This window comes from Solanum lycopersicum, chromosome 2 (assembly GCF_036512215.1).
Source record: "Solanum lycopersicum chromosome 2, SLM_r2.1".
Lineage (NCBI taxonomy): Eukaryota > Viridiplantae > Streptophyta > Magnoliopsida > Solanales > Solanaceae > Solanum > Solanum lycopersicum.
In genome coordinates this window covers 37585151-37657239 of record NC_090801.1, presented here as the reverse complement: position 1 = coordinate 37657239, position 72089 = coordinate 37585151, and the positions used below count along the sequence as shown (strand labels likewise).

The window sequence follows — 72089 nt, the reverse complement described above, 5'->3', positions numbered from 1 at the left end:
TTAGACATAAGACCAACATGCTTCACTAACATTAGACATAAATTCAACATACATCATTAACATCATATAGTAACCCATTCATACATTAACATTGCAAGGACACACCAAGACTCCCTCTAAATGCCTACTTTAGCAATGCATAGATGGTGTCCCATTCCACCACCTACCCTAATCAGTGCACCATTGGTAAGACCTAGTTCATTACATTCATTTGTGGGGGCTATCTTTAACTGACATAGAACATGCGCTCTTAACATGGGATCCTAGTATTAATCCCTTCTAGATGAGGGATCCCCACTTGCCTAAGGTAGGGCCATTTTTTAGCCTTTACGTGGAATACAACTAGCTAGTATCATCTCAAGAGGTTGATTTTGAATACTAGATCTCTACTCACGAAGAGTATCCACCCCTTCTTAAATCATCTAGGTGCTAAGCATTAATCCCCACAGACTTTTAGACTTTCATTACATTCATTAGCTATAGGTTAAAGGAATGCTACTAAGTACTAAATATCAACTCACAAAAAGTACTCATCCAAACCTATCATTCATTCATTGGAAAACTCTTCGGAATATTGAGGATGTTACTGGACACTACATATCTACTCACCAAGATTGTCCACCCCAAAATCCCGCATTCATTCATTAGAGTTGTATTGAGAAAACCATTCAATAGACTCTCATTCATTACATTTTCATTAACTTCATTTGTTCATGGTGTGCGTATGTGAGAAAGTCTTTCACATAACCACCATCATTCATGACATTGTGTTATAAACATGATCATACTATATTCATCATAATGCACACACAACCATACTTCACATTAACATTATACTCAAAAAAATCACAACATCTTCAAGACTCACATGCATATCTTTAGATACATCTCTATACATAAGCATCATGACATTACTATACTTCACATTCAATGCCTTCTATGCCATAATCATAGTTGTCACACACACATATACTTTACTTCACATTCAATGCCTTTAAGGCCATATCACATATCGCGCGTGCGCGCACTCACACACACACACACAAACACAAACACACACACACACACACACACACACACACACATATATATATATATACAAATTAACTAAACATGGTCATCATAAGTGGACCATACGACACATGATTTATTCAATAAGAACTATACCAATTTAGGTCAACTTACCCTTCATCAAAGCCATGATTACCCTATCGATAGTTTCCAAAAATTCACCATAATTTGGCATAGATAACAATATATAACCATAATACAACATCGTATAAACACAATTCTTACAATATCCATTCACGTTCATCAAACCCACTTCATAAGTCAAAATTAAAGAATTAGGATGATCATGGGTCCATGGAGTATTTTATCATTAAACCTTCAATTAACATTGAAACATAATAATCATCCATTTAAACCTATTAATGCAAGAACGCGTGCTTAGAATTTGAAATAGGATTTTTGAGATCTCTTCAAAAGCCTTTGGAATTCTCCTTCAATGATATACGAATTAAGGATGAAATTTTTATACCTTAATGAAGTCCTATCCACGAAATTTCGATTGAAAACATGAAGAATTTGACCTTCTTCTTGGGAGGTTCAAAGCTGATGAATGGATGTTTTAGAGAGAGAAAATGAGCTTTTGATTTTCAACTTAGATTTTTGTTTTGATTGATAACTGGGGTAAAAGTGACTTAATAACTGTTCATAATAAATCCCCAACATACCCAAAACACCCCAAAACTAATTTGACCTTTTAATTAAGTCTAATTTGACTTGGTTGCGCGTTGTGGGGGCACCTCAAAATCATGGTTCTAGAATTTTATCTGAGGTAGAATAGTTCTTAAAAATTCCCCATTGCAAGGCAAAATTTTTGCATTTTATGTTTGGGGGGTGCAAGACGCCATGGGCCTCAAAAAAGGCTTTCGGCATGCTACCTTGGCATCCCACTTTGCAAAAACATGGGTCCTCCTCAAAGACACGTTGGTTTGTCCTTGGAGAGTTGTGCCCAGACATTTTGACCCTAAATTCAATTATTAAGGCTCTAGGGTCACCTCCGCTGATTTTATACTGTAAAAAACACATGAAACCCATACAAAATACAAGGACACAGTAGCACACACAAGGGTAGTTTTTGCATGTCTTGGTCGTCCTTTGAATTTTGTCTTGCAACTCTTTCAAACTGACTTCAAAGTCTTAATTTCATTATTTTAACAATTTATTAACTCAAAAAACTCATGTATCTAATTTATCCTACTTCATTTTGACGGTTGTTATAGTAGGCAGTTAAACAAAGTCACAATCAACAATAAGTATCTCATCGCCTGGATTTCTAACTTGTTTGACCAACTTCAGCGTGCTCGCCATTTCTTAAATATAGACCTCAGATCCGATTATTATCAGCTCAGAGTTAGATATATTGAAACTTAAAAAAACAGCCTTTGGAACTTTGTATGGTCATTAGCAATTTGTAGTTATATCATTTGGACTTATCAATGCTCCTGTACCTTTCATGGATTTGATGAACAGTGTTCAAGCAGTAGTTGGACTTCTTCACTATCTTCCTTATTGATGATATCCTAATTTACTCTAGGAATAAGGAAGAACATGCGAGTCATTTGAGATTTGTTCTGCACACTCTCAAAAAACTCCACTTATTTGGAAAATTTAACAAGTGTGAGTTTTGATTACAAAGAGTTGCTTTCCTAGGTCATGTTGTGTCTAGTGAAGGAATTTTAGTAAATTCCTAGAAGATAAATGTAGTGAAACAATGGCCCAAACCTACCTCTACTAAAGAAAAAACACGTATCTTGGGTCTGGCGGATTATTACGGAAGGTTCATGGAAGGATTTTTATCCATAGCCTCACCATTTACTAGGTTGACTAAGAAGATGGTCAAGTTTCGATGGTCAAATGATTGTGAGAATAGTTTTACAGAATTGAAAACTAGATTCACTACACCACTTGTCTTGACTTTACGAGAAGGTTTAGATGGTTATGTGATCTATTTTGACGCATCAAGAGTTGGCCTAGGTTGTGTGTTGATGAATCAAGATAATATTATATCTTATTATTCTAGGTGTCTTAAGTTGCATGAGAAGAACTATCAAACTCACGACATCGATCTTGCAGTGTGGTATTTGCACTCAAAATATGGATACCTACTTGATGATGTTAACGTAGATGTGTTCACTAACTATAAGTGTGTCACTACTAAGGAGCACCTCTTAGAAGTAACATGGCGTACTTGACCTCTCGGATATCTTATATAAGCCCATTGTCATCACTAATTGCATAGTCATAGGAAATTGAGCGGAAAATATAAGAATGACTTCATATAAAGATAAAATAGGTCATAATACATAGTGACTCTAAGTATATTTTTTCATCTTAGACTCAACATCAATAAAGTTTAATAGGGACACAGCTCCTATCAACATATAATAATAATCTAACTATTACATAAACTTGAATAATAACTTGACATAGGAAATCCTTGAATCATAAGGATCCATTTCTTGAGCTTGGGAAACATGTATCAAGGAATCCATAAGAGACATCCTCTAGGAATCCATCACCTACACTTTGTGAAAATATGAAGAAGAATGGTATTAGTAAAATAATGCACTATGTATGGAATCCATGCAAAAATATGCATTTAAAGAGGACATTTAGTTCGAAATTATGAAACATGCTTTTTTAAAAAAACTTCATTAACATTGGTACAATTACACAATATATTTCATATACATTATATAGGCATTTAAAAAACATATAAGATTATCTTTTTTTACGTTTAGTTCATTAACCCGTATGTAACACTATCTATACTCAAGCATCACCTTAGGGTCACCGTAGTGAACATTCACGTAACCATCAATAACTCAAACGTAGAAATTAATGGAAACATAACACATACTTCACATATGACCCAACATACTTCATGAACAACATAGAAGACACATTCCAAGACAACATGCAATTCAACACTACCAACATCATTATAGTAAGTCAATAGTAAAAATATACATGTTCATTTCATTAAAACATCATAAGACCTTACTAATAATACTAATATAAGCCTACTAGTGCGATGTACATGTGAAGTCCCATAAACTCACACCTACTAAGTAAAATCACTAAGAAACCACAAGCATACCATTTACTTCATACAACAATATGACAAGTATAGTCAACTACGTGCATAAGTAGGACCTTCATCATATAGAAAGTAAGACCAACATCATGCTTACAAAGTAAGACCGTCATCATATACACACCGTAGGACTAATACTATGAATATAATCATAACAAGTAGGTCAATGTCATACTTTCATGCATAAGAGATACATACATACACATATACATATAGAACACCTTCCTGGAATCCCCTTCAAAAGATACTTGTGCAATACATATGTAAGTTTATTACTCTCACCTACAATAAGAACCTTCCTTAAGGTGATCCTATTTACGGTCCATTACTTTACTTCCATTGCCTATTTTACATTAGGGAAAGTTGTTCTTAACCGAAACTATAATATGTGAGCTAAATATGGAATCCGGTGTTCTCCTCCCACAATGAAAAGAGAGGGTTAACTCTTGCCTAAGGTGTAACCAAATATGATAGCTTATCTATGTTGATACACTAGCTATATCCTTCTGGGTCACGTATTTATGGAACTAGAATATTACTACTAGAATCATTGACTTCCTAACATGGATGTGTCCATCTCATGAGGCCATTGGTGAACCTATCATACATATTGGTAAGGGACACCACTCATGGTCAAGTTCACTCGGTGCTAAGATAACTTCCATTTATGGAAAAAGTCTTTATTAAGTTTACTTCATAAAAATAAGACATAGGAGATTAACTTCCCATTTTCATAGCTCATAGGTTATAGAAGAGAATATCCTTTCTTTAACCTAACTCAAGTGAGAAAACCTTTCACAATGACATAAAATATTAAAGCATAGTCTAGTATAGAGTACAATTGAGAAAACCTTTCAAAAGACCCTAATTTACTATATTATCATACATGCTTCATCATATGCATTCATGTGTGTGTATGTACTTATATGAGGAAACCTTTCTCATAAACACATTTAGACACCACACAGATTCATACTTTATACTAACATATACTATACATCATAGCATATACTTCATGTTATTAGCTTAATCATGCATTCATATTAATGTATATCGAGAATCATCCTTGAACTATTCTATCAAGATACACATGTGCAATGTATAGGCAAAGTTCCATTTCCTTGGCTACAGTGGTACACTTATCAAGTCATCCTACTTAAGATACATTTTCATACTTTCATGGACATACACTTTACATGCATAGTAGTAGACATTAGTGCGTTTGAGAATTATCCTTTCAGTAGACACCATGAACCTATACTACCCATAGACATGCATGAAGTGTGTGTGTGTATATTCGTCAACATTATCACATAATGGCAATGAACATATCATTGAGGAAGATACCCTCCAAGGATGACAATACACTCCACTTCCCTTAAACCATAGATCACACACCACATAATAGCATTGGAGACAAGGCACCTTCATAATTGAATCTACGACTCCTTAGATTGGTTAAGATAAAACATTCATATATGTGTGTACATAGCTAGGGGTCATTCATCAATTTAGCTTCATCAAATACAACATATAAACCACTCATTACCTGGACAACCTCTTTCAATTGTCATAACATCATCAATGCACCCTAGATCATGAACTGGAAGGAAACCTAGACATATACCTTTACATGTGTGATCAGCATTACTACACTTCATAATACTTAAATTTGCCTTCAAGTCCATGATAATATCATATAGAGATTGAAAATAAAGTAAACACTCCCACCATAAGTCGACCATACAACACAATGTACACTACATTAACATCAAATACATAAAAAGTAGAGGAATACAATCTTACCAATTCTTGAAACCTTGATCACCATTGATAAATTACCAACAATTCATCATCAATTCATATATAAAACAGTAGCTATATATATACTAACACAATCAAAATAACAATCTATCAACATCTCAACAAGATCACATTACCCACATTATAGGCTAAAATGAAAATTCAGAATTCATGGGTTCATACTGAAATTTGATTAAAAATCATCAATAATATAGTATCTAATCATAAATTCATCATATAAATGCTTTTGAAATAAATTTGAGAATGATCCCATTGTTCGATTAAAAGAAGGACAATATCTTATGAAATCTCATTGAAAACATTGAAGGAACTCCATAGATGAATGGTTAACTAAGGATGAAGGATTACCATAGATAATTATATGAAAAGGCCACGAAAACCTGATGAAGAATTCATGGAAATCCCACCCTATGTTTTCCTTGAGCTTCAACTCCAATGGAGGTTGCTAGAGAGGGTTTGTTTTGAAAGGGAAGGGTGAAATTTTAAGAGTGAATTGGAAATGGGATTTGCATGTTTTTAACTAACTTAATATACCTAAAATACCCCATAATAACCGTCCATACTATTTTTGAAATGTGGGGTGAATTTCCCATTCATCCCTTAAGTGACCAACATTTTGGACAGCATTGCAGGCATCCATCGACGAAGAGCAGTTGAGGACCATTGGTGGAAGGACGGCTCGTTCTACACCTCGTAGTGTAACATTACGTAATTCCATGACCGACTTTAGATCCTCACATGATGAACTAATACATATAACACTATTTATAGGCCTAAAATAATGTATTTAAACTAGTTAGGAAGTGTAAGAATCAAAACGTCAAGAAACGTCCATGACGTCTATAGACTAGTGGAATAGAGGTTAAAGTGTCTTTTCATGTTTAATGGGATTTTAAGATTCGTAATTTGATAAATTTGTATATAAAGGTGTTAAACAAGTATAAGAGTGTGTTAAGGTTCAAAACTTCCTGGTCCGACTCCCCAAGGACCAACTTTAAGGTCATTAGAGAGGACCCTTGCATTTGACCAAAAATTATGAATCTTTGCAGTGCACATCTATGAGCCAAACGACAAGCCTTCGATTGATTCATAGGTTTACATTTATAAATTCTCAAAACTGGTCCAAAAGACCAATCTCTAATCTAAACAACGCCTTGCCAGTACGGGGCCATCGATGGACCTAAGAACTGTAGGTTGGGGTCTCTTATGTTAGGGTCTATTTTGACTGTCCAAATTTTTAATAAGTGACTTAATTAGTTATTTACTTAGGTTTTTAATTAATGGTTATGGTAATTTAGTAGGTTAAGGGACTATATAACACCTAACCTACAGTAAACTAACCAAACACTCCTCAATTCCCAAACTCAAAATTCTCTCTATTTTCTCACTCTATTCACAAAGGCTCCATTAAATACCAAGCTTCAAGATCACTAGGGAACCAAGAATTCAAATTTATATCCATAAATATTGAAGTATTTTTAAGGTATGGGAGCTCTTCACTCTTGGGATCTCATTCCCCAAGAGGCTCCTTAAATTGATTTCAAAAGATGTAAAAACCATGGGTTTCTTTCCAATTTCGTGATTTGTCTTTTAATTGAATTTAATGTAGAATTCATTTGATTATTAATGATAGATATTGATTGTTTATGGTTTAATCAGTGTAGTTATTAGTATTTGACCTAATTCCATGCGAAAATCCATGAATTGAATCCCTTACCCTAACCCTAGTTATGAATTGGACTTGTAGATGACTAGGGTTGTTAGAATTGGTTATATTATTGCTTAATTAACTATATCATGATTATGATGAGTGGTTTAATGGATAATTGTAATTAATTTAGGATGAGATTCTTGGTGAAATCCATGGAGGCGAATCGATAAGACTTTGTCATCTTGAAATTTTTACTTCAATAATGATGGATTGTATTTGGTGATAATGTTGCGCAATTGACGTATTACATGTGATTAGATTTAGAAAGATATAATATGATTAATATGATGGCATTATATGGATATTGAATTTGAGATCATGGCAAGGTTGTGAGAATAAAAGGTTGAAGATGATCCTCTTGTGTGCCTTATGTGATAATGACTATGATATGTGATCTCACTCATAATGGTTGTGTGATGAAAGAAAGTTCACATCCTATGCCTAATGCAATAAATGAAATGCTAGATGAGGGATAGTCACTTATGACCTAAACTAAGCTATGATTGTTAAAGAATGACTTGATGGTATTTCAAAAAGAGACACTAGCTTAGAAACGAGTGAACTTGATAATGAGAGGTGTTGACACCCCATAGAAGGGATATTAACTAAGGGTTCTCATGAGATAGTGACTATAATGAAATTTTGTATAAATAGAGTCCAATACATGTATCCTAGTTCTTGAACTATGTTTCCTGCATAGTAATAATAGCTAGTGATCCACCTCGAATGTTATGTTATGCTTCCACCACAGTTGACAATTTGCCTAGAGTATCCTTTGATCTCTCCCTTCAAGCCCCTCAGCTAACTTTTATCTGGGGGATCTTACTTCACTTCTTTTCGTTAAGTCACTTTGGTCCTACCTTGGAAAGTAGACCACCTTGTTTCAGTGTAGAGTTTCATGACATTAGATTCCATGTTTAGATCACATGGTCTATTTTCTATTAAGGCAATTGTTCCCAAAAGTAAAATGAAAGTAATAAACTGAACTCTAACTAGGGTGACTCAAGGGGGTTCTTCTTAGTGTAGGTAGGGGTATGAGACTCTACGTATATATTGCACTATTTGGACTTGAGGGAAGTCCTAAAAGGTTGTTCTTATTCTCTTCTAAATTAAATGATATGCATATTACTTTACATGTTGATGATCCTATATGATGTTAGTTTTACTTATGAACATGTTATTTGTCTATATTTCTATATATGATGATAACTACTCATTATTCTATGTTATGTGAAGTTAGGAGTTACTTATGATCTCTTTCCTTGCTTACTTGATTATGTAGGGTTATGGGACTTCACATGAGCATTGCACTTGTATGCTTGGAATGTAATTTCGGTTAGGGTTTTACAAGTTATGATGATATGAACTCTTGTACATCTTTGTCGTTATGAAATTATGTTGGAGTTATTTTGCTTATATAGTTTTGATATGGTACTATTCATATTAATATGACTTTATGTTGATAATATCAATGTTGACTTGAAATTATTGGTGATGTTGGTCTTGTGTTGCATATGAACTTGTCTTAATGAATATGTGATCATTGGCTTGTATCAATTCTTAAGTGTGCATTAAGGCTTTCAAAAGTGACTTAGCATGACTTTGAACAAAATATCCCTTTTAGCATGATTTCAAAGATTATATGGGCATATGTTTCCATTCTTAGTACAAGTGGATGTACTAACCCATATTCTTTCCCTTTCCCAAATAATGTAGGTTCAGGCCGTTATGGTATCAAGGTCACTTACAAGAAGAACTGGACTTCTCCCTATGTTTTGGTAGCTCCTCTATTTTGAGGATAGTGCCACCTACTCTACCTTAGTTGTATTTATATAGTCTAAAGACATTCATTAGAGATATTGTTGTAATCCTTATGTGGAAATTATGGATTTGTACTAAGGGCTATGCCCGAATGTTCTACTTCATTTTAGATAGTTTAATGTGAGATGGTATTATTACATTAAATTCTTATATGTATATTATATTGTCTAAATGAGAAGCCTATGTAGGCTTCCTATGCCAGTAATCTAAGTAAACTCCTTAAGTAGTAAGTGAGAGGTGTATGTAAACCTCAATATGTAAGAAGTTTTAATTTTTCCGCATTTTAACCTATGATATGTTATGACTAATGATAAGAGGCACGTCTTTGTCCTCTCCGAGGACGACGTCGTGGGTTATGTTTACGGGGTGCTCCCCAGTAGTGACAAACTTAGTATTAGAGCATGATGTTGAAAGTAATCTTAGGATTGATGTCTCACTAAACCCTGTCATTCCTCAACCTATGATGGATGAAGAAATAATGTCAACATTTGTTACTTTAGATCAAGCCATGACTACGCAAGCTTAAGCGGTAGTCATTCAAACCGAAGCCATGACGGCTCAAGCAAATAGAGAGGTTGGACCCCGTGTTTAATAAAATGCTAGTACCATGGCTTCTTGCTTCAGAGACTTCACGAGGATGAACCTTCCGATTTTTTATGGGTCATAATTGAATGAAGACCCCCAAGACTTCTTGATGATGTCTATAAGATCCTCTATGCTATAGGGCCAGTTCAAATAAAAATGTCAAGCTAGCCTTCTATCAACTCAAGGATGTAGCTCAAACATGGTATACCCAATGGCGAGACAATAGGGCCTTGAGAGTGGGTCTTATAAATTGTGAGGTGTTTAGAAGGGATTTCCTTGATTAGTTCTTTCTTACGGAGAAAAGGGAGGCAAAAGTTCAAGAGTTCATCAACCTTCGTCAAGGGGGTATGAGTTTGCAAGAGTACTCCCTGAAGTTCACTAAATTGTCCAAATATGCTCTTTTCCTGGTATCAAATCCTAAAGATGAGATGAGTCACTTTGTGAAGGGAGTGTTTGATGACTTAGTTGAAGAGTATCATTCGGCAATGCGACATGACTATATGGATATCTCTCGGTTGATGGTTTATGCTCTGCAAGTTGAGGAAACTAGACTTAACAGAAAGAATATGGAGTTTAAGAGTGTTAAGTCTTATGAAGGAGGTACTTCCAAGGGTAGGCTTGAGATTCAAGACAAGCCTGGGTTCAAGAAGAAGGTTTCTAACAAATTTCCTTGCAATTCACCTAAGTAAATCAAGGATAGGGTGTTGAAATCTAGGTCTCAAAATGGAAAGAGTGGAAATTCACGAAGTGACAAACCTACTTGTGCAAAGTCCTATAATAAGCATATGGGTGAATGTTTGGTGGGAACAGGAAATTGGTATGGTTGTGGAAAAGGGATTCATAAGGTTAGAGATTGTCCTAATGTAAGGAGTCAAGATAAATTGTGTGGTCAAGCTCAAGCAAGCGGTCCTAGTTCAGATTCCCTAAAGAGGAGCCGCTTTTATGCTCTCTGCTCTACGCGTGAGCAAGAAGAATCTCCTAATGTGGTCATCGGTATGTTACTAGTATTCTCTATTGATGTTTATGCTTTACTTGACTCTGGTGCTACTATATCATTTGTAACTTCTCTAGTAGATAAAATGATTGACGTTCTAGCCTATATTTTGATTGAACCATTTTCGGCTACAACCCTAGAGGGTGACTCCTTGTGGATAGAATAGTCTTTAGGAGTTGTCATATATACTTTCCCAATAGAGTTACATGGGTGGATTTAATAAATCTTTATATAGTTGATTTTGGTGTCATTTTGGGAATTAATTGGTTGCGTGATTGTTTTGCTTCCATAAATTTTTGAACAAGAGTGGTTAAGTTCAATTTTCTTAATAAATCCATCTTAGAGTGTAAAGGGGTACCTAAAATTACTAGAGTTCGTATTATTTCTTATTTAAAAGCTTGTAAAATGATATCTAAAGGGTCGCTTTAACATATTTTAAGAGTTAAAGATCTTGAGTCCTACATTCTTCCTATAGAGTCAGTCCCCGTAGTGAATTACTTTTCGGAAGTCTTTTCTAATGACTTGCCCGGAATTCCTCCCAAGCAGGAAAGAGATTTTGGTATTTACTTATTACTGGATCCGAATCCCATTTCAATCCCTCTTTACCGGATGGCTCTGGCGATGTTGAAAGAGCTAACGCTTCAACTCAAAGACTTATTATATAAGAGTTTTATTCATCCTAGTATTTCATCATGGGGAGCTACGGCGATTGACTATTGTCAACTCAATAAGGTAACCATTAAGAACAAGTATCCTTTCCCTCGGATTGATTACTTGTTTTATCAACTCAAAGGGTCAAGCTAATGTTCTAAGATTGATTTGAGGTCGGGGTATCACGAACTTAGGGTGAGAGGTGAAGATGTGCCTAAAACACATTTTCAAATTAGGTATGGTCAGTATGATTTCGTAGTATTGTCCTTTTGTCCTGAATGCCCCGACGACTTTTATTGACCTTATGAATAGGGTATTCCAAAATTACCTAGATTCCATTGTTGATTGTCTTTATTGACATCCCCAGTAGTGACAAACTTAGTATTAGAGCATGATGTTGAAAGTAATCTTAGGATTGATGTCTCACTAAACCCTGTCATTCCTCAACCTATGATGGATGAAGAAATAATGTCAACATTTGTTACTTTAGATCAAGCCATGACTACGCAAGCTTAAGCGGTAGTCATTCAAACCGAAGCCATGACTGCTCAAGCAAATAGAGAGGTTGGACCCCGTGTTTAATAAAATGCTAGTACCATGGCTTCTTGCTTCAGAGACTTCACGAGGATGAACCTTCCGATTTTTTATGGGTCATAATTGAATGAAGACCCCCAAGACTTCTTAATGATGTCTATAAGATCCTCTATGCTATAGGGCCAGTTCAAATAAAAATGTCAAGCTAGCCTTCTATCAACTCAAGGATGTAGCTCAAACATGGTATACCCAATGGCGAGACAATAGGGCCTTGAGAGTGGGTCTTATAAATTGTGAGGTGTTTAGAAGGGATTTCCTTGATTAGTTCTTTCTTACGGAGAAAAGGGAGGCAAAAGTTCAAGAGTTCATCAACCTTCGTCAAGGGGGTATGAGTTTGCAAGAGTACTCCCTGAAGTTCACTAAATTGTCCAAATATGCTCTTTTCCTGGTATCTAATCCTAAAGATGAGATGAGTCACTTTGTGAAGGGAGTGTTTGATGACTTAGTTGAAGAGTATCATTCGGCAATGCGACATGACTATATGGATATCTCTCGGTTGATGGTTTATGCTCTGCAAGTTGAGGAAACTAGACTTAACAGAAAGAATATGGAGTTTAAGAGTGTTAAGTCTTATGAAGGAGGTACTTCCAAGGGTAGGCTTGAGATTCAAGACAAGCCTGGGTTCAAGAAGAAGGTTTCTAACAAATTTCCTTGCAATTCACCTAAGTAAATCAAGGATAGGGTGTTGAAATCTAGGTCTCAAAATGGAAAGAGTGGAAATTCACGAAGTGACAAACCTACTTGTGCAAAGTCCTATAATAAGCATATGGGTGAACGTTTGGTGGGAACAGGAAATTGGTATGGTTGTGGAAAAGGGGTTCATAAGGTTAGAGATTGTCCTAATGTAAGGAGTCAAGATAAATGGTGTGGTCAAGCTCAAGCAAGCGGTCCTAATTCAGATTCCCTAAAGAGGAACCGCTTTTATGCTCTCTGCTCTACGCGTGAGCAAGAAGAATCTCCTAATGTGGTCATCGGTATGTTACTAGTCTTCTCTATTGATGTTTATGCTTTACTTGACTCTGGTGCTACTATATCATTTGTAACTTCTCTAGTAGATAAAATGATTGACGTTCTAGCCTATATTTTGATTGAACCATTTTCGGCTACAACCCTAGTGGGTGACTCCTTGTGGATAGAATAGTCTTTAGGAGTTGTCATATATACTTTCCCAATAGAGTTACATGGGTGGATTTAATAAATCTTTATATAGTTGATTTTGGTGTCATTTTGGGAATTAATTGGTTGCGTGATTGTTTTGCTTCCATAAATTTTTGAACAAGAGTGGTTAAGTTCAATTTTCTTAATAAATCCATCTTAGAGTGTAAAGGGGTACCTAAAATTACTAGAGTTCGTATTATTTCTTATTTAAAAGCTTGTAAAATGATATCTAAAGGGTCGCTTTAACATATTTTAAGAGTTAAAGATCTTGAGTCCTACATTCTTCCTATAGAGTCAGTCCCCGTAGTGAATTACTTTTCGGAAGTCTTTTCTAATGACTTGCCCGGAATTCCTCCCAAGCAGGAAAGAGATTTTGGTATTTACTTATTACTGGATCCGAATCCCATTTCAATCCCTCTTTACCGGATGGCTCTGGCGATGTTGAAAGAGCTAACGCTTCAACTCAAAGACTTATTATATAAGAGTTTTATTCATCCTAGTATTTCATCATGGGGAGCTACGGCGATTGACTATTGTCAACTCAATAAGGTAACCATTAAGAACAAGTATCCTTTCCCTCGGATTGATTACTTGTTTTATCAACTCAAAGGGTCAAGCTAATGTTCTAAGATTGATTTGAGGTCGGGGTATCACGAACTTAGGGTGAGAGGTGAAGATGTGCCTAAAACACATTTTCAAATTAGGTATGGTCAGTATGATTTCATAGTATTGTCCTTTTGTCCTGAATGCCCCGACGACTTTTATTGACCTTATGAATAGGGTATTCCAAAATTACCTAGATTCCATTGTTTATTGTCTTTATTGACAATATCTTGGCATATTTATAGAATGAGGGTGAACATATGGACGATTTAAGGGTGGTATTGCAAGTAGTTAAGGAACACCACTTTTTTGAGAAGTATAGTAAGAGTCATTTTTGGTTGAGATCAGTGGTATTTCCTAGTCATATTAAATCAAGTAAGGGTATAGAGTTCGATCTAAAGAAAATTGATGTGCTTAAGAATTTTATTCGACCTTTGACTCCGACTGACATTAGAAGTTTCTTGGGTTTAGTTGGATATTATAGGAGTTTTTTGGATGGGTTTTATTAAGCTTAAACTTACTTCTCAAATAAGAGGTAAAGCGGTCGTGTCAAGTAAATAACTCAACTAATGAGGTTGGGATCGTTCCCACGAGGAAAATAGTTTAGACTTAACTTCAATCAGACTTAACTTCAATCAATTATTACTATTGTTCAGTCAATTATTTCCTTGGAAAACAAAAATGATAAAATGGGTGTTTTCTATTTCAAAATAAATGAAAATAACTAGTGAAATTAAAGGAGACAACTAACAGCTTCAAATGTTGGAGTTTAATCAATTAATAAAAGTAACTAGGGTTTACGTGTTCCCCACAGGTTCATAAATTGATAATTCTAACTATAACAATTCTTTCCTAGTATCTTGCATTCAAAATGATAAGTTATGTATTTCTAAATCCTTGGTCCGACATCAAGAAAATTTCACTCCGCAACTTGGTCCAGCTATGTGTGTTGGTAAACTAACCCTTACCTTTACCTCATATTAAGCATCGTATTTGATATTTGACTAAGTAATTACCTCGTACCAATCAATACTAGCCTATTAGATGCAATACACTAAATCTATGTTGATAATTCTTTTCCTATTATCTACCTTCTTGGTCCGGCAAGTAGCATTAAGGCGAGTTCTAACGTTGGCCGTCCGTTAAAAAGACTTCTAAGAGAAAGAATTATCAATAGATGCAAGACACTATGCTAGAATTGTTATTTTAGTTAGGTTTTACCTCATTATTCGCCAATGGTTCCCACAACCCTAGTCATGGATTTAGTTACCCATAGTCATAATCACAATATTCAAATATATGATATAAGAATTCATGCACTTACTTCAATGAGAAAGAGTAAAATCTGAAAGTTCGCTTGATTAATCAACAAAAATCACCACAATTAAATACTGAATTTAATTGAAGAAAGATTATCCAAAAGTGTAACAATAATCCTCAAGTCTAATCCACAAAACAAGCTCAAAAATAAAGAGTCTAACAAAGAGCCTAAAAATAATCAAGGGTCTAACCTCAAAAACGAGGTTTTTCAAAATATTTATAAAAAAATAAAAACTTAATTAAATAAGAACTCTATTTGATGGAAATCTGTCAAAACGTGGCAGGGTCGATGGACCTCGTGACGGATCATCGGTCATGACGGACGATCATGGATCATGTCGTCCCATACTTTTGCAATTTCTTCCGCTGCTCTCTTCATTACCCTCGATGGCAGGTATGGCGGATTGCTAGAGGCACAAGGGTCCGTCGAGGGTCTCCGTTCCAAAACACTTGAACTCTTGGAATTTGGGTACTGGGAATACTTCTCTAATCTTCATGACGAACCAGTAGGACGGACCGTCATGGCTATGACGGTCCGTCACGCACTTCATAACCCCACACTTGGTCAAGATTCCCTATCTTCCTTCAGCAGCTGCACTACAATGCCACCTACGTACCGTCACGAACACTACGAACCATCACACGCTCCGTAGGTGGTACTTTTCTGTATTTCTTGCTCAAAAACCTCCGCATTTATCTTTTAGACAGATTTTCTGCAAATAAAGAGAAACTTAAATAAAAATTAGAATGAAAATATTTTTGGACACACTAAACTTAAGGAAAAAGTATTAAAAATACCATGAAACAACGGTATATCAACAACCTCAACTTAAATTCGTTGTTTGTCCTCAAGCGACGCACTACGACTCAATACAAAATCTTTGTGCAATAGTATCCATGTTTTATCTTTCGCAATCATTTGTCTATCAATCCCGATCAGTCTCATCATGTTTATGCATGTTATCACTATTAGGCTTGAATTATGTGGAATCAGACCTTGACACAGACTCACCATGCACTAACACCTATCCTCTTCAATTTCTCACCGAGGTGCTAATATTTCTGGTATTGCAACTAGTTTCCTCACTTCAAAACAAAATCCTCATTTTTCACACAATGATTTCAGTTTGAGTATAAGGCTTACGTTTCAACACTCACTCTCAGAATAAATTCACACTCATTCATTTATATTTCCATAAGCTTGCCCTTATTTTCACATCTTTAAGTTCGCTATACAACTCTTAGGATCATGAAAGGACTTTCTTAGCTTGTAACATAGGCTCACGGTCAGGTAGGGTATATTCATGTATACTTTAGTGACCTTTTGCCCTCCTTGACATATCGACTAAACATACCATTTTCTATCACTTTATTTTCCCAGTTTCTCATATTCTTTCACCTTGTTATTTTCCCTTCTTTCTTCATTTGTGTAAGTGACTCTCTTCTTTTCTTGCTTGTATTTCTTGTATTTTTTTATTTATTTTTTTACATTTCTTTCAACTAATTCTTGAGTCACTTTACTTTTGTTCTTTCTCTCTCTTTGTTCGTTCAACCCCACTTTCCAGAGCATTTCTCATAATAGCCACCCTCGACTAATGGCTTTGGCATAAGTCAAAGTACACAATACCCAAAGTTGGGTCAGGGCCATAAAAGGGGTTGTTTACTGCATTAGCCACCCTCAACTTATGCTTTTGGGATAAGTTGAGGTGCACACGTCCAAGGAGGGACCAGGGCCAACACATTATTCTTAAGAAAAATTAGTTGGGGTGAAAAAGAAAGGTCTAGTTTAAGCTCAAATCATTTGGATCAAAGAAGGATAAATTTCATTTGCTTTTCTTTTATTCGGGCTAAAAATGGGCTATATTGAATAAGGGCTTATGATCCTTCCCTAATTGTCTATTACAACTTACTTTTAGCAGTACTAACCAGTCAAGTTCTAGCTCAGTACAAATAGTGGACTATTCAAATCTTTCTCACACTCACTTGAAATCTCATTACTCTACCAGATTATCAAACACGTAGTTCAAATTTTAGACTTAGGGTCATGCAGTGGTGTACCTCTATGTCATGCTTAGAGCCACAGATTTATCAATTACTATGCCTTAGTCATGCATCATTTTTCATTTTATCAGTATATCGTTTTAACCATCATGCTTCAGAATTAAACTATGTACACAAGATATAGACATGCTGGTTCAACTGGGGAAAAAATCAGTCTCTTGGGAAAAAAGAAAACAGGCAAGAAAACCCCAAAAGAGGATAGTGAATTGGGCTACTCCGACTTCACCCTAGCACTCACTGCCCATTTACCCCACCCCCAACCAAAAAGACATGCAATTGTCCCCAATGCATAAAAAATTAAAATACAAGAGTTGTAGTAAACCAAAACTGGGGCGTAAAGCGCCGACGATCAGCAAGCTGGTGGGTCTGGTTCCTCAGAACCCACTACCTCTGTAATCTGGACACCCTCAGTAGTGTCCATAGCATCGACAACACTATCAACAGTGCCTCTCGTTATCTCCACATTTCTAGAGCTAGACGGCCCAGCAGCTAACTATACTGCTCTCATCTAATGCGCCTCCTCATCAGCAAGCAAGGATATCCTCAAAGCCTCCATCTCACGATGCTCCTTCTTCTGTGCTCGAGCCTCATCCTCCTCTCGACCCCTATGCCTCTTGGCATGCTCTCCATGGGGAGGTGGTGGAATCTCAGAAGTGGCGAATAAGGCCGCCATCACTGTGTCTTCAGTAGGCTCTTTAGAAGGGCCTCAGACTCACACACCCTATCCTCTAAGATCATGTTGATGTCTGTGCGAAGACTGTCGACCGCAGCCTGAATGATCGACACATACACCTGAGGGGCTGGTCGGGCTAACACCCGCAACTCAAAAGAGTCCAAGTGCTGATGAACCTCAGCGATCTTCCACTCAGTGTGCTGGATCATTCTCCGCTCCAAGCGCTCTTCTGCGTCAACAATAGACCTCTGCTTCCAAGGCTGGATGTGATGCAGAAGTGTAGCCATTTGTGCCTCTAATTTCAGACCCTAGCAAGCGGGACCTGAGCGGGGAAAGGTGCTGAGCGAGAGGATCTTAGGGCAGTGCTACTACCCAGGATAGACTCGACCGGGGTAGTGCCAGTGGAAGCCACCTGCGTAGCCATGCTGGCATGTGCTACCGTATCAGCCGGATTTTCACCAAGTGGAGGCAACTCTTGACGGGGCCCTCTACGTAGAGCCAACTGGGTGTGAATTACGAACCGTCAGCCTAATCAGAAGAGGCAGACTGTGCAGCGGTGGCGGGAACCACAGCAGATCCTGAGGCTTTCTCTGACCACAAAACTCCTAAGGAGCCAGAAGCTTCTTCTTCATTGGTAGCAGACCAAGAAGGTGTGTCGGTCAGTGTGCACTCCTCATCAGACAGGGAGGCAAAAAGGTGTGGCTCTGGCAGCATGTGAACCTCGGGATGGGGTGTAAGTGCCTGGGGACACGTACTCGGGTTCACGCTCATCATCAGAGCCAATGACTAGGCCGGCAGACGGGGCGACATACGTCGATCGCCCGCGTGCGTAGACTCGATCTTGTTTTGGTGCCATAATAGATAGTACATGTAAAGGATAAATATTTGTACTAGAAGGAGAAAACAAGACAAGCAAAACCACCCAAAATAAATAAAAGAGTTAACATATAATGACATTTCTATAGTAACAGTGAAACACGACGGACAAGGTGACGACTCCTTGTGAGCACGACGGACCGTTATGGGGTCCGTCATGTCTTACTTAAACTATGTTTATGTGGAGAACCCTGAAGGAAAGTCTCTTACAAGTATGACGGTATATGCATGAGGGAACGTTACGACTATAATGGTCCGTCGATGATGTCCATCGTGGGACACTTGGAAAAAAAATGGAGACCCTTAGGAGAGGGATCATTGACCGTCATAACGGTTATGCAAGACTGACGGTGGGTATGACGGTCCGTTGCATGTGTCCATTGGTGGACACTTAGAGAGAATTGGATAGTGGGGTGGTAGAGATGTCGGGACGGACCAAAAGACGGTCCATCGTGGGTATGACGGTCCATCATCCGGGTCTCTTTCTGTCATTCAGTGAATGAACTGGGGATTCCCCACTCATCCCCTATGACCCAAATGGAATTGATATTTTTTTAAACTTACATTTCGTCTAACCCAAATACCTAGTAAACTAGAAATTCTAAATCACCTATTTCTAGAGTTTTAACACGGTAATTTTGAGTATTCTCAACCTAGGTCAGACATAATTTGACTTAAAGAATGAATCCATCAATAAGAAATAGTCTAGTACTAATTGATCAACAAAAATGCAAAGGAAATGGGTAGAAATCAGGACACATAGCTGAGAATATGAGAAAAGCAAGCGAGGAAGGTACTTGTTGATCAAGTAGAGACCCATAGTGGCAGACTACGACTAGTAGATAGTGAATTATAGGGATTGGGGAATTTAAGGAAAATGATCGGTTGTAAGAGAGGGGGGTTATGATCTTTGGAAGTTAAAAAGGGAGGGAAATGGGAGGAAGAGGGAAGGAATGGGGTGAAATAAAGGTGTGGGGGTTTTAAATGTTAAATTTTTGAAAAAACCCAGCCGGGTCCGGTCGGGTATGCTTCATTAATCACGCGATGAGTCCCCGACGATGGTCTGTCGCATCTGTGATGGTCCGTCTTTGGTTCCATCGCGTGTGCCCTAGTTTGAAAATAACAGAAAGACGTACCTGACACGACGGATTCATGTGATGGACCGTCACAGGCACAACGGTCTGTCGATGTATCCGTCAGTGACTGCTGAAGAGTGTGGCTCTGCAGAATTTCCTTGTAATGTGCCTGCAAATGTAAAACCCATTAGTAAAAAATGCTACCATTACTAAAAAGAAAAAAAACTATAAGTATTGGGTTGCCTCTTAACAAACGCCTGATTTAACGTCGCGGCATGACTGAGGGCACTTGATTACTCAGTCTTCATCAAGATGGTATGCCTGTATCACTTCATTAACCGATGAAGTATGCCCAAAATAGAGTTTTATTTGTTCTCCATTCACCTTAAACCGCACTCCCTCCTTGGTTTTTAACTCAACTGCTCCATTAGGGAATACTTGGGTAATCAAGTAAGGGCCAGTCCATTTGGACTTGAGCTTTCCTGGAAGAAAACGTAACTTAGAACTGTCTAAAAGCACTAAATCCCCAACCATAAACTCTCATTTTTCACTTTTTAGTTCATTATCCTTCTTCATCTTTTCTTTGTGGGGTACGTCAGATACCTATTGGAGCTCACCACTCTGCCTCATGGACCTACAAATGTTGAAGGTCACTTCTTCATTCATCTGCCCCTTTTCCATATCAACTAAGGCTCTACCCGTAGCAAGGAATTGCCTCCCAAGAATAATAGGCACTTCAAAATGGACTTCATAATCAAGAATAACAAAATATGTCGGAAATATGAATGACTTCACTTTTACTAGCACATCGTGGAGTATCCCTATAGGCCTTTCAACTGTTCGATCAGCCAACAATAGTCGCATCGCAGTGGGCTTTGAGTCACTCAAACCCAACTTCTTGTAAATCGAGAGGGGCATCAGATTTATGCTTGCCCCCAGATTAGATAATACTTTCGCAAAATGTAATGACCCGACTGTAAAAGGAATTCTGAACGCACTCGAATCTTCTTTCTTTTGTACGAGAGATCTTGTAGTAATAGCACTACAATGCTGCATTCTATCATCATCCTTGAAAGTGACCGATATTTTCTTTGTAACCAGATCTTTCATAAACATCGCATAACCGGGCATTTGTTCTAGAGCTTCTACCAAAGGTACATTGATAGAAAGCTGCTTCATCATTGTTATAAAACACCGATATTTACCATCCTCGGTCTTTTTCAATAATCTCTGAGGAAAGGGGGGTGGTGGTCTAGGCATGGGAATTACCTTTATAGGGACTTCTGCATCTTTTCCAGTGCTATCTTCTGCTTCACCACTACCCTCTACCACCTTATAATTATCCTTTCTCACCTTTTCCTCATTAGATAGCATATATGGGCAACGGTTTGCTTATCACCCCGAGTAGTGATTGTCATGCAGTGTGCATCATTTTTTGGATTTTGGACAGTGTTGCTAGGAAGAGTGACCGGTTGCCGTGTGTTCACAGTCGTAGATAATTGGCCAATTTGTAAATCGATCTGCTCACTTTTTCCCCGTTAAGTTTACGCATTCGGTAGAGGTTATAAATGGATATACATTGATGAGTTTGTGAGTCTTCATAGGAATCATTTATCGATCATATCAGATAAAGGTGCACAATTCACTTCTTGTTTTTGGAGGTCTTTCCAAAAATGGTTGGGTACTCAAGTGAAGCTTAGCACCACTTTTCATCCCCAAAAGGATGGTCAAGCGGAACGTACTATTCAAACCCTAGAAGACATGTTAAGAGCCTGTGTGATGGATTTTAAAGGTAATTGGGACAATCACCTACCATTGATTGAGTTATCCTATTATAATAGCTATTATTCGAGCATTTCCCTGGCATCTTTTGAAGCAGTCTACGGTAGAATATCTAGGTATCCGATTGGGGTGTTTGAGGTAGGATATTATTTAATCCTTGGTCATGATATAATCTATGACACTTTGAAGAAGGTTCGAGTGAAAGGGATAGTTTGAAAACAGCCTATAGTAGGCAAAAATCCTATAGAAATAATAGAACAAGAGATCTTGAATTCGAAGTGGGTGATATGGTGTATTTGAAGATTTCACCTATGAAAGAGGTGTTGAGATTGGGAGAGGAAGCTTAGTCCCCAAATTAATGTCCCTATGAGATGTTGCAAAGGGTCAAAAAAGTTTCATATGAGTTTAAATACCTAGTTAAGTATCTTCGGTTCATCCGATATGTCATGTCTCCAAAATAAAGAAGTGTATTTGTGATCCCATGACCATTATCCCTATTGAAGGGTTAGGTGCGGATGAGATTCTTTCCTATGAAGAGGTTCTAGTGTAAATTCTAGATCGTCAAGTCCAGAAGTTGAGGAACAAAGAGGTGGCCTCTATAAAAGTCCTATGGAGAAACCACCTAGCTAGGTAGCAACATAGGAGGCCGAGGCCGACATGAAGTACCTCTATACTCATCTTTTTCCTTAAAGTTCTACACAAAGTTGAGGTTAGTAATAATCCTCTTTGAAATAATGAATAAATTTGAGGTTTGTTTTACCAAAATATGCATAATTATGGTAAAAAGGGTTCATGCTAAAATGATTTTTCATGTGAAAAAGTTCTTTTGCGTAACTAATTTATTAATGCATAAATATCAGTTGAGTTATCCAGTATCTTACGAAAATCCAGTCATAAGATACGCACATGACTAATTTATTAATGCATAATTATGGTAATGACACATGACTAATTTATTAATGCATAAATATCAGTTTAGTTGTTCCATCCTTAAGTTGCATATTCAGTTTGAGTTATCCAGTATCTTACGAAAATCCAGTCATAATGTGTTAGTTACATAATCCATTGGGAGTAGCATAATACCGAGTTGAACTAGGGTTCAGTGCACCCAAATAGTCCCAAAACTACTAGCCAAGAAAGTTGTAAATCTCCTTTATGGGCATCATTTTAGTTTTCATGCCAGCATGCCTCTATACCTCTTGTAGCGTATGTTGGGTCCTCTCGATGGGGCTTATATATGGGACTCCAAAGTTCGCTCATGTGGTTTTATTATCGGTTATTAGTAGCTCCCACATTTCAGTTAGACTCCATTGCATTGACCATGTTCTAGTTTGCATTATTAGCATGTATAACTTGGTAAATGCATTCACATTAGTCATGTTCATTATTTCAGCACCTTTATCATGTTCATATTATTTCATTGCTTTATTGTTTTGTTTAGTTATGCATTATTTCAGTTGTACTATATCCTACATGCTTAATACCTTTTAAGTACTAGGGATACGTGCGCTACATCTTCTCATAATGTAAGTTCAGGTTCTCAACATCCAGATTACGCTTAGAACGGTTCCCGATCTCCAGTTCAACGATATCAGTGATTAGTCGTCATTCTCAGAGGACAACAGTCATGAGTTCCTTTTCTGTATTTTTAGTCCTTTAGTTTCAGTTTTACTAGACTTAGATTTCTAGTCAGTTAGAGGCTATTTTCAAACATAGTTAGATTTAACTTAGAAATGAGTTAATATCTTCCTTATATTAAACTTGAAAGTTTTCATATGTCTATGTTATAGTATATGAATATTCTTCATCTTTTCATTTTATTCATGATTATAGCCTCCACATCGGTTTATTATTTTGTTATTTTTGGTATACTCTTGATCATGTCAGCATAGTTAGCTTTCGATCACTTGTGGTCCTAGGTTCCATGTTTGAGTCTCGGGGGTATCTCGGGGTGTGACAACATGGCAGGCGAACGGGCCCACATTCACCTTTTTATACGTTCCAAATAATTTCAAGGATACAATCCCAACCTTAACTAGTACAATAATCATTTTATCATAATAACAAGCAACACAAGAGAATTTTTTAAGAATCTTTTATCTTTTCAACCATATAGTCACATGAATTCTCAATTTCTTTTGCATCACATTTGAATCACAATGGTCAACCGATTATGCCAACTGATATTTATTCTAGTAAGCTTCTAATTTACTTTTAATTGTGATTTCATCATCATTCTCATATTTGTATACAAAAAAGAACGAGAAAAATGAGTAATGTTCATGTAAATATTTATAACCCACTTTAGTTGTACTAACTTGAAGATATTAAATCTCCCATATTTATAGCCTAAATGTAATATTTTCCTCAATTATTCCAAAACATAAAAGTTTGTTCTAAGACATACTACAGCCCCAATATTATAAACAATTTCATTCCTCCGAATAATAATAAATTAGCCCTTTCAACATTATTAATTATTTTTGTGTACTACAACAAATTTCAAGCCATTCCTATGGTGAATTTCTCCTTCAACGATAAAATCAATATTATTGTCATAGTTAAAATTATCACATGCAAGATATTTCTCGACAATCAATGACAAGTTTGTTTGGTCATAGACACAACCTTCATAAGAAAGAGTTATTTCTTTCTTTTTTTTCTTCAATAGTTCATAATTTAACATACCACAATGTTTGTGTAGTACTTACAGTATATGAATAAATGATCATTTATGTAAAAATATTTCTTTTCAATCTCTCATACCTCCCATAGAGGTGAGATGTGATATTTATCCAACAATACATAACATGTTCTTATCCATAAGAATACATCCAATTGAATACGCTCCACAAATTTTTATTAGAAACTCATTGTCATGCTTTCACATTCATCAAATGTATGTGACTCATATAAACATCACTTTAAGAGGTCAAATGTACCAAATGTACTACCACTTTGTATTCTTTTATTTGACGGAGGATTTACAAAACTTTTCAAATTTGGGTTCACCAACAACAATGTGCTCAATAACTTCTGATACCACTTTGATGGATAAAAATTGCATTCACATTTGAAGGAGTATCTTAAGAAACAATATGTCCAATAACCTTGCATAACACTTTAATGGACAAAATTACCTTCACATTTGAGGGAACATCTTACGAATTCATAGTGTTATTCCTTACAATTAACTTTATTTTCTCGTACTGCTTTATTTTCTCAAATGAACTTAAGGACACAAAGCCAAGGACTGAGATCAACAAGAAATAAGCATTGGAAAATAGTGGATATCAACCATACCGAAGATAAGCTAAAGCACAAAGAGATTACAAGACCTATTATATTGTGCTGATTATATTTTATTTTAGATTGCTCTAACTTTTTGCATTCATTTATATTTTATTTGTATAGATTTTATTTAATATATAGTAAATCAACTCAAGTTATATATAGAAGAAGTGATGTAACATGTCTTTACATGTCGAATAATTTTATGGTGGATGAGATATACCATGTCATAGTTGTATACAGATTTTTTTTTAATAGAACAAAGTACACATTGTAGGTCACGTGCATGGGAGGAGTTACCATTGTTCGACACCCCTTCATTGGAAAATTACATAGGTAGGTTAAATTTTGATTTTATTCCTATATATATTGTAGTTGACACTTTGTAACACAAGATGAAAATTTAGTTAAGTGGTTGAGCTGTTGCAAAATTTTTCCTCAATCTTTGGCCAGAATGTCAAGGGTTCAAACCTGGCTGGGGGTTTTTATTATTTTTTGTCTTTTTTAAAATTAAAATTAATAATTCAAGAGGCGTCTATTATCTTTAAATATTACAAAACTGAAGGATTTTTTTTCACCATTTTTGAAGTTACTAACTTAAATATAGTTAACAATAATATGTTATTTTAAAAAAAAAAAATTCTACTTTGAGTATTAAAAAAATCCTTAATTTCAACATTAAAGGGGTTGAAGAGGAAGAACTAAAAAATTCATTTTAGTTTGTTGCTTATTCACTGCTTTTGCTATGACTCTTCGAATCGCCAAATGATTCTGATATTGTAATTTTTTCACTTAAATTACTAAAATTTATTTTGTTGATTTTATGTGTACTTACTATTTTGTATTTTGACACCCTTCAATGTAAATTCTGGTTCCGCCACTGATCCCGTGTCTTTTGAACCTCTTCTTTTCTTTTCTTACTCCTCAACTCCTCCATCCCACCTCCTATTTACCGCTCCATTTAATATAGAGTACTTTATATTAGTTACTATTTTCTAATTTAAATATATCTCATTACATAAATTTAAAATAACACAATAGCAAGATCAAAGTAAAATAAAAATACTACCTTGGTTCACTTTTATTCATCATGTTGCGCATTTCAAAAGTCAATTTCACTAATTTCAAAGTTAATTAGATTCTATTAATTCAATTTTTGTAGCAACAAATTTAAATATTCAAAAACTAAATGAAAAATACTATCAGTTGTAATTTCTTGCATATCAATATGATGAAAAATATGTTGAAAGATGTTAGTCAATGTTTTTATAATTTGACTCTAAAAATAAAAGAAACCATGACAAATAAAAGTGGGCGGATGAAGTTGTAATATATTAAAATTAGAATGTCATTATTTCTTAAAATTAGTATTGATTTTCTTTAGCTTTTTTATAATTCATAGTATTCATTTGTCAAAAATAAATTAGATATAATTATATTAATAATAATATAAATTCAAAAAGTCAAATAATTACATACTTGAAAAGGGTTAAATTAAGATGTGTGCACTTAACCTCATATAAAGTCATTTTTTTTAGTTTTAGGATAAATATAAATAGTTATTTAAGATTACATGTCAATCAATTAGTGAAAATATAATTAATGAAATCATTTTTTTCAGTTTACTCTCTTCATCAATTTATTGAATCATTTTATATTTTCAATAGTCAAGCAATAATATATATATATATATATATATATATATATATATATATATATATATATATATATATATATATATATTAAAATATACTAACATAAAAAGAATTGTAACTTTAGTACTTTTGATTTATAAAATACATAAAAAAAAAACTCCCCTAAACATGGCACGATAACTTACTTTAATATTTAAACTACACGGGCGTTTAGATACCTCCTTAAATATAACACCTCTAAAATAAACTAGGTTAAACTAGATTCTATCATGTGTATCATGAGTCTATAAAGTCTTAACATGGTCTATAATAGTATTGTGAGGGAGTCTAAAGTTTTGTAGTGGTTGGAGGTCAAACGTCGAAGAGTTTGGAATTTTCGCCTTGAGACGTGCTTGTGTATTTTAGTGTGCCTCTGCATGTTTTACGTGTTTGTTTTGGTTGAAATTGATGTGAGGGGTTCCTAACATCTAGACGAGTTCAAATTCATGTAAGGGGTTCCTAACATCTAGACTAGCGTATTTAGGTTGGGAACAATTCATGCACGACTCCACAATGACCACCTTAATGGTCCTTGAGGAGGACACAATTTGTGGGTCAAAGTTGCCAAAGGCAGCAAAATTTGTACATTTAAGGAACATGTCGCATCGCGGACTTGTTCTTCCCAAGACCAAATTCTGCCTCCGCTCGCGGAAACAACGCGGACTTTACTTCTCAAAATTCATTTTAAAAAATAATATGGGAAAAACTTCGCGCCGTGGACTTGTTCCCTGACAAAAGTTCCAAAAATTTAAGTTAAGTTTGACTTGGTGAAAAGGTCTTATAAGTGAAGGGGTCTTCTGAGTAGTTCGGGTGCTAGTTATTGACAGATATTGATCTGTTTTAACCCCAATTTACTATTCAAATCAAAACCCTCAAGTCCAAAACAAAACCTCTCCATTCCTTCTCTCCAAAACCTCCATTGATGAAGCTTTCAAGGTCCAAGGAAGAAGACAATTTTTCCACGTTTTTCTCCATCAATTTTGTGGGATTTTCTTCACAACCAAGGTATGGTATTTCATCCTTGAATTATCTTCCATTCAAGGATTCAATTACAATGGTTTTCAAATATGATCAAAAACATGAAATATTCTCTTTTGAATTCTAGCCATGGATTTGTAACATTCCGGAAAATGTACATGTTCAGTAAAGAGCCTATTAGCTTTTAAGAATATGTATTGGGGTACATAGACATTCCAATTCCCAATATTGAGTAATATTTGGAATGTTTGAGAATATTGACTTAAGGGTGTTAGTCAATTTTTATATATTTACAAGTAACCTACAATAAACTTTGATGTTTAGCCAATTTCTAAGTATGAACAAGTAAATTAAGATAGACTTTGATGTTCAAATCCTCCAATCCAATCTTGTTTAGGAATTGTACGTGCAATGAAAATCCTAAGCTAATCACATTAGTTTCTTGGTGTACACATTAGGTACGAGGCATCCAAGTGTCAAGCCTGGGTACCATAGCACAAGATCATTTAAAATGATCATGTATATTAAGCATTGCCCAACGACATAGTGAGGATCCTTGGTACAACAAGAAGTGCTCAACAACACATGTGCTGCCAGCCAAGAGACCAAGCGACCAGCCCAACCGAATTTGGTAAGGGAAGTTAGGGGGCAGGCGCCCCTAGCTTCCTAACCAATTCTAGACTTTAACTAACTTACCTAATTATCTAAATAACCTAGGACTAACCGAAATAAACTAACTAGTGTAACCGAAATCCTAAAACCTAACCGGGTGACTCTAGCCTAGTAACTAACTAAAGAAACATCCTAGTACCTAACCTAGGATTGTCCAAAGGGGTTGGTTATGGTCCTAGTGACATGGGGGTACTTTATTAATTACCCTAGGTCACTTAATTAATTAACTAAAAATCAAAGTCAAGGCCGGCACCCTTAGAAAAATTTCAGATTTGGCTAAGTCAAATGCTCCCTATTTTTAATTAATTTAGGCGGGGCATTTTAGTAATTTAAGTGGCGGGTCTTTTGAGTTATTCATAGGAGGACTATATATGTATAGTTTTATACCACTTTTACACGTCCCAAATCAGATCAAATGAAAATTCACTCAAGAATGCTCTCTTTTCCAAACTCCATTGAAGAACAAGAAAAGCTTAAGGAAGAAGACGAAGGTTTCAAAGTTTCCAATTAGATTTTCGTGGATTTTTCAACTATAAGGTATGGGTTTTTAACTCTTGGGATTCCTTTCCCCAAGAGTTCCTTTCAAGATAAGTTTTCAAGAACTTAAAATCGTAGGGTTTTTACTCTACAAAATGGATTTTCTTCCTAACCCTAGATTTATCACTTCCAATGAAAAGTAAACGTTTTCTATGTTCAATTTCACATGAATTGTTGAGTGATTGATTGATAATGTTTGAATGTTGTGTGATTGTAACGACCTGTTTAGTCGTTTGGAGCAACAGACTCCAATTCTGGAAAAACTGGCAGAAGCGACGGACCCCACGACGGACCGTCATGGGCACGACGGACCGTCATGGGAACGACGGACCGTCATGGGCACGATGGACCATCACAGGGTCTCGTTTCAAAACACTTAGAAAATCTGAAATTGGGTACTGAAAATCGACTCTCTGAACTTCGTGACGGAATGGCAGGACGGACCGTCACAGGCGTGACGGACCGTCATAGATTGTTCAGTGGAAATTGACTCTCTGACCCTTGCAACGACCTGCAGGATGGACCGTCGCAGGCACGACGGCCCGTCATAGGTTGCGCAAATCCCAGGCAGAATCGGATTTCCTTACACGTTTTAAGGGACATTTTGGGACTATTCTTTCCTTAATTATAGATTTCGTGGGGTTATATTAATAACTAAAATTCTTGAGGGATAAAAGAGGTAACTTTGGGTTAATTAGTGGGGTATTATTGCCATCTTTTACACTTAATTATATGTTAACTAGGGTAAAAGAAAGAGGGTTTGAATAAAGAAAATAGAGAGAACAAGGAGAGAGAGAAATTGATCGATCAAGAGGCAGAGGGAATATCAAAGCTTGGGAAATTGCTTGTTGATTCCAATTCTTCGGTGGAGGTAGGTTATGGTTTTCATGCTATTCGTAGTAGACTCTCAATAGCGAATGATATGTATTGGTAGTATTGTAAACCTGTCTATATGCTTAATTGTATGCTTGCATGAATATGATTATGTGATTGTGATAAAACAAGCATGATGAAAACTATTGAATCCCAAATCTTGAAAGAAACTTTAATATACATTATTAATGATGATGCCTTGGTATAGAAGAAGGCTTGATGAATTAAAGTAATGGGATTGATGATGCCTTGGTATAAAGAAGGCTTGATGAATTAAAGTAATGGGATTGATGATGCCTTGGTATAGAGAAGGCTTGATGAATTTATAGAATGATATTAGTTGATCGGAGTCTCACGTTCCGACACATAGTATTAGTGGATCGGAGTGTCACGTTCCGACACATAGAATTAGGGGATCGGAGTGTCACGTACCGACACATGTAGGGGATCGGAGTGTCACGTTCCGACATATGTAGGGGATCGGAGTGTCACGTACCGACACATGTAGGGGATCGGAGTGTCACGTTCCGACACATGTAGGGGATCGGAGTGTCACGTACCGACACATGTAGGGGATCGGAGTGTCACGTTCCGACACATAGAATTAGGGGATCGGAGTGTCACGTACCGACACATAGTAGTAGGGGATCGGAGTGTCACGTACCGACACAAGAGGAGGAAAGATGATGAATCTTGAAAGATGATAATATACTTAACTTAATATACTTAATTCCCAAATGAGTATGGTATTGAGGCTTGAGCCCTCATGGATGAACTTGATGGTACTTACTGATGATTATAGTACTTGTTGTTGCTACATGTTGAGTTTTATAGTTGATTTATGATATTACTTAATATATACTGTTCTCTATTTTGAGTTGACCGATGATATCTACTCAGTACCCGTGGTTTGTACTGACCCCTACTTTTATGTTTTCTTCTTGTTATTTGTGGAGTACAGCAAACGTTCTGTCATCTTCAACTCAGCAGTGATTCTAGCCAGTCTTCGTCATACCGAATATTCAGGGTGAGCTAATGCTTCTAGCTTGGACTGGGTCTCCTTCTTCAAGTCTTGATGCCTTGAACTTCCGGCATGGACTAGCTTCTTATGTATTTTTAGCTTTTAGATACTCTTAGTTTAGTAATTTAAAAGTAGATGTTCTTGTGATGATGACTTCCAGATTCTGGGGATAATGATAAGTTTTTGAGTTATAGAAGTTGATTATCTATTTTTACTTATGAGTTTAAGTCTTCCGCATTACTTTCTGTTTATATTATATTGAAATGTTAAGGTTTAGATTGGTTGGTTCGCTCACGTAGGAGGGTATGTGTGGGTGCCAGTCGCAACCCGGTTTGCGTCGTGACAAACTTGGTATCAGGGCATTAGGTTCGTTGGTCTCATCACACAAGAACAGGTCTAGTAGAGTCTTAAGGAACGGTAGGGGGACACCTTTACTTTTCTTTGAGAGGCTATAAGACTTTAGGAAAATTTCACTCTTTCATTCTTTCTTTCGTGCTACTACTTGAGTCCAATTGGTATCTAGGCGATACGAATTGGTATCTAACCATCTTCACTCTCTTTCGCAGATGGTTAGAACTAGAGCAACGACTACGCCAACACCAACACCGGACAGACAAGAAACAACTGAGCCAGCCACTGGGGCTGTTGCTCGAGGAAGAACAGTGGCAAGGGGCCGTGGTAGAGGTCGTGGGAGGACATCCTCTAGAGGAAGAGGACGAGCACCGAGCCCATCTGGTACTAGGGCGGTGACTCCTCCACCGACTGAGGAAGTGATAAGAGAGGGGGAGGATGGGGTGAATGAACAAGTGCAAAATGAGGAAATGCCACCCCAACGTACCCCAGAGATGATCAATCAGGTTCTGGCTTATCTCAGTGGGTTGTCTGAGCAGGGTCAGACACCCCCAGTGTTTTCTGCACCAGCACCTCAGGCTCCGGAGGTACAACATGTGGCTACTATGGCTCCCCGCATGGATGTTCCATTGGAAATAGGCACGTTTCCACGTCTGACTACTGGCCCTATAATGACAAATGATCAGCATGAACTTTTCAGTAAGTTCTTGAAATTGAAACCTCCGGTCTTCAAGGGTGCTGAATCGGAGGATGCTTATGATTTTTTGGTTGACTGTCACGAGCTACTACACAAGATGGGTATAGTAGAACGGTTTGGTGTGGAGTTTGTGACTTATCAGTTTCACGGGAACGCCAAAAATGTGGTGGCAGTCACATATTGAGTGTCAACCAACAGAGGCACCACCTATGACTTGGGCCTCATTCTCTAGCTTGTTTATGGAGAAGTATATCCCCCGAACTTTGAGGGATAGGAAAAGGGATGAGTTCTTCAGCCTAGAGCAAGGTAGGATGTCGGTAAATGCTTACGAGGCTAGGTTTCGCGCACTATCCAGATATGCCACCCAATTATATTTCAGTCCCCAAGAGCAAATTCGCCTGTTTGTGAAGGGGTTGAGGTCAGAATTGCGGATTTCGGCCTTACAGATAGCGGCAACGGCAAAATCCTTCCAAGAGGTGGTAGACTTTGTGATAGAAGTGGAAGGAGTGAAGCCATACATCTTCACTACGAAATCGACATCAAAAAGGTTTCGAAAGGGAGGTGAGTTTAATGGTACTTACACTAGAGGAGAGGGTTCGGGAAGTTACTCAGTCCGACCAATTCAGTCTTCACTACAGACTGTAGTTGGGGGACCACCTCAGACCGGTCAACACTTCTCCGAGGGGCCTATGCTTGACTCCAGAGAGTGTCATGGATGTGGGGAGATTGGACATATTAGGAAAAATTGTCCCAGACAAAGTTATAGACCCCCAATAGCTAGAGGTAGAGGTGGTCATGGTAGAGGCCGTTATTCTGGAGGACGTGGTGGTCGAGGTAATGGTGGTCACCAAAACGGCAGAGGTAATGGGCAAACTGGGGCCACTACATCACAACATGGTAGGGGCAACGGATAGACGAACGATAGGGCCCATTGTTACGCTTTCCCTGGGCGGTCTGAAGCGGAGGCATCTGATGCTGTCATCACAGGTAATCTTCTGGTTTGTGATTGCATGGCTTCTGTATTGTTTGATCCTGGATCCACGTTTTCTTATGTATCTTCCTCATTTGCTAATGGTCTAAATTTACATTGTGAATTACTTGATATGCCTATTCTTGTCTCTACTCCGGTGGGTGAGTCTGTGGTAGTTGAAAAGGTATATAGGTCTTGTTTGGTAAACTTTGTGGGGAGCAACACTTATGTAGATTTGGTTATCTTAGAAATGGATGATTTTGATATGATTCTGGGTATGACTTGGCTTTCTCCGCAATTTGCAATCTTGGATTGTAATGCTAAAATGGTGACGTTAGCCAAGCCTGGGACAGACCCGTTAGTGTGGGAGGGTGAATACACTTCCAATCCGGTCCGCATCGTCTCCTTTCTTCGTGCTAAGAAAATGATTAGTAAAGGGTGTTTAGCTTTCTTGGCACATCTCAAGGATGACACTACCCAAGTACCTTCGATTGAGTCGGTTTCGGTGGTCCGTGAGTTTATGGATGTGTTCCCTGCAGATCTTCCTGGTATGCCACCGGATAGGGATATTGACTTCTGTATTGATCTTGAACCCGGTACTCGCCCCATTTCTATACCCCCTTATAGAATGGCTCCCGCGGAGTTAAGAGAGTTAAAGGCACAACTTCAAGAGTTATTGAACAAAGGCTTCATTAGACCAAGTGCATCCCCTTGGGGTGCTCCGGTTTTGTTTGTAAAGAAGAAGGATGGGAGTTTTCGAATGTGTATAGACTACAGACAACTAAACAAGGTAACCATAAAGAACAAGTATCCTCTTCCCCGCATTGATGACTTGTTCGATCAGTTACAAGGTGCTTGTGTCTTCTCTAAGATTGACTTGAGATCCGGTTATCATCAATTGAAAATACGGGCAACGGATGTGCCAAAGACTGCTTTTCGAACGAGGTATGGGCATTACGAATTTGTAGTGATGTCCTTTGGTCTTACGAATGCCCCTGCTGCGTTCATGAGCTTGATTAATGGTATTTTTAAGCCATATTCGGACCTCTTCGTGATCGTATTTATTGATGATATATTGGTATACTCAAAGAGCAAGAAGGAACATGAAGAACATTTGAGAATGGTATTGGAAATGTTGAGGGAGAAAAAGCTTTATGCCAAGTTCTCTAAGTGTGAGTTTTGGCTAGATGCAGTGTCCTTCTTGGGGCACGTGGTTTCTAAGGAAGGACTGATGGTGGATCCTTCTAAGATTGAAACAGTGAAGAATTGGGTAAGACCCACTAATGTGTCAGAAATAAGGAGCTTTGTTGGGTTAGCTAGCTACTACCGCCGATTTGTCAAGCGATTCTCTTCTATCGCTTCCCAATTGACGAACTTGACTAAGCAGAATGTTCCATTTGTATGGTCGGACGAATGTGAGGAAAGCTTTCAGAAGCTCAAGACTTTGTTGACTACCGCACCTATCCTTACCTTGCCAGTAGAGGGTAAGAACTTCATTGTTTATTGTGATGCATCCTATTCTGGTTTGGGTGCAGTACTACTGCAAGAGAAGAGTGTGATTGCTTATGCTTCAAGACAATTAAAAGTGCATGAACTTAACTATCCCACTCATGATTTGGAATTGGCCGCGGTAGTGTTTGCATTAAAGCAATGGAGACACTATTTATATGGGGTTAAGTGTGAGATCTATACGGATCATCGTATCCTACAGTATGTCTTTACTCAGAAAGATTTGAACTTAAGACAGAGGAGATGGATGGAGTTACTAAAGGACTACGATATCACTATCTTGTATCATCCGGGGAAGGCAAATGTTGTAGCGGATGCTTTAAGTAGGAAGGCGGGAAGCATGGGAAGTCTAGCTCACTTGCAAGCTTCTAGACGCCCATTGGCTAGAGAGGTTCAGATTCTAGCTAATGACTTGATGAGATTAGAAGTAAATGAGAAGGGAGGATTGTTGGCTTCTGTGGAGGCAAGATCTTCCTTTCTTGACAAGATTAAGGGAAGACAGTTCGATGATGAAAAACTACGCAGAATCCAAGATGAGGTATTGCGAGGAGAGGCTAAGGAAGCACAAATCGATGAGGATGGTGTTTTGATAATGAAGGGAAGGGTATGTGTACCCTGAGTTGATGATTTGATCAACACTATTCTGACAGAGGCTCATAGTTCAAAGTATTCGATACATCCGGGTGCAACCAAGATGTACCGTGACCTAAAGCAACACTTTTGGTGGAGTAGAATGAAGCGTGATATTGTTGATTTTATTGCCAGATGTCCAAACTGTCAACAAGTAAAGTATGAACACCAGAGGCCCGGAGGAACCCTTTAGAGAATGCCCATTCCGGAATGGAAGTGGGAAAGAATTGCAATGGACTTTGTGGTTGGTCTTCCCAAGACATTGGGAAAGTTTGATTCTATTTGGGTAATTATTGATAGGTTAACTAAGTCTGCTCACTTCATTCCGGTCAAGGTGACTTACAATGAAGAGAAGTTAGCCAAACTTTACATCTCGGAAGTGGTGCGATTGCATGGGGTTCCACTATCCATCATATCAGATAGAGGTACGCAGTTTACTTCTAAGTTTTGGAAAACATTGCATGCGGAATTGGGTACTAGGTTGGACCTTAGTACTACGTTCCATCCTCAGACCGATGGTCAGTCTGAGAGAACGATTCAAGTGTTGGAAGATATGCTTCGTGCATGTGTGATAGAGTTTGGTGGCCATTGGGATAGCTTCTTACCCTTAGCGGAGTTTTCATACAATAATAGCAATCACTCAAGCATTGATATGGCTCCATTTGAAGCATTGTACGGTAGGAGATGTAGGTCTCCCATTGGTTGGTTTGATGCATTTGAGGTTAGGCCTTGGGGTACTGACCTTTTGAGGGATTCGATAGAGAAAGTGAAGTCTATTCAAGAAAAGCTTCTAGCGGCGCAAAGTAGACAAAAAGAATATGCAGATCGAAAGGTTAGAGACTTAGAGTTCATGGAGGGTGAACAAGTCTTGTTGAAAGTTTCACCAATGAAAGGGGTGATGCGGTTTGGTAAAAGGGGTAAGCTAAGTCCAAGATACATTGGACCATTTGAAGTACTTAAGCGAGTAGGAGAGGTGGCTTATGAGTTAGCCTTGCCTCCAGGGCTGTCCGGAGTGCATCCGGTATTCCATGTGTCTATGTTGAAAAGATATCATGGGGATGGAAATTACATTATCCGTTGGGATTCAGTCTTGCTTATTGAGAACTTGTCTTATGAGGAGGAGCCTGTTGCTATCTTAGATAGAGAAGTTCGCAAGTTGAGGTCAAGAGAGATTGCATCCATCAAGGTGCAATGGAAGAATCGACCGGTTGAAGAAGCCACTTGGGAGAAGGAGGCAGATATGCAAGAAAGATACCCACATCTGTTTACAGATTCAGGTACTCCTTTTTTCCCTTGTTTTCCTTCTTGTGATCGTTCGGGGACGAACGATGGGTAAATTGGTATCTATTGTAACGACCTGTTTAGTCGTTTGGAGCAACAGACTCCAATTCTAGAAAAACTGGCAGAAGCGACGGACCCCACGACAGACCGTCATAGGCACGACGGACCGTCATGGGCACGACGGACCGTCGCAGGGTCTCGTTTCAAAACACTTAGAAAATCTGAAATTGGGTACTGAAAATCGACTCTCTGAACTTCGTGACAGAATGGCAGGACGGACCGTCACAGGCGTGACGGACCGTCATAGATAGTTCAGTGGAAATTGACTCTCTGACCCTTGCGATGACCTGCAGGACGGACCGTCGCAGGCACGACGGCCCGTCACAAGTTGCGCAAATCCCAGGCAGAATCGGATTTCCTTACACGTTTTAAGGGACGTTTTGGGACTATTCTTTCCTTAATTATAGATTTCGTGGGGTTATATTAATAACTAAAATTCTTGAGGGATAAAAGAGGTAACTTTGGGTTAATTAGTGGGGTATTATTGCCATCTTTTACACTTAATTATATGTTAACTAGGGTAAAAGAAAGAGGGTTTGAATAAAGAAAATAGAGAGAACAAGGAGAGAGAGAAATTGATCGATCAAGAGGCAGAGGGAATATCAAAGCTTGGGAAATTGCTTGTTGATTCCAATTCTTCGGTGGAGGTAGGTTATGGTTTTCATGCTATTCGTAGTAGACTCTCAATAGCGAATGATATGTATTGGTAGTATTGTAAACCTGTCTATATGCTTAATTGTATGCTTGCATGAATATGATTATATGATTGTGATAAAACAAGCATGATGAAAACTATTGAATCCTAAATCTTGAAAGAAACTTTAATATACATTATTAATGATGATGCCTTGGTATAGAAGAAGGCTTGATGAATTAAAGTAATGGGATTGATGATGCCTTGGTATAAAGAAGGCTTGATGAATTAAAGTAATGGGATTGATGATGCCTTGGTATAGAGAAGGCTTGATGAATTTATAGAATGATATTAGTGGATCGGAGTGTCACGTTCCGACACATCGTATTAGTGGATCGGAGTGTCACGTTCCGACACATAGAATTAGGGGATCGGAGAGTCACGTACCGACACATGTAGGGGATCGGAGTGTCACATTCCGACACATGTAGGGGATCGGAGTGTCACGTACCGACACATGTAGGGGATCGGAGTGTCACATTCCGACACATGTAGGGGATCGGAGTGTCACGTACCGACACATGTAGGGGATCGGAGTGTCACGTTCCGACACATGTAGGGGATCGGAGTGTCACGTACCGACACATGTAGGGGATCGGAGTGTCACGTTCTGACACATAGAATTAGGGGATCGGAGTGTCACGTACCGACACATAGTAGTAGGGGATCGGAGTGTCACGTACCGACACAAGAGGAGGAAAGATGATGAATCTTGAAAGAGATAATATACTTAACTTAATATACTTAATTCCCAAATGAGTATGGTATTGAGGCTTGAGCCCTCATGGATGAACTTGATGGTACTTACTGATGATTATAGTACTTGGTGTTGCTACATGTTGTGTTTTATAGTTGATTTATGATATTACTTGATATATACTGTTCTCTATTTTGAGTTGACCGATGATATCTACTCAGTACCCGTGGTTTGTACTGACCCCTACTTTTATGTTTTCTTCTTGTTATTTGTGGAGTGCAGCAAACGTTCCGTCATCTTCAACTCAGCAGTGATTCTAGCCAGTCTTCGTCATACCGGATATTCAGGGTGAGCTAATGCTTCTAGCTTGGACTGGGTCTCCTTCTTCAAGTCTTGATGCCTTGAACTTCCGGCATGGACTAGCTTCTTATGTATTTTTAGCTTTTAGATACTCTTAGTTTAGTAATTTAAAAGTAGATGTTCTTGTGATGATGACTTCCAGATTCTGGGGATAATGATAAGTTTTTGAGTTATAGAAGTTGATTATCTATTTTTACTTATGAGTTTAAGTCTTCCACATTACTTTCTGTTTATATTATATTGAAATGTTAAGGTTTAGATTGGTTGGTTCGCTCGCATAGGAGGGTAAGTGTGGGTGCCAGTCGCAACCCGGTTTGGGTCGTGACAGTGATACATGATTTTTCTCTATGTGATGGTTTCAAACGGGTTGTTTGTAGTGTTTGATAACGTGAAAACGTTAAGGTTAGAATTTAAGGTTTGAATGAACCCTTTAATGACTCGTTTACCTTCTGTTATGCTATGTATTGATCTTGTACATGATTTTATGAGTTGTTCTTTATTATGTCATTGAATATTTCACTATGTATGATTATGAATATTGAATGATGAATAAGATTCTTGGAAGGAAGAGGTAATCCTTCTAATTGTGGTTACTCTAAATGTTTATATTAGCCTATAAACTATGATGCTATGCTATGAAAAGTATGTATGATGTTGCTATGTGAATATGTTGGGCTATGAACGTGTTATTTTTGAGATTATGATAAGAATACGAATATAGAAGTTATGATACTCTCTTGTATTCTTTAAACAAGATGATTATGCCATTTAAATCTCACAAAATGAAGGTTACGATGAAAGGACAACTCTCATCTAATCTAAAATATCTTGTGATCATGTTATACAAGGAGATAATATCCTATGACCTATAATAAATTAATCATAAAAGAAAACTTAAAGGTTATTTCAGGAAAGTTATATTAATATAAGAACCGATAAAATCGATATGGGAAGTGTCCCTTCCCTAGCAGAAAGGTAGGTTCACAATGATTCTCATAAGATTGAGGCTGCTATGTAATGTGGAACTATGGGTCTCTAATACATCTCCTAGTTTTTGAACTATGTTGCCACCACTGGATACTAGCTAGTGGATACACCTAGAAAGCTATGTCATGTAGGTTCTTCTTTGGCCGGTAGACCACCTTTTTTTGGTGTGGGGAAGACACTGATTCCATGTTAGCTCGCATGATCTATGTCGATTAAGACTTCCCTCATGTAAAATGAAACTTGACTAGGGTGACTTAAGGAGTTTGTTTAGTATAGGTAGTGGTATGGGACGCTGCCTACACATTGCACTAGTTTACTCTAAGGGAAGTCCTAGGAGATTGTTCTTAAGTAATATGATGATAACAAAAATACATGTTTATGATATATGATGTTACTCTTCTATGAATGTTGGTTATTATGATAATACTTTATTTGGTTGCATTGCGATACAAAGTAATGACTACTTATGTTACAAGTTACATAAAGCAAGGCTTTTCTTATGGTCTCCTATCTTATCTACTCAGTTATGTGGAGTTATAGGGCTTCACATGACCATTGCACTTGAAGGTTTGGGATGGGATCATTGGTAATGATTTTGTATGTTGTGTCTATAGATCTATTGAATATGAAATATTAACGTGACTCTATGAGAATATGTCTTTGATTATGATCATGCTTTAGCTTGTATGTGTTATATGGTATGTGCATTGAAGATTTTCATATGACTTAGCATGCTTTCTTAAGAGATTATAAATGATCCTCTTTCATGCATGTTCTTAAGTGTTATGTGAATATACTCATACTTAGTACATGTGGCGTACTAACCCCATTACTTAATATTACTACAACTGTAGGTTCCGTCCATTGAAGTTTAAGGAGGCCGATTTGAAAAAGCTTGGAACTCTTTCTCCAAGTGTTGGTAGGTCCTCATGTTTGGGACGCTATAATTTATTTTCAAGTTTATGAATACTCTAGTAGATATTAGGATTATCTATTTCCATCATGTTTTCTTTAGATTCTTTATATTAAGGCCTATATGGCATATTGACTATTTTTTGGCTAAGTCTAGATTTGAACTCTTAGATGGTTTTATATATATGAGAGAGTTCCTTAGAATATCATATGGCTTATGAATGTTAAGTATTAAGTGTAAGTATACTTTAATAGAATGTTAAAAATTATACTTTTTCTGCTAAATTTAACTTATGATTGTGATGAATGCTAAGAAGGGGCTTCTCTGTGACCTCTAAGAGGTTAACGACGCCGGTCTCATCTGGGGTGTATTCTACGAGTGTGACAGGGTTCTTCTATAAGATGATTTCAATCAATGATTGATGATATAATTAATATTAACTAAATGATATTAGATCAATTTTTTTATGGTCCCACTCAAATCATTAAATCCTAATTTTGACTATACAATGGGTGATGTGATCATGTCTCTATTGTATTGAATTCTTATGTAGATTGTATAGGGTTGTTGATATATGTATGAATTAGTTTAAAATTGTATATAGGTTGTCCTAATATTATGAATTTCTTGCAAAATTATGTTGGGTCATTAGGTAGTTTGATTATTGGTTTGGATTGGTGTATATGGCTATTGGTAAGAGCCTTTGTGAATTGAATTGGTTGAATTGGCTAAGGATAGGAGGTGTTGATGATGGAATGGTGGTATGTTGACCTAAATTCCTCTATATTGTGCATTATAGTTATTTCACATTTGATTTTTGGAATGTTCCACTTATGGTGGTGGTGTTTATGTCATATATTTATGAAGAATGTGGCCTCGTCGACATTACTTTATGAATTAGGATGTTATCATGTAATAACTTGTATATGTGATCATTATGAAGGTCTATATGACTTATGTGTATATATAAAGTCAAAGCATGTGTTATATTAAATAGATGATAGGTCTCTATAGTAGACTATGGTGATGTCTTAATGTATGGTACTTGATGTTGAAGTATGAATCTTCCTAGTTGACTATATGAGTCTTATGATGAGTTATATTGAAGTTTATAGAGGAGTGTGTAGGGTGACCTTTAGTATACTTGGTTGTCCCTATATGCTACTTGATGGATATTGTACATGTGATAAGATGATGATGTGTGTGTCTTGTTTGGTAGACCTATGTCCCTCTACTTAATACATGTAGAATATGAAAATGACTTTATTAGGATAAAGCACATTTGTCATGAATGTGCATGTGTAACTGAAATATGATCATAAACATAGTTAAGATGGTCATTAATGTGGAACCTTCAACCTAGATAGAAGGTTATGATATCCTTGAAGTTGAAAGCCGTAACGGTATCCTTCTTGTGTGAATGATGGACATAGGGTTTGATTGGTTGGAACGACATGAATCATCCTTAGGAAAGTCATGAAGCTATCCTATTTAACCATTGTGTGGCAGCCCTAGTGGACCCCATTTGATAAGGTGTATTATGATTTGGTTGTGACTTCTATATGGTACCTTTTCATATGCCCTTCTTATTGAATAACTCTATGACCACAAAGGCTAGCACGGATGAGTATGCTTGGGGAGTGACTTTACTTTAGTTGAGACTAGAGTACCAAAAAACCCTTGATATTCCTTAACTATGTGCCTAAATGAGATGTGTCCTAGTTATACCCTTGGCAAGTAGAATACTCTCCATCGATGTAGGGTTGACTCAAGATTCCATGCGTAGCTAGTATGGTTAATGTTGTTTGTCACGACTGGAGTCTAGACCCTAGCTGAAATCGGCGTCATTAACCTTTCAGATGTCGCAGATAAGACTACATACGTCATCGTTACATCATCTAGATAAATTTTAGCGGAAAAATTGAACTTTTTGTTTAGTTGAAGTATACTTAGACTTAATTTCATAATCGTTCAAAACAACCATCTAATACAAATACTCAAATGTTTGAAATAGTTCATAATTGCATTAAATATATACTTGCACAAATGGCACCAATACAATGTCTGAAACAAGTGAGAAAGAAACGCTAGTGGAACATACTCCACTAGCTAATGCGTACGTCTAATGCTAGAATATAATAGAAGGCATCCTTGAAAGCATGAGGTCCTACCAAATCTGGATGAAAGCTCCACGTCCGGATAACTTCAGCGTCGACTCGTAAGCTGTAGCGTCCAGCTGCACCTGCACCTAAAAGTAAAGAGTTGTATGGGATTACTACACACTTATACTAAGTATGGGTATATGCAAGCACACGTCAAGGACATTCGTGATTAATAAGATCTCTCTCCTAATGATATGAAATATGGACTTGCCAAATTAGGACATAACATATTTCATATCATTTGTCCATATACCATGAGACCTTGGAATCATGGACTTGACATTAGGACTTACCAAAATGAGGGCTCAACATATAGGACCTCAACTAGGGAGCCTTCTTTAGCAAACACAGAGTCTGCTTCATTCATTCATGCGTACTTCATTTTCATTTCGTTCGTAAGCTAGTGTAAACTCCAGTCATACCTAGTGTCATTACTTAACTCTAGCTCACCCCGTTATTATCCTATCCTAACACCTTTGGGATCGTTAATTTCATTATATGTATTACTTGAGACTGGCCTTATTCTTTGTTTGGGAACTTTAACCTTAACCGACATAGATCATGTGAGAATCATGAAATCCAGTGTTTAACCTCACACTATAAAGAGGTGAAATCATCGAGCAAAGTGAACCAAAACATGCTAGCGTATATAGGGAATCGAACCCTGCTAGAACCATATATTGGCAGTATAGGTTCAAAGACTAGGAGATATAAGGAGACCCATACCCGTCTTGACATACAGTCTCATCTCATGAGAATTATACGAACCTCTGCCTTCCCTAAAGAAGAAAAAACGACTCATATCTAGACTATCAGTGCTCAGTATAAAGTTGAATTATATCCATCGCATACATCATAGAAGCAAGCTTCTAGCATGAGTCATCATAGATCATTAGATTATTTATTATCTCATCATTACGTATGAAGTGTCAATTTTTCTTACACTTACATATAGAGTGTGATTGACACTTGTCTCTTAATAATCAACACTCTCTTAGGTGAGTACTTTTGGTGACCTTATATAGGCGTAGGTACAACTTGTCTCACTTGCACTAGCCTCATATATGGTGGCACCCTTTTCTCTCTTAACATTTTTCCGTTTCATCTTACACACCTTTCATTATTTGTTCATCGTCTAACATACATATGCTATCTTAGAGTTTACATTGAGGGATAGAGAGAGAGAGTTTGATTTCAAGAATAAAAAGCTATCATATAACAACATTTCTTCTTTTTATCACTCAAAACATCTAAAGTCAAGGTCTATACCCGAGTTCAGAGCGAAAAGGCCAAAAAATTGAGCAAACTTTTCAAAATGGTACAAAATTGATTACGAAACCGAAATGACAACATTTGAATCAAACTTTTGATGGTGTTAAATTTTATGTGTAAGACTCATGTTAGAATGAGTCTTACATTAGCTTTTCCTTTTGTAAGAAAGATGGTCAGAGTTTTTTAAAAAATAATTAATTTACCGCATCACTATTAATAATATTTCCTCCATATTATTAAATTATATATTTTTTTAAAAAAACTATCAAACGTGATCGCAATCACTTGCATTTTTATTTACATATAACTAGTAAAAATAAAAAAATATAAACACGAAATGCAAAAGCAAACATAGTTATACAATGTTCATTTACAGAAAATTCAAATCACTTCAATTTTATTATGCAGATCATATCACTTATTTTAAGGATAAAATAGATTTTTATTCTTGGCAAGGAAGATACATATTTATAGTTTTAGAAGCAAGTAAAGGGCCAAAGAAAAGAAAAGGTTTGATATTGTTTTTCTAAAATTGGAAGATAGACCTTTTGAGTAGTTCAAAAAAATATATGACCCTTTTAATAATTTTGAATTTTAAATTATTTTATTATAAGTTGTAAACTAAAATAAATTTATTGATGGGTGCTGCGGCGACCGTGTTTCCAGACAATTGTGTTAGTTAGAGACGTCGCCTCAACAGTTTGACTATACCTCTATTTAGTGAAGATGATCAACTATTGATCTTTACCATTATTATCCGTTTCTATCCATAATTTTTTTAAAAAAACATAAAATTTATTGTGAAGTTAAATATTTTGACACAAACAAAGGAAGAAATCATGTTATTTCATCAATAGAGAATCCTGCTATTTCATTAGTAAAACAAGAATGATGAAAACAAGACGTGTTCATTTGTTATTGTCTTACATATTTTGTGTTATGATTCTTGTTGAGATGCAGATAACATACCTAGAGATTTAACCTTTAAAAGATGGAAAAACAATTGTTTCGTCAGCTGGAAATTTTGAATTGGAATTTTTCTCCCCGACTTCAACATCGAGTAAACGATACGTGGGAATATGGTTCAACAAAGTATCTATATAGACAGTGGTATGGTTTGCTAATAGAGACACACCACTCAATGATAAAAATGGTATGCTCAATTTTAAGGCACAAGGAAATGTTACTCTTGCCAGACACTCGATTTTCCTTGTACGCTCGAGGAGTAACTCTCAAGTCATTTTGAGTAATTGTGCTTGAGAAACTGTTCATGTGTGGCCTATGCAAAACTAGACGTAACAGGGACAAATGAAGACTGCTTGCTTTGGTTTGATGAGCTGATGGATATCAGATAGTTTGGTTCTAGTAGACAAGATATATATATTTAAAGTTGGACTCTTCTGAGAGAGAGATAAGTGCAGGTTGGTCTGCTTTTTTACACATGTCGGGAATTTTCTACACCAAATTGAACTATCTATTAAAAAATTGAAAACACAAAGATTCCTACTTATCACACTGAGATGAATTTATATCAATATTCATACATAAACTCCATTAAATATATATTACAGAAATTGAGAATCAGCTTGCCATTGGCGGCATTAAATCTTCTCTTAGTGCTATGCTTGATCTTGTACATTAGGTGTACGAAGAACAAGAAGAAGTAAGAGGAGGAGAATAAGAACCAACAATATTTTAGTGAAGGTAAACTAGATGTTTTGCTACATTGAAATTCGAATTAAGTGGCTGGAATTGATGGTAAATGAAATTCAATTATATCCTTATTTTGACAGGAAGCTCTAAATTGTTGTATGTTAATAAAAGCAAAAATGATGATCTAGATTTACTATTATTTGATTTTGCCACTATCTTGGCCGCTAACAATAATTTTTCTTTGAGAAACAAGATTGCAGAGGGTGATTTTGGACATGTTTACAAGGTAACGATGTTAACTACTACTCTTTTCTTTTTCTCTAAGAAAATTTCTCATCTTCAAAGTAGTATATATGCTGGAACATTGACAAAATTTTGGAATATTTAAAAGCAAAAAAGTTTTCGATTAGAAAATATATCTCCCATTCTCCAGAAATGTCAATTAAAGTTAATTCCACTACAAACAATCTATCTAAAAAAAGTTCACCAAGAATTTTTCAATCGAAAAACTAGAAAAGCTAATTGTTTAAGAAAATGTAGGTTGCGCTGAAAGATGGGCAAGAAAAAGCAGTAAAGAGACTATCAAGATACTCAGCACAGGGAACTGATGAGTTCAAGAATGAGGTTATCTTTATTGCTAAACTCCACCATCGGAATCTAGTGAAACTACTAGGTTTTTGTATCCAAGCTGAAGAAAAAATGTTGGTTTATGAGTACATGCCTAATAATAGCTCTTATTGGTTCCTTTTTGGTTGGTTCTCACTTCTCTCAACTCTTAATAGATTTGGTTATCTGTAGTAATAGTTCAATCAGCTGCAGATGAATTCAGTTATAACTTCTATGAACTCTTGATTTTTTCAGATACAGATAGGAGGTCACTGCTTGATGGGCCTAAGTGCTTCCATATTATTAATGGAATTGCTCGTGGACTTCTCTATATTCATCAAGACTCAAGATTGCGGATAATCCACAGAGATCTTAAACCTATAAATTATTTGCTAGACATTAATATGAACCCGAAGATATCTGACTTTGGCATGCAAGAAGTTTTGGAGGAAATGAGATTGGAGCCATGACAACAAGAGTGGTTGGAACATTGTAATGATCTTTACACCAAAGAGTTATGGAAAAGATAATCATTGTTTAGCATTATCCTACAACGGCTACATGTCTCTAGAGTATGCAGAAAAAGGGAAATTCTCAGTGAAATCAAATGTTTTTAGCTATGGAGTTGTAATTTTGGAGATTTTAAGCGAGACGAGAAATAGAGGGTTCTTTCATCAAGAGCATCACCATAATCTTCTATGACATGTAGGAACTCTTCTTACACATATACTGTAAAAATTATGCTAGTTAAAACTATAGCATCTAACAACTGCATGATATTAAATTTATGTTTGTTGACAGGTGTGGATCCACTTCAAAGAAGGCAAGGTTATGGATGTAATAAATACACATCTAAAGGAGTTATGCAACAACCAACGTGAAGTGCAAAGGTCTGTCCATAAAGGTCTATTGTGTGTGCAGCAGTGTCTAGAAGATAGGCCTAGCATGTCATCAGTTGTGTTGATGTTGTCTAGTGATGTCCCATTACCGTCACCTAATGAGCCTTGTTTTTTACTAGCAGAAGTCGATTCGGTGAAGTTAATAGTTCATCTAGAAAGCTTGGCGAACATTTTATAAATCAATTAAGCATCACACTATTTGATGCTAGATAAGATTTATATATGTATATCATTTGCTTGTGGAGGCTGTTAGGAAAATGCTGACGAGCACAAAAATATATATGATAAAAGTAATGGAAATAAAATGGAAAAATAACGACACCAAAATTTTTACGTGGAAACACTTTTGAATAAGGGAAAAAAATCACGAGCCAAGAGGAGCAACTAATATTACTATAGTAAGAAATTTTACAATGTGTAGTCACGAATACAATACTCAAAGTGACTACTACACACTCAAAAGGAACAACACTCTTTTTTTTTCCGTCTTACTAAAATATCGCTCACACTCTATTTTTCTTCAAAGTCTATTTTCTTATATAGTCTATGGAATACCTCACTTTGCTCTCAAAATGGTATTTCTCTTTAGTTTGGTGTATACTACAAATGAGCAAGAATGCTCTATTTATAGAAGGATAAAACCATGATTATGTCACTAATGACATAGGTAAATATAGCAAAGTCAAAAATGGTTGCAAATCTTACCAATTTGCCAACTACCAAATCTTTTTTTTTCAACTCCAATTACTATTCCTTTTTAACAATTGCTTGTACCAATTGAATGGCTAAAGTTGACTAAAAAAATGGGATGGATTCAACAAATCTCCTCCTCTAGTCCCATTTAATGGAAAAAGTATCTTCAACTTCTTTAGAGAGAGCTCATACCCACAAGTTCTTTGCATAACTCAAACTTATCTTTCGGTATCATCTTGGTTAGCATATCTGCAGGATTTTCACTTGTGTGAATCTTTTTGACGTGAAATGATTCATTCTCCACTTTCTCACGAATCCAATGATATATGACGTCAATGTGTTTTGTTCTTGCATGGTACATGGAGTTCTTGCTCAAGTATATTGCACTCTGGCGGTCTGATTCAAACCAAGCTCTTGAAGAAATCGCTTTAGCCATATAATCTCCTTGCCGGCTTCAGAAGCCGCAATATACTCAGCCTCAGTTGTAGATAGTGCAACACACTTCTTCAACTTTGACTGCCATGATATAGCTTCCCCTGAAAAAGTAAACAAATATCCAGCAGTGGATTTTCTGTTATCAAGGTCACCTGCCATATCAGAATCTGTATAGTCTTTCAAGATTGGATTTGATGCTCCAAAATATAAGCATTCATCTGAGCTTTCTCTAAGATACCTGAGTATCCACTTCACAGCTTGCCAATGCTCTTTTCCTCAATTTTCGAGAAATCTACTGACAACACCAACTGCGTGAGCAATATAAAGTCTAGTGCACACCATTGCATACATTAGACTTTCGACAATGGAGGAATATGGAACTTTGGCCATGTTCTCTTTTTCCTCCCTAGCTGTAGGACACATCTTCTTGCTCAACTTCATATGACCAGCAAGAGGTATACTAACAAGCTTAGCATTCTTCATATTGAAGCGCTCCAGTACACATTCAATGTACTTCTTCTGGGACAAATAAATTTTCCTTTTATCTCTAAGACGAGTAATTTTCATGCCCAAAATTTGCTTGGCATGAATCAAGTCTTTCATAGAAAAAGATTTACACAACTCTTTCATCAGCTCGTCAATCTTGGAAGTATTATTGCCAACAATCAACATATTATCCACATACAACAAAAGGATGATAAAATCATTGTCAGAAAATTTTTGTACAAATAGGCAATGATCTGAAGAAGTCTTCTTATAGCCTTGCTCCCCCATTACAGATTCAAACTTTTTGTACCACTGTCTGGGAGCTTGTTATAGGCCATAGACACTTTTTTTTGAGTTTGCATACAAAATTTTCTTTACCATCTACTTGAAGCCCTCAGGTTGTGCCATATAAACCTCTTCTTCTAGGTCACCGTGAAGGAAAGTTGTCTTCACATCCATCTGTTCAATATCTTAATTAAGACTAGCAGCCAAAACTAGAACTATGCAAATCGAGGACATTTTCACAACAGGAGAAAATATTTCGTCAAACTCAATACCTTTCCTTTGACTGAATCCCTTAACAACCAATCTAGCTTTGTACCTGGGCTTCAAGTTATGCTCTTCAACTTTAACTTTGAACACCCACTTGTTCTTCAAAGCTCTCATGCCCTTGGGAAATTTTACCAACTCATAAGTGTGGTTCTCATGCAAAGACTTCATCTCGTCTTGCATGGCTTCAATCCATTGATTTTTGTGCTCATCTTCCATGGCCTCCTCATAATATTCAGTTTCTCCCTCGTTAGTGAGTAACACATACTCATTTCTTGAATAACAAGAGGAAGGAAAACTCTATCTTGTGGACCTCCGAAGTGGAATATTTTATTCGTCCACAACTTCATGAGCAACAGGATCATCAATAACAATATCATTGTTATTATAAACATCAACATGTTGATTCGATACATGATTATGGGCATCACCATGATTATCAAACCCAACAACATCATGCACACTTGTGTGAGGAACTTCATCATGATGAACTATTCCATCAAAACATGAAGATTCTACCTTCTCCGCTTTGTCAATATCTTCAATTGTTTGATTCTCCATGAAAATAATATCACGGCTTCTCACAAGTTTCTTTTCAATTGGATCACATAGCCTATAACCAAATTCATCTAGGTCATATCCAATTAAGATGCATTGCCTTGTCTTGGCATTTAATTTTGACCTCTCATCTTTCGGCACATGTACAAAAGCTTTGCAACCAAATACTCTCAAATGGTCATAGGAAACATCCTTTCCATACAAAACACTATTTGGTACATTACTTTGCAGAGCAACAGCAGGAGATAGATTAATAACATGTGCATCGGTCAATAAAGCCTCACCCCAAAATGAGTTCAGCAACTTTGCATCAGAAAGCAAAAATCTAACTCTTTCCATCAAGGTCCTGTTCATCCTCTCAACCAAACCATTAAGCTGAGGAGTCTTGGGAGGAGTCTTCTGGTGTCTAATACCTTGATGCTTGTAGTATTCGTCAAATGGTCCACAATATTCACCACCATTATCAGTACGAATACATTTCAATTTCTTTCCAGTTTCTCTTTCAACTGAAGCCTGAAACTGCTTAAAGACACCTAACACTTGGTCTTTAGTCTTCAAGACATAGACCCAAAGTTTTCTCGAGCAATCATCAATTAAAGTGACAAAGTAAAGTGCACCACCTAATGTCTTTGTCTTCATTGGACCAAATAAATTAGAGTGCACTAACTCAAGCAACTGTGTCTTTCTCGAAGGAGGGTAGGAATTAAAGGAAACTCTATTTTGTTTACCAGCCAAGCAGTTCTCACATTTTTCTAATTTAGCACTTTGGAAATATGACAATAATTTCTTCTTGGCTAGAACATTAAGCCCTTTCTCGCTTATGTGGCTAAGCCTCTTGTGCCAGAATGTTGAAAAGCTATCGCTCTCAACCGCATTCACCATATCAACACAAGCAGAGGCCGTAGTCCAGTATAGACCACGACATTTGTTACCACGAGCCACAACCAAGGAACCTTTAATGAGCTTTCATTTTCTATCGCCGTGGGTACTAACATATCCTTCATCATGTAAAACACCAATAGAAATTAGGAGCAGACAAATATCAGGAGCATGTTTCGCAATGTTCAAAACTAGTTTAGTTGCACCACTAGTTTCCAAAAAAATTGTACCAATACCAACCACCCTAGAAACAGTTTCATTACCCATACTCAAGGTTCCAAAATCACTCGGAGTGTAGGAAGAGAAAAAATCCTTCCTTGATGTCACATGAGATGTGGCACCATTGTCCACAACCCAGCTTGACTCATCACAAGCAATATTTATCATGTTTGCATCAAGAACGGTAACAAGATCTTCGGTGGTGACGGTGGCTAAGCAATTTTCATTGCCATCTTCTTTAGTTTCCTCTTTGTTTTTGTTCTCTCTCTTCAACTTCCTACATAACTTCTTTGTGTGCCTTTCATGCCACAATGATAACACTCAATATCCTTAAGTCTGCCTTTGGATTTGCTCATATTTTATTCTCTATGCTTGGAACCACGAGTTTTATTTCTCCCCCTGGGGCCAGTTATGAGGACATCCGACGAAGAGGAACCTTGAGTTTTTCTTCTCATCTCTTCGTTCAAGACAATACTCTTGGCGGAATCCATAGAGATCACACCATCTGGAGAAGAATTTGACAATGACGTTCTAAATGTTTCCCAAGAATCTTGTAGGGAACCAAGTAGAAGCAAGCCTTGAATTTCTTCATCAAATTTGATGCCCATAGCAGATAATTAGTTCATAATCCCCTGAAAATTATTCAGATGGTCTGTCATCGGAGAACCATCATGGTACTTCAAACTCAACATCTGCTTTATTAAGAACATTTTTTTGTTGCCAATCTTTCGAGCATACAAACTTTCAAGATGCTCCCATAGGGTTCGAGCATGTGTTTCCCCAGAAATATGGTTCAACACATTATCATCGACCCATTGCCTAATGAATCCACAAACTTGTCTATGCAACAGATTCCTCTCTTCATCTGTTTTATTATCAGGCTTTACAGTGGTAAATACTAGTTTTAAAAAATTCTTAACATAAATCAGATCTTCCATTTTTCCCTTTAAAATGGCGTAATTAACACCATTCAAAGTAACCATTCTACTTGTGTTGGCTTCCATTGTTTTTTCCAAAAAATAAAGTTATCGCAAATCAAAATAAATCTTTTCTGATGTGGAAGTTTAGATTGTGCTGCAACCATAGAGCATACTCAGATAAAACCTTTGCTCTGATACCAGTTTGTTGGGAAAACGCGGACGAGCACATAACTATATATGATAAAAGCAATGGAAATAAAATGGGAAAATAACGACACCAAAAATTTTACGTTGAAACCCTTTTGAATAAGGGGAAAAAACCACGAGCCAAGAGGAGCAACTGATATTACTATACTAAGGAATTTTACACTGTGTAGTCACGAATATAATAATCAAAGTTACTACTACACACTCAAAAGGAACGACACTCTATTAATTTCCGTCTTACTAAAATATCGCTCACACTCTATTTTTCTTCACAGACTATTTTCTTATATAGTCTATGGAATACCTCACTTTGCTCTCAAAATGGTTTTTCTCTCTAATTTGGTTTATGCTACAAATGAGCAAGAATGCTCTATTTATAGAAGGATAAAACCATGCTTATGTCACTAATGACATAGGTAAATATAGCAAAGTCAAAAATAGTTTCAAATCTTACCAATTTGCCAACTACCAAATCTTTTCTTTTCAACTCCAATTACTATTCCTTTTTAACAATTGCTTGTACCAATTGAATAGCCAAAGTTGACTAAAAAAATTGGATGAATTCAACAGAGGCTAGTTTCACAAACTTAGAGTGTCACTAACGTTTTGTGTGACACTCAACAAATTATTCACAAATCTAATTACAGTGATAGGATATGACACTACGATTTATTTACTTAATTCTTTACTTGATAGAGCTCAACACAGCTTCCGATTGTGAATATGCCAAAAGAGTGCTTTCTCATTCTAATTATCTATATTACCCTCACTATGTGTTGACTAAATTTGTCATAATTGTACAAAGAGCATGGACAACTCTTTTTCAAAACAAGTACAGTTGATAGAATTTTAATGAACAACTTGATGGTGATCAACAGGCTGGTCAATCTAATGACAAAAAAACATTTGACCCTTTTAATTATTTTTGAATCTTAAATTATTTTTTATTTACAAGCGTTTTACTAAAAAAATTATTGATTGCTGCTGTGGTGACCATGTTTCTAGACAATTGTGTCAGTCAGAGATGTCGCCTCAACAGTTTGACAATATTTGTATTCATGAAGTTGACCAACCATTGATCTGTACCATTATCATCTCTCCCAATCAATATATTCTAAGTAAATTGAATTATTAATTATTTCTAGTGTTTAAATAGATAACCTTTAAAAACATAAAATTTGATGAGAATTTAAATATTTTGAAATCAAGCTATTTCATCAATAATCCCTGCTTATTATTGAAGGATGAAATTGAGAATTTTTGCAATTTCTTTTAGGAAATCAACGATGATGGAAAGCAATATATCTTCATTTGTCATTGTCGTACATATTTTTTTTTGTTTTGATTCTTATTAGAGCTGTAGATAACATATCTAACGATGAACCTCTAAGAGATGGAAAAAAAGTTGTTTTGTCAGGTGGAAATTTTGAGTTGGGATTTTTTTACCCAACTCCAACATTGAGTAAACGATACGTGGGAATATGGTTAAACAAAGTATTTGTACAAACAGTGGTATGGGTTTCTAATAAAGACACTCCACTCAACGATAAAAATGGTATGCTCAATTTTACAACCCAGTGAAATCTTACTCTTATAAATGGCTCTGGCAGTGTTGTCTGGTCTTCCAATACCAAAAGACGCGTGAAAAATCAAATAGCGCAGCTTCTAGATTAAGGCAATCTTGTTTTTAGAGAAAGTGCAAGAGAAAATTATGTATGGCAGAGTTTTGACTATCCTGGTGACGCAGCTTTGCCTGGAGTTAAGATTGGGATCCATCTTAAGAATTTTTTTAATGTTTTCTCTATTCATGGAGGAGCAAAATTGACCCTTCTTATGGTGAATATAGTTTTATATTTTATCCTAATGGATTCCGACAGACATTTCTCATGAATGGTTCCATCCAACGCTTCAGGGGTGGAGCATGGAATGGTAGAAGCTTTGCTAATTCACCATCTCAACTACCAAGTCCTTCTTATAAATACATATTTGGTTCCGATCCAGACCAAATATACTTTACTTATGAGCTCATTTACACTTCTGCCATTGCAAGGGTAGTGAAGTAACTAAATGGGCTTCTAGAGCTTTCGACATGGAATAATAAAACTCAGAATTGGGATAACTTTTGTAGCTCACCAACAGACAACTATGACATTTATTCCCTGTGTCACGCATATGGTTTGTGCAACAATGGAAACTCTCCAATGTGCAGTTGTTTGGATAAATTTGAAACTAAATATCCAAAAAATGGGCAAAGGGAAATTGGTCAGGTGGTTGTGTTAGAAAGACACCGATATTGAATTTCCAAAACAAAGTTAAATTGTTAACATATTTACTCTATATAAAGTGGGACTCTTCTTAGAAGGAGATAAGTACAGTTTTGTCTGCTTCTTTACCTTAGTCTTGAGTTTACTACACCAAATTGAACTGTCTGTTAAAACTTTGAGAAGACTAAGATGAATTTATATGAATCATTAGGAAAATCCAGTAAAAAGAAATTGAGAAACAGCTTGCCATTGCCAGCATTATGTCTTCTCTTAGTGCTATACTTGATCTTGTACATTAGGCATACGAAGATCAAGAAGAAGAAAGAGGCGGAGAATAAGAATCAACAACGTTTTAGTAAAGGTACCCCGAATGCTTTGCTACTTTGAAATTTGAAATAAGTGGCGTGAATTCATAGTAAATGAAATTCATTCCTCTTAACATCCAACTAAATTATTATTTTGATAGGAAGCTCTGAAATGTTGTATATTAATAAGAGCAAAACTGATGATCTAGATTTACCATTATTTGATTTAACCACTATCTTGGACGCTACCAATAACTTTTCTTTGAGCAACAAGCTTGGAGAGGGTGGTTTTGGAACTGTTTAAAAGGTTACGATATTATCTATTTCTCTTTCTTTTTCTCTAAACAAACTACTTTTTTTCAAAATATCATATATACTGGAACATTGACAAACTCTCGGAATGTTTAAAAGGAAACTATTTTTCGATTATAAGATATCATTCTCCAGAAATATCATCAAAAGTTAATTCCATTTCAAACAAGATATCGCAAAAAGCTCACACAGATATTTTCAATCGAAAAACTAGAGAAGCTAATTGCTTGATGATATGTAGGGTGTGCTGAAAGATGGACAAGAAATAGCATTAAAGAGACTCTCAAGATACTCAGCAGAGGGAACTAATGAGTTCAAGAATGAGGTTATCTTCATTGCTAAACTCCAAGCATCGGAATCTTCTGAAGCTTCTTGGTTGTTGTATCCAAGCAGAAGAAAAGATGTTGGTTTATGAGTAGATGCCAAATAATAGTTTTGATTGGTTCCTTTTTGGTTGGTTCTTACTTATTTCAACTCTTGATACATTTGATTCTCTATAGTAATAGTTCAATCAGCTGCAGATGAATTCAGTAATCACTTCTCTGAACTCTTGATTTTTGAACATACAGATAGGAGATCATTGCTTGATTGGCCCAAGTGCTTCCATATTATTAATGGAATTGCTCAAAGACTTCTCTATTTTCATCTAGACTCAAGATTGAGGATAATCCACAGAGATCTTAAACCTAGCAATGTTCTGGTAGAAGTTGATATGAACCCGAAGATATCTGACTTTGGCATGGCAAGAAGTTTCGGAGGAAAAGAGACTGGAGCCATAACAACAAGAGTGGTTAGAACTTACTAAAGATATTTAAACCAAAGAGCTACTTGCACTGTAGTAAAATGATAATTCTTTGTTTGTGATTATACTTAATTTCTTTGTTTGACATTATCGTACAGCGGCTACATGTCTCCAGAGTATGCAGACGAAGAAAAATTCTCAGTGAAATCAGATGTCTTTAGCTTTGGAGTTGTGAAATCAGATGTCTCCAAAAATTCTCAGTGAAATCAGTCAAGTCCTTTACAGAAACTAGTAATTAAGGGGGGGGGGGGGGAGTTGTGAAACAAAAGTGTTGCAATGTTGTAAAATCTAACAAGTAGCAAGAGTGAATTATTTGTATTTATCAAGTTGTGAGAGAAACTAGGGTGTAAGTTTTCCCCACAGGTTCATAACGCCATAATCCCCGCTTATAACAATTCTTTTCTAAGGTTTTGCATGCAAAGTGATAAGTTATGTATCTCTAAATCCATGGTCCGGCATTTAGATAATTTTACCCAGTACCTTTGTCCGGCTATGTGTGTCTCAGTTACTAACCCTTACCTTTACTCCATATTAAGCATCATATTCGATGTTAGGCTTAGTTATTACTTTGAACCAATGGTAACTAGCCTATTAGATAGCATCCACTAAATCTATGTGGATAATTCTTTTCCTATTAACTACCCCATTTGGTCAAGCAAATACCATTAAGGCAAATTATAACGTGTGCACTCGTTCAAAATACTTCTAGATGAAAGAATTATCGATGCATGCAATAACCTTGTTTAGAATTGTTAATTAGTTAGGGTTATTTTTTTTAATTACCCATGGTTCCCACAACCCTAGTTGTGGATTTAGTTACCCATGCTTAGAAGAACACAATTCATATTTGTTGAATAATAAATCATGAACTTACTTTGACAAGTTTTGAAGAATATCCAGAAATTATACTTGAAACAACAAAATTCACTTGAAAATCGATTCCAGAAACTTGAATTAATTGCCCAAGTTGCAAAGTCAAATATCCAAGAACAAAAGTATGAAAAATAATAAAGAATCCAACCCCAAAAACGAGGTTTTACACCCTATTTATAAATATATTGTCCTAAAATAAAAGAAAAACAAATAAGAAAAGTTTGTCCAAAAAATGCGACTTCAATTGACGACCCCACAGACGGTCCGTCGATGGAACGACGGACTGTCGACTGCCTCTGTCGATCCAAACTTAGTTTTTTCTTCAACCTTCACTTTTTCATCTTCTCTGATCCAATCGACGGACCAACAAAACGGTCCGTCGATTCATTTATGGGTCGTCGATGTTTCTCGTCATTCCATACATAACTTTTATTCAACACCTCTCTGATTCAATTGACGTTTTGCCAGGACAGCCCGTCGATTAGTCCACAGACCGTTGATCCTTTTGTAGCCCCACACTTAGTCAGACTTCTCCAAGTTGCTTCCTGATGCTTGAACTTTTTATCGACGGTCACCACCTACAGTCTGTCGATGGTTTTGTGGGTTCTTTCCGCAGTGATTTCTGCACAACCTTCTGCATTTCCATTTTGGCAAAATTCCTGAAAAACACAAATAAAAACACATTAAAATAACTATAAAAATTTCCTAGACACACATTAAACTTAAGAAAAAGGCATTGAAAGTACCATGAAACCACGGTACATCAAGAAGCAACTGATATCACTATAGTATGAAATTTTACACTGTGTAGTCAGGAATACAATACTTAAATTGACTACCACACACTCAATAGGAACAACACTCTTTTGGTTTCCTTCTTACTAAAATATCGCTCACACTCTATTTTTCTTCACAAATTATTTTTCTTGTATAGTATATGGAATCCCTCACGTTGCTCTTAAAATGGTTTTTCTTTTATTTTGCACATATGGTATTTTACAAATGAGCTAATGAGATCCTTTTATAGAAGAAATTTTCAACTGAAAATTTTACCACCATCCATAATATGTCAATGTTGTGCCACTAAATGTTTTTAAATGTTGTGTTTCTCAACATTTGCTGCCACTGCAATTTGCCAATCATTGGCATGCAATTATTGAAGTCAATAGTGGAACAATGGGTTGGAACCCAAAAATATGCCCCTCCAGTCTGATATACTGGAACTTGTCTTTCGGTATCGTCTTGGTCAACATATCTGCAGGATTTTCACTTGTGTAAATCTTTTTATGTGAAATGACTCTCCACTTTCTCACGAATCCAATAATATATGACGTCGATGTGTTTTGTTCTTGCATGGTACATGGAGTTCTTGCTCAAGTCTATTGCACTCTAGCTGTCACAATAGACAATATACTCCATCTTATTCAAACCAAGCTCTTGAAGAATTTGCTTGAGCCATAGCATCTCCTTCCTTACTTTAGTAGTCGCACTTTACTCACCTTCAATTGTAGACGGTGCAACACACTTCTGCAACTTTGATTTCCATGATATAGCTCCCCTTGAAAAGATAAACAAGTATCCATAAGTGTATTTTCTGTTATCATGGTCACTTGCCATATCAGCATCTGTATAGCCTTTCAAGATTGTATTTGATGATCCACAACATAAGAATTCATTTGAGCTTCCTCAAAGATACCTAAGTATCCATTTCACAGTTTGTCAATGCTCTTTTCCCAAAATTTTGAAAATTTGTTGACAACACTGACTGCGTGAGCAATATCAGGTCTAGTTTATACCTTTCCATACATTAGACTTTCGATGACAGAGGAATGTGGAACTTTGTCCATGCTCTCTTTTTCCTCCCTAGTTGTATGACACATTTTCTTTGTCAACTTCATATAACAAACAAGAGGTGTGGTGACAGGCTTAGCATTCTTCATATTGAAGTGCTTTAGTACACGTTCAATGCATTTTTTGTGACTAATAAATCTTCATTTCATGTCTAAGAAGAGTAATTCTCATGCCCAAAGTTTGTTTGTCATGACCCATGTCTTCATAGAAAAAGACTTACACAACTATTTTTTCAGCTCGTTAATCTTGGAAATATTCTTGCCCACAATAAAAATATCATCCAGATATAGCTAAAAGATGATACAATCATGGTCAGAAAATTTTTGTACAAATACACAATTATATGGGGAAGTATTCTTATAGTCATGTTCCCTCATAACAGATTCAAACTTCTTGTACCACTGTCTAGGAGCTTGTTTTAGGCAATAGAGACTCGTTTTGAGTTCTGCAAACAAATTTTCTTTACCTTCTACTTTGAAGCGCTCAGGTTGTTCCATATAATTCTCTTCTGCTAGATCACCGTGAAGGAAAGTCATGTTCACATCCATCTGCTCAATCTCTAAATTAAGACTAGCCACCAAACCTAAAATTATTCGAATCGAGGACATTTTCACAACTAGAGAAAATTTTTTGTCAAAGTCAATACCCTTCTTTTGACCAAATCCCTTAAAAACTAATCTAGCTTTGTACTTGGGCTTCAAGTTGTGTTCTTCAACTTTAACTTTTAACACCCATTTGTTCTTCAAAACCTCTCATGCACTTAGACAATTTTACCAACTCATAAGTGTGGTTCTCATGCAGAGACTTCATCTCATCTTGCATGGCTTCGATCCATTTATCATTGTGATCATCTTTCATGGCCTCCTCATAACATTGAGGTTCTTCCCCCTCATTTAGAAACACATACTCATTTGGTGAAGAACGAGAGAAAGGAAACCACTGTCTTATGGACCTCCTAAGAAAAACGTTTGATTCATCCACAACTTCATCAGCAAGAGGAACGTTAATAAAAATATCATTGTTATTATCAAGATGAACATGTTGATCTGATGCATGATTATGGGCATAACCATGATCATTAAGACCAAAAACATCATGCATACTTGTGTGAGGAGCTTCATCATGATGAACTATACAACCTAAACTTGAAGATTCTACCTTCTCAGCTTTTTCAGTATCTTTAATTGCGTAATTCTCCGTGAAAATAATATCACGGTTTCTTATAAGTTTCTTTTCAATTGGATAATATAGACTGTAACCAAATTCATCAAGGCCTTATTCAATAAAGATGCATTGCCTTATCTTGACATCTTACTTCGATCTCTCAACTTTCGGCACATGTACAAAAGTTTTTCAACCAAATACTATCAAATGTTCATAGTAAACATTCTTTCTATACCGAACACTATTTGGTACATCACTTTTCAAAGCAACAACAGAAGATAAAATTATAACATGTGCATCGGTCAATACAACCTCACCTCAAAATGAGTTTGGCAACTTTGCTTCAGAAGCAAACTTCTAACTCTTTCCATCAAGGTCTTGTTCATCCTCTCAGCAAAACCATTAAGCTTAGGATTCTTGAGAGGAGTCTTATTGTGTCTAATACCTTGATGTTTGCAGTATTGTCAAATGGTCCACAATATTCACAACCATTATCAGTACGAATACATTTATGTTTCTTTCCAGTTTCTCTTTCAACTGAAGCCTGAAACTACTTGAAGACACTAACACTTGATCTTTAGTCTTCAAGATATAAACCCAAAGTTTTCTTGAGCTTTCATTAATAAAAGTGCCAAAGTAGAGTGCACCACCCACTATCCTTATATTCATTGTACCACATAAATTAGAGTGCACCAACTCAAGCAACTCTGTCTTCTCGAAGGGGGTGGGACTTAAAGGAAATTATATTTTCTTTAATAGCCAAGAAGTGGTCACACTTTTCTAATTTAGCCTTTTGGAAATTCGACAATAATTTCTTCTTGGGTAGAACATAAGTTCTTTCTTTTTTATATGGATAAGCGTCTCATGCCATAACATTGAAGAGTTATCGCTCTCAGCCGCATTCACCATATCAACACAAGAAGATGTCATTGTCTAGTATAGACCACGAAGTTTGTTACCACGATCTTGTCATGACTGGGAAGCACCCCTTAGACGTAATCGGCGTAATCGTCCTTGAAGAGGACTTAGACTATCATTTAGCATTCATCATTACATACCATAGGCCGAAAATTTAAAACTTTTACATAGTGAGGTATACATAGACCTCTCATATATCATATATGGAGTTCACATAGACTCCTTACTTACTGAAGCTTACATAGTTTTCTTTTTTAGATAACACAACCAATACATAAGATATAGTCTAATAACATTGTCTCACATTAAACAATCTAAAAGAATACAATACTTAGATATAGTCATTACAAATTCCATATGACATTTTAGGCTTACATCAACTATCTTAGATGAAAAAGGAATGAAATAGTTTTCTTTAGAATAGAGAAATGGTAACTTCCCCGAACATTAAGCACCTACCAATACTTGGAGAGAGAATGTCCAAGTCTTCTTGCAATTACGACCCGAACTAACATATTTGTAGAAAACATAGGGAATATGAGTTAGTACACAACTTGTACTAAGTATGGAAACAATGCACACAAAACATTTTAAAACATGCATGAAAAGGACCATTTCTTTAGAAAATATGCTAAGTCATTTGGAAAGCCTTTATGCACATACAAGCCAATAAGCATAATCTCACTAAAGACTAATTCATATCCAACACAAGACCAACATAATCATAAATCCATATCAACATGAATCGCATCATCATAAGATCAATTCAAAATGAACAGCTTCAACATGAATTCACAACTACAATCCATGTACTAGAGTTCACTATATCAACATACAAGACCCTTACCAACAATCGCATCCCAAGCTTACTAGTACAATGCTCATGTGAAGCCCTATAACCCCAAATAATAAAGTACAAAAGATAAGAGATCATGAGTAATGCCTCTTGATATATGAAAACATCATGAGTAACCATTTACATATATAGAAACTTGGACCAGTATCATGTTCATCAACGTAACGAACGTAATGCAGAGTAACATCATATAAAACCAACATGTATACATTTCATGATATCATAAGTCCATAGGAACATAGAACAACATTTTAGGACTTCCCTCAAGGATAACTTGTTCAATGTATAGGTAGAGTCTCATACCCCTATCCAAACTAAGAAGAACCTCTTAAATTACCCTAGTTAATTTTCAACTTTATTACATCATTTTAATTTCGGGAATAACCGCCTTAACTGATAATAGACCATGTGAGCTAAACATGGAATCCGGTGTCATAAAACCCTACACCGAAAGGTTCTCTACTTGCCAAGGTAAAATTATAACATGAACATAGAATTCTAGGTGGATCACTAGCTAGTATTCCTTTGACGGCAGCATATCAAGAAATAGGAGATATACTAGAGACCCTATTTATGCACATTGTATTGTAATCTCCATCTCATTAGTACAATAGTGAACCTACCTTCGCACGTTGGGAAGGGACACATCTCATATCTAGTTCGCTTGGTGCTAAGCTAAAGTCTCTTTTTGAAATGTGTTTAAGCCTTTCTTAAGCATCATATATTAGTATAAGACATTGGAGACTAACCCCTTGTATATCATTTCATTAGCTCAATAGATACTGCATGAGAATTTTCTTTCATAGCAACCCTTCATGTGTGAGATCAACATATCGTAGTCATATCAGAGTAAGACGCACAAGTGATACACATCCCACCTTGTATCATCATCATCTTAACATGATCTCACTATTCACATAGTCATGACATTTAGTCACATTGATCATATCATCATCATCTTAATCTAATAACATATAATACTACAATTAAGTACCATTATCAAGTATAAGCCATCATCATTAATGTAAAGGATTCAAGATCATAAAGTCTTACCACATAGCCTTCATAAGCCTCCTTCAAGATATTACCATGAATATGACCTCATTAATCCGTCAATTCACTTGACAACATCATATAATATTAATTCAATACAAGAACTAGGTCAACTATATCAAAATAATCAAATCAATCTCAATTCATTGCCTAGGGTTGGGGAAAAAGGGTTCAATCATGGATTCTTTCATAGAAACGGGTCAAAGACTAAGAACCATAAAAATTAACCCATAAAAAATCATTATCTATCAATAATAATCAAAGTAAACCAACATCAAATCAATTTGAAAGGTAAATTATGAAATTGGAATGGAACCCATGTTTTGACATCTTTTGGAAACAATTTTTGAAGAGCCTCTTGGGGAAAGAGATCCCAAGAGTGAATAACTTCCAAACCTTCGGATTACTTGAATATTGATGGATAAAATATGAATTATTCAATCCCTAGTGCACCTTGAAGCTTTGTCTTTAATGGGGTGTTGAATAGAGAGAGAAAGAAAAGCAAAGTTGGAGAGAATTGGGTTTGGGAAATATGTGGTGTTAGATTTGTTAAATGAGATCTAAGTCATATATAGTCCCTCAAATGACTTAATTAACCACCCCTTACTCTTAATTAATTATTTAAGCACCTAAATAACTAATCCACACCTTAGAAATTCAGGTCGTGAAACAAACCCCCAAACCACAATTCCATGACTCTACGCCCCATAGACACAACGTTAGCTTGTACTAGAAACCATCAATTGTGGTAGACACTAGTCTTTTGGAAGATCTTAGCAAATTTACTATGTTTCAACCAAAGAAGCCATCGACGGCTCGTCGCTTGGCTCGTAGATGCACACTGTCAACTTGATGGATCATCGCTTGGAGATTTTTACCTAGACGTTTCAACCCTAAACACACTCTTCTATATGATTATCCCATTTTTACCAATTTTCATTAAATTCTAAGTCTTAGAATCTCATAAAACATGACAAGGCACACTAGCACATATTTCACGATTCTCTGGACGTCATGGATGCTTCTTGATGTTTGTAACACTTCCTAACTAGATTCAATACATTTAATTAGGCTTAGAAACAATGTTTTATGTCTTCGTTTATCATGTGAGGCTCTAGTAAAATTCATGGGCTTTTGGAGTGTTACATTATCCCCCCCCCCCCCCTTAGGAACACTCGTCCCCGAATGACACTAAAATCTTTTTGTAGGGAAAAGATAGACTCAATACTAGCAGCCCAACCAACAACATATGATCAACATGAGTTACAAATCAAAGTAGCGATTCACAACTCCATTCAACACATAAAAATTACATTACACATAACAACTTAAATTACATATCTCAATACATTAGAGCTCAACTTTTCATAACACAAAATCAGGAACTTCATTCTAAAAATCAACATGAGCTCAAAATGACACCAAAGAGTCACCATGCTATTCTTCTTAAGACAACATCAAAAGACCTAAATCTCAAGAAGACAAGAACGGAAATTTCACATTAGTGCAAGTTAAAACAAAAAGCCTTTTTTCATGAAAACTCATTTCAGCATAAACCTTTACATTAGAGCTCAACTTTTCATAACACAAAATCAGGAACTTCATTCTAAAAATCAACATGAGCTCAAAATGACACCAAAGAGTCACCATGCTATTCTTCTTAAGACAACATCAAAAGACCTAAATCTCAAGAAGACAAGAACGGAAATTTCACATTAGTGCAAGTTAAAACAAAAAGCCTTTTTTCATGAAAACTCATTTCAGCATAAACCTTTACCAAAATATGCACATACTTAGTGAATAAGTCAAATTCATATTGATTCATTATTTTCATAATTAGTAGAAACCGCTAACCTTAACTAGGAAATATATGAGAATAACGGGACTTCATATCGGCCTAGGCCTCCCATGTTTCTCCCTCAACTAGATGGTTTCTCCATAGAACTTTTACGGAGACCACCTCCTTGTTCCTAAACTTCTTAAGTTGGCAATCTAGAATTTTCACAGGAACCTCTTCATAAGAAAGGTTCGCATTCACAACCTTTAATAGGGATAATAGAAAACAGGTCACCTAAACACTTTTTTAGCATAGAAACATGAAAAGCTGGATGAACCGAAGCTATTTCACTAGTTAGCCTAACTCATATGAAACTTTTCTGACCCAATGCAGTATCTCATAGGGACCCACATTCAGGGGACATAGTTTCCCCTTCTTACTGAATCTTATCACTTCATAGGTGAAATCTTCAATTAAACCTAATCACCAACTTCAAATTCAAGGGCTCTTCTTCTATTGTTGTCATAATACTTTTGCTGAATATAGGTTTTTTTAAATATATCCCTTACCAATTGAACTTTCTCAATAGTCTCATAGACTACCTCGGGCCCAAGGATTAAATATGAGTGCTTCAGATGGTGCCATAGAAATACTCAAATGGTAGCTATGATTATAAGAAAACTCAATCAACGACAAGTGATCGTCCCAACTTCCCTTGAAGTCAATAACACAAGCTCTTCGCATATCTTCTAGAGTTTGAATTGTACGTTCCGCTTGGCCATCCATTTGAGGATGAAAAGTCATGCTAAACTTCACTTGAGTACCCTACCCTTTTTTAAAGGACCTTTAAAAACGAGAAGTGATTGAGCACCTTTATCCGATATGATGGACAATGGATCCCATGACGACTCACAACCTCATTAATGTGGATTCTAGCATAATCCTCCACCGAATAAGTAACTTAACAGGGATAAAGTGAGCGGATTTTATCAATTGATCCACAACAACCCATACTGAGTAATTTTTGCTTCGTGTCTGAGGCAAACCCACTACTAAGTCCATATTAATATTTTATCACATTCAAGAGGGAACTTGCATTTCTTGAAGTAAACCACCCAAATTTTTATGCTCGGCCTTAACTTGTTGGAAATTTGGACAACTCGCAACAAATTCCTCTATGTCCCTCTTCAAACCATCCTTCCAATAGACATCTTGAAGTTTGCGATACATTTTGGTGGAACCCGGAGGAATAGAATATCGGGAACTATGATCTTCTTCCAAGATATGGTTCCTCAAATCATCAACATCCGGTAGAAATAACCTACCTTGGTACCTAAAACACCATTTCCCCTAGGGAGAATGACTCATTAATCTTACCAAGAATTGATTCCTTCAACTCCATCAGTAATGGATCAAGGTGTTTCTTATAATTCACCTCAAACACTAGAGACGATTCGGATTTATGATGTTATAAGGTACTAAATAAGTATATAATATGGTGTTGATGCAGTGTCTAAAGTATAAGGTGCTTTGGAAGTCAAACGTCAAGGGATGACCAAGACGTTCGACGACTAAGTCACCTGTGTGCCTCATGTGTGGTTCTATGTGTTTATGTGTGATTCATGAGGTTTTAAGGTCCTTAAATGTGTTATTATATCATATATAGGCAGTATAAAATTTTGTGAAGTTTGGAGGTCAAATATCCAAGAACGTCCATGACATTCGAAAGGTTTGCCTTGAAACGACCTTGTGTGTCTAGGCATGTTTCATCGAGTTTTACATGTTCCTTTTGGATTAAATTCATGTGAGAGGTGATAAACTCATAGAATATCATGTTTGGTTTGGAAACGCCCAGACAAACATCCCCAAGGACCGACCAATGGTCCTTGAGGAAGGACCCATGTTGATGACCAAAACTGCCCAAGGAAGTCCACCTACAGATGGCAATCACCGGCCAGTGGCCTGGTCGACGCCCCGTAGGTGGTGGAGGTCGATTTGTACTTATATTTGGGAGCTAATATACCAGTTCCAGGTCTCTGAATCCATCGGCGAAGGCCAGGACATCCCATGCATGGACCTACGCCCCGTCGATGGGCAACCATCGATGGTGGTCTATGTTCCTGCACAGGTCATAGTTAAGTCAGGGTGATGTTGTAATTTCATACAAATTCCAAATAATAGTATTGGAGGTTAATTATGGGTCTTTGAATATTTTAAATTTGTTTAAAAGTCTTAAACACATTGAAGATTGTATTCTTCTAAATCAAAACCCCAAAATCCCTTAAGAATTCCTAAAGACTCTATCGAAGTCCAAAGTCAAGGAAGAGCTTGGTGTGATGAATTGAGTGGATATTATTCATAAAAGTGAAGAATTATCATCATTTATGTATAAATTTTTATCCTTGAAACTCGTTTCATCAAGGATCCCCAGTTCTCAAGATGTTTCTAAAGTTTTCAAAGTTGAATTGTCCAATTTCATGATTCTACGATGGGTTCTTGCATTAATGATTTCTAATCATTGAATAATGATTTTATTGATATTGTATTGATGATTTTAACCTAAATTACCTATGAACCCATGAATTAGATGAACCCTAGTTTTTGACTAAGTTATTGGTTACTTGATATTGATCTAATGTTGATGAGTTCTTATGTAGTTTTATGTGGGATGTTCATTGATGTAATAATTGTAGTAAATTGATGTTTAGGTTGTGTTAGATTGATGAATTTGCATTAAATTGACCTATTTCATTGATTTCTATAACTTTTATGTTGAATTGATATTCATGTCCATTGGTAAGGGTCTTATGTTATTGAATTGGATGATTTAGCATTGATTTAAGGTATTGATGATGGAGTCGGAGTATGCTTCCCTATTTCCTTTATTTTTTTATTATTTATACTTTAATTCTATTGTTATTGGTATGGTGTACTTATGGTGGTGGTGTTATGTGTTTTACTTGCATTTGATGTGGCCTTGTCGGCGTTACTTTCTACAATATGATAATCATTGCCTTGTCTGCACTACTTTCTATGATTCCATATTTCCTTTATTTTTTTTATTATTTATACTTTAATTCTATTGTTATTGGTATGGTCTACTTATGGTGGTGGTGTTATGTGTTTTACTTGCATTTGATGTGGCCTTGTCGGCGTTACTTTCTGCAATATGATGATCATGGCCTTGTCTGCACTACTTTAAGTAATGTGGCTATTTGTATAATTGATTATATATGATTCCATGATGGTTATATTGATAATGTGTTAGTAATGTATAGGGTGAAATAAAGATAGTAAAGGTCATCCTAATTTCTTTAAAGAATGATATGCTATATGTCATAAGGTAAAAGAATGTAGTGTCTTTTTTAGTAGACTTGCGTCCCTTGATTATGTATGAATTTTATTATATTTTGATATGCATAGACTAGGTAGCCTTTGATCACCCTTTTCATGTATGAATAAAAGATATGTGAGACATTAGAGGATGTTTGAAGGTCATGTATGTGGTAAAGGTTATGTTATGAATTTTGAAGTTGAGAATCATAATAGTATCCTTTAAGTAAATGAATGATAAAGGTTAATTGGATGGAATGGTATCATATTAATCCTTAGGAAAGTCATAATAAGCTATCTTAGTCACCATTTGAAGGTAGCCCTAGTGGACCTCTTTGGTAGGGTGAATGTGATTAGGGTTATCAACTAAATAAGGAACCTCTTCATGTGATCCTTTAATGTCAATTACCCTATGAGAACCAAGTCTAGAACCGCGACATTATGTTTAGGGATGTGTATCTACTTGAGAATGGGACTAGAGTACAATGTACCTCTACTTGAAAATGAGACTAGAGTGCATAAAAACCCTTCATATTCCATAACCATGTGCCTACATGGTATGTGTCCTAGTTCTACCCTTGGAAAGTAGAACACCCTCATCGGAGTAGGTTAGAAATCCACATTCCATGTCTAGATATCATGGTCTATGTCGATTATTGCCTCTTCTCATCATAAGGGATACTTACTAGTACTAGAGAAGTTCTATAAGGTTTAGGTGGTAGTATGGGACGCTATCTAGACATTTCACAATAGGCTTTCAAGGTATTAGTTAGAGTCCTAGGTCTTGTCCAAGACTATTAATTAAATGTCCTTTATGTGTTGAATTTCTCCTAAATGAACTAATCAATGTAATGACTTAAGTTAAGTATGAAAGTACATTAATGGAATAAGCACTTATCTATAGTAGTTAAGGGTTGTCTATTTAAGGTGTGTAGGGGGCATAGGAATGGTACTTCATATCTTACCTAGATGAGTTTTAAGAATGACTCTAGTTAGGGAAGTTGATGATATATGAACATGATCCAAACATAGGAAGTCTTTATGATTAGTTAGGTAGTCTTGAAGAGGTCAATCATGGACGTTATCTTCTTAGCTACTCAAGTAAGTATTTTTATAGCCTTTGATAAGGAAATGTCATATTATCTATGTGTTGGTACTTTGATGTCTTGTAGATGTGTATGTGTCTCATTATGAGTAATCTTGATGATCGTTTAGGCACATTAAGAGAGGGTGTGTGGGCGGTCTCTCTTTGTGTGACTTAAGTGAATCTTAGGATAGCTTTTAGTGAGGATACTACATGCTAGAAGGTATGTCTAGTGAAGTTAAGAACCTTGTTGTACAGTGAAGGGACTTCATTGTAACAGTGATTTGAGACTGGAAAGTGACTTATTAAAATGTAATATTTGGTTTAAATGTTTCCTTATGTGTTTCTAAGTTGATAAAGGTTTTTCTTATGATAATATTATTATATTTTTAACTGAAAAGATGCACAAATTCAATAAATTTCTGTTTTCATGATTTTTATGAATAATATCATACTTAGTACATGTTGTTGTACTATTCCATGCTTTTATCTATCTCTATAGTTCTTGGTAGGTGAGTATATTTTTGAGAAGTGAAGACTTGGATCGTAGCAACTGTTCAAGAGAAGTTCAAGTATGTCCTCAATTGACTCGAGGGTATATATGTCTTTTATGTTTCTATTTGAAGTTTTGTAATAGACTAAGTATTTCTATATTCGTATTTTGTATGGGTCGTGTTCCAAGTATTCTTGTGTATTAAGATGATGAGATTGAGACTTAGTATTTCCTATTACTATTATATGAAAGAGATATTAAAGACTATGTTATGTTTGTGAAAAGTTTTAATTCAAGCACTACTTTTCACTATGTTTATGTGATGAATGATATGTAATGTCTTGTACAAGACCTCAGAGAGGTCAAGTAATCCAGTATCAATCCGAGATTGTTCCCTAACTTCTAGGGTGTCATCTCGAGATGTGACAGCTAGCCTCAAGAAACTTCTTATATTCATTAGAGCCAAAGGTCTAGGCCAATTCTTACCCGCTTTCGTGTTTCTCGGATAGACCTTTACACCCTAACTAGAGATGATATGACCAAGAAATGCAACCAATGTCAACAAAAATTTATACTTGTTATACTTAGCAAAGAGTTGGTGTTCCTTAAGGAATTGCAATACCACCCTCAACTGGCCCATATCATGTTTTCTCCGCCTAACTTGAATTTCACCTCGCCAACTTGAAGATTGACTTGCCGAAGTTGAAAATAGGACAAGCAAACTCCGCAATATAGGAGAAAGTTCGATGATGCGCCGAGTGATTCGGTGACCAAGTCTAAGCTTGTCGAATTTTCTAGTGGCACGATCAACTTGAGGTCCAAATCAACGACCTAACTACCCAAAAAGCCAGGCGTCGAGTGGAATGGGCGATCAAAGTCGGAATTCGCTCAAATTCCTCAAACTGCACTTGTATATTCTTACTTTTTCGATCAAACTCTTCCTTTTTCAAATATTCCCTTCTTGAAGATTTGAATGTTCTTCAAGAACATTATGAAAAAGATTAAGAACCAAAATAAAACCATCGACGATTTTAACTCAGAATTGTACGAAGTCTGAGATACAAGCTCCCCTTGATATAGGAAGCAAACCCCAATACTTTTTATCTTCCAATTCCTTGCCAAAATCATCAGATTTCAAAACCCATTTCCTTCTTTCTTAAAGTCATGAAGAACACCATAAATATGAAGAACATCCAATTTTCAAACCCAATGGATTTAAAATTCGTTTTCACCAAAATTTCTAAGGATATAGAGATCAACCCCCAATACCCAAGAGTACCTAATTTAACCAATATCTGAAAACCCTTTTGAAGTTCTTCAAGCTTCTTCACCCAACAATGGTGGATTCTTCAATAAAGGTCTAAACTTCACCAAATCTCATATCCAAACTCCAATAAGGGGAACACTGATCTAACCTTAGAAACATCAAACAAGACTTAAATCAACAAATTATTTTTGGATTTTCCTTGAAAAATGTTTTTGATCTTTTTTTGTAACAAACCAAAGACTAGATTCTTAGGAACGAAACTAAGCCTTGCTCTGATATCAAATGATACAATTCTCACAAGAGAAACGATAATAGTGTGCAGAAATAGAAAATACAGAAAGTAAAGGATAAATAATTAAACACACAAAGAGGAAATCAAAGCCAACCTATGGGTATATTAAACACAAAAATCTCCATCAATTAATTCTACAATCGCACCTAACTCTTATGATGACTTCAAGAATACCAATATCCCAAGCAATCAAAGTTTCTAAAAAAAGGCAACAAAAGCTTTTCTAAGCTCTCAACACTCAACATGAGTTTTCAGTTTTCAATATCAAAATAGTCTACCCTAAAATGAACCCTAAGACACCTATCTATAGTGCTAAGGCTTATTACATTGATGGGACCAAAAGTGACCCGAAAAGGAAAAAGGATGAGCTAAGTATCCTGGGTGATGCGTCGATGGTCGTTGATGCGTTTTGTGTATTCTCCACCTCTAGCTACATCCTGGGACATTCTGCGGGCTAGTTTAATCTCCCAACTCATTGGGAGTCGCATCAAAGGGCTTGACGATAGATCTTTCTCTTGACAACACGTTGTACATTTTAGGAGGTCTGGAGTCATTGGGCAATGTGGGAAATGGTTTGGAGAAGGATCCTGCACCTTTCCTAGTCCAATAGAATTAAGCGGTATCTAGATCATCACCCAAGCCATTAGGTGATGCTCCAAAGAACTCCTGCTCACCAAAGTGCCAATGTTGGCCAGTCTCTTTTAGTCACTTGCCCAAGCGATATTACACGCGTGTGAACCTTTCTTTGCAACCAATACAAGCCAACAAATATTAATACTTGATAACAATCTTCAACACATTGGAGTTCCCAAGCTTGGGAATGAGTAAAAAGTCTTGAAGCAATTTTTGTTGCATCAAGCCCATCCTTTGATCATACTTGCTAATCAAGAACATACTTTGATCGTACTTGATACAATTGTGGAGAACCTAGGCATATGAGGAGAAATTATCCTCACGCACGCGTAATGGATTCCGCACATCAGTACTCTAGAGCAATGGTACCCACAGGAAATGGTAATACTTGTTGAGGGCATGTACACGGTGGGCGAGGGGGAAATCAGCGACCTCGTGTAGGTTGGGGTTATGGTAATGGAGGCAGGTGTACAGTGAAGCCAAACAAGGAAGTCGCCCTTCATGGCTCAGTCTTATGCCTTCCGCGCAAAACCAAGGTAGAGGTGTCTGATGCAGTGATCACAGTACTATTCTTATTTATGACTTGATGTGAATGTGTTATTTTATTTGGGTTCTACTTATTATTATGTGCACGTGTTGTTTGCCTCACAATTTTCTATGATTTGTGATATACTTGATGTCCCGATCCATGATTCTACCCTAGTTGTTAAGTCTATCATAGTCATCCATGTCTATCGTGCTTGTCCTATTTTATTTATGGGTTTTCAGACTTGTGCTTATTTGATGATTATGTATAGGTCTAAAGTTAATATAAACTAAGACATGACATGATTGTCCCCCTGTTATGTTGTGCTTAATTGTAATACAAAGTATGTAACTCTATAATTTTTGAGAAGAGAAACTTAGAGCTCGAAGGGTGTACAAGCCGAAATAAGCTAAGATCATATCCTCCATTTAGGTTTAAAAAACTTGGAGGGAAGGGTTTTTTTTCTTGTTTAGCTCATATTTAAGATGTTGAAGTTGAGTCTCAATGTATTGAGTATATTATTGTGTCAGAATTTAGAGAAGTGTTTCCTTTGGATTTGCATGGTATGCCTCCGAATAGAGATACAGATCTCTACATTTGTGTAGACCTAGTTTGTCCCATTTTCATCCATCCGCATTG

The 72089-nt window shown here is 36.4% G+C and overlaps 1 pseudogene; it reads left to right on the top strand.

Annotated features, from left to right (window-relative positions):
- Positions 1-31781: 31781 nt before the first annotated feature.
- On the top strand, positions 31782-55534 carry LOC101268816 (G-type lectin S-receptor-like serine/threonine-protein kinase At4g27290; annotated as a pseudogene).
- The last annotated feature ends 16555 nt before the right edge of the window (positions 55535-72089 follow it).